The sequence below is a fragment of the Vigna radiata genome, unplaced genomic scaffold (assembly GCF_000741045.1).
Source record: "Vigna radiata var. radiata cultivar VC1973A unplaced genomic scaffold, Vradiata_ver6 scaffold_169, whole genome shotgun sequence".
Lineage (NCBI taxonomy): Eukaryota > Viridiplantae > Streptophyta > Magnoliopsida > Fabales > Fabaceae > Vigna > Vigna radiata.
The window spans coordinates 347,629-419,717 of NW_014542363.1; the positions used below are offsets into that span (position 1 = coordinate 347,629).

General features: G+C 34.4%; 4 protein-coding genes and 1 pseudogene across 11 annotated transcripts in view; 2 read left to right on the plus strand and 3 right to left on the minus strand.

The window, feature by feature from the left end:
- Positions 1-640, plus strand: part of LOC106779835 (protease 2) — a 17,670-nt gene extending 17,030 nt beyond the window's left edge. For both annotated transcript variants that reach the window (XM_022776720.1, XM_022776719.1), the window contains one exon: positions 75-640. In XM_022776720.1, the coding sequence (XP_022632441.1) occupies positions 75-270 (196 nt within the window). In that variant the 3' untranslated portion in view covers positions 271-640. The remainder of the gene's footprint in view (positions 1-74) is intronic.
- Positions 641-13,343: 12,703 nt separating this feature from the next.
- Positions 13,344-18,816, minus strand: LOC106779838. 4 transcript variants are annotated; one of them, XM_022776743.1, is made up of 9 exons: positions 18,640-18,816; positions 17,929-18,434; positions 17,045-17,186; positions 16,543-16,729; positions 16,224-16,465; positions 15,575-15,720; positions 15,344-15,491; positions 14,772-14,840; positions 14,442-14,697 (listed from the first exon to the last, which is right to left on the minus strand). In XM_022776743.1, exons 2-9 carry the CDS (start codon positions 18,417-18,419, stop codon positions 14,599-14,601), a joined length of 1,524 nt encoding a protein of 507 aa, XP_022632464.1. In that variant the 5' UTR covers positions 18,420-18,434; positions 18,640-18,816; the 3' UTR covers positions 14,442-14,598. The 4 variants fall into 4 exon arrangements, with proteins under 4 accessions (XP_022632463.1, XP_022632464.1, XP_014523537.1 ...); XM_014668051.2 differs by having other exon boundaries at positions 18,610-18,816; XM_022776742.1 differs by lacking the exon at positions 14,442-14,697 and adding an exon at positions 13,344-13,457 and having other exon boundaries at positions 17,929-18,816.
- Positions 18,817-25,564: 6,748 nt separating this feature from the next.
- Positions 25,565-28,862, plus strand: LOC111240847 (isoamylase 1, chloroplastic-like). Of its 2 annotated transcripts, XM_022776733.1 has the most exons (7): positions 25,565-26,746; positions 26,972-27,052; positions 27,132-27,214; positions 27,294-27,411; positions 27,495-27,560; positions 27,637-27,724; positions 28,656-28,742. In XM_022776733.1, exons 1-6 carry the CDS (start codon positions 26,621-26,623, stop codon positions 27,682-27,684), a joined length of 522 nt encoding a protein of 173 aa, XP_022632454.1. In that variant the 5' UTR covers positions 25,565-26,620; the 3' UTR covers positions 27,685-27,724; positions 28,656-28,742. The 2 variants fall into 2 exon arrangements, with proteins under 2 accessions (XP_022632454.1, XP_022632455.1); XM_022776734.1 differs by lacking the exons at positions 27,495-27,560; positions 27,637-27,724 and having other exon boundaries at positions 25,565-26,007; positions 28,656-28,862.
- Positions 28,863-31,687: 2,825 nt separating this feature from the next.
- LOC106779839 lies at positions 31,688-39,466 on the minus strand (annotated as a pseudogene).
- Positions 39,467-53,599: 14,133 nt separating this feature from the next.
- On the minus strand, positions 53,600-59,055 carry LOC106779863 (transcription factor BIM2). Of its 3 annotated transcripts, none has more exons than XM_014668075.2 (7): positions 58,633-59,055; positions 58,213-58,297; positions 57,579-57,648; positions 57,388-57,483; positions 55,860-56,275; positions 54,885-55,014; positions 53,600-53,992 (listed from the first exon to the last, which is right to left on the minus strand). In XM_014668075.2, exons 1-7 carry the CDS (start codon positions 58,733-58,735, stop codon positions 53,885-53,887), a joined length of 1,008 nt encoding a protein of 335 aa, XP_014523561.1. In that variant the 5' UTR covers positions 58,736-59,055; the 3' UTR covers positions 53,600-53,884. The 3 variants fall into 3 exon arrangements, with proteins under 3 accessions (XP_014523561.1, XP_014523559.1, XP_022632445.1); XM_014668073.2 differs by having other exon boundaries at positions 58,213-58,300; XM_022776724.1 differs by lacking the exons at positions 58,213-58,297; positions 58,633-59,055 and adding an exon at positions 57,923-58,065.
- Positions 59,056-72,089: the final 13,034 nt, after the last annotated feature.

The window sequence follows — 72,089 nt, forward strand, 5'->3', positions numbered from 1 at the left end:
CATCGTAATTATGCATTGAGCAACTTCTAATCGCTTCAATAATGTTGATGTTAGTATTTGACATTCATTCTCAGGGTTGGAGTTTGGGAAGGTGCTAAATGGGTTGCTAAAGTACGTGATAGTACATGCCCTCGTTGTTCCCTTACTGTCATCATGAAAACAAGTATGGTTGGAGGGCATTTTGGCGAAGGTGGTCACTATGCTCAATGTGACGAAACAGCATATGAGTATGCTTTCCTTATGAAAGCTCTTGGAATTTCAATAGAATGAGTAATACTATTTATTAAGTAATCGGTTTGGAGAAGTGAATGGCTTCCTTTGTGTCAACGAAAATTTTCTGTCCGTCTATTGCATTGTTTTATACCTAGGCTTCATAGACGCAGATATGTTTGAGCATATATTATTATCTATGTAGAGGCATATCATTAAACTGTCTAGTATCTTTCTTTCAGAGTAGGTATCTATCTCCACATCACAATGTTTTACATTGCATCATTGTTTCTTGATTCATGTTATGTTTTCCGTGGCTTATCAACACAGAAGAAAGGCAACTCAATGCATGCTTACTTTCCTGGCGTCTAATATGAACTGCGACATGTATTATTACATGGGAAATTTAACAACTGAGAAACTAAAATATGATGATTCGGGATTTTATATTTGTTGTATATAGAAGCCTCCTATCGTTATGCTATCAGCAGAATCTTCATCCCTGTGCTTGCTGGGGTTTATCTGGAGATTGACACTCTGTAGTTCACAAAATTCTATATTGAAAACGCAAGTAATGCCAGTCAGAGTTACCCGGTAATTAGCACTCTGTTGGAGTCGTGGATTCATGGTGCAGAAGCCAAAAACGTAGCTTCTGTTATGAACTACAGAGGACTTAATTGGGTTTATGGATCTAAGTATTTTAAAATGCATGGGGTGACAAGAAATTAACGGGCTGTAAGAAGTTAAGCTCGCCAAACACATTAAACTTTTTTTTTTTCTCAGCAGTTAGCATTTTGCATATGCCTTTTAGTGATTTTAAACACAATCCAATTTTTCATATTCCAGCTTAGACTTTTATAAGGTTTATGGGTTTAATTATACACCACATTTAAGATTATCTTTACTTTATATAACAAAGAATATATATAACTTAAATATGTTCTAAACTTATTAACATAAACCACCATTAGTTTAGTTTTTAAACTTAAGAAATCGTTTATACTCTCTCTCTCTCTCTCTCTCTCTCTCTCTCTCTCTCTCTCTTTAATTTTTGAATAATCTCTTCCACTTTTCTCATTTGTGTTTTCTTTTCTTTATTTACGAAGAACTATTTTTTGATGATTAATTCACATAATTAAAATCAAGTAACCGGAGTTTAGCTTTGCACTGCTCATTTGAACACTTCGAGTTTATTGTTTTTTCTCTCTAATTTGTGATTTGTATTTTATAATTTTTTTTTTGCATTTTAAATTTTAGAAACCAAATTAGGATTCAATTTAATTTAATACATATATATGAGTTACTTAGAAGATTTTGATTTGATTTGTATTAGTTAATTAATTGAATTGATTAATTGTTTAAATTTTGATATGAATATTCTTAAAACTATGATAAGAGAGAGACATTTTGTTTTTAAATACGTAGATTGTACCCATTTTAATATCATAATACTACTAAAGTAAAATATTTTATAAATATGCGAAAAAACAAATAATGCAATGTATATCCCATATTAGTATTTGTATTCGTATTAGTTAATTAATTGAATTGGTTATTGTTCAAAGTTTGATATGAATATTCTTAAAACTATGATAGGAGAGAGACATTTGGTTTTAAATAAGTAGATTGTACTCATTTTAATATCATCATATTACTAAAGTAAGATATTTTATAAATATGCAAAAAAAATAAAATAATCCAATGTATATCAATATTAGTAGTCATCTAAAAGATAAAGTTATATTAATATCCTACGTATACATTTTCAAGCTATCATACTATGATAATTTCTAAAATTATACTTAAAATGATCTAATATCGTCTACGACTTAGAAATTTGATTTCTCATCCACAAAAAGTGTTTCTACACATGCATATTTGTTTGCTAACATTAATATGATGATTACGACAAAAAAAAAAACATAGAAACCATAAAATACATAATAGAATTGTCAATATACGACAAGTTCGTTAAGAGACAAGCTTGTCCAGTAGAAAATCGGGAAGAATTGTCAAGGTATTACAAGACAAGCTTGTCTAGTAGAAACCTTGGTCTTGGTTTTGAAGTTTAACTAAATAAAATAAATAAAAAAGTCTTTGTGTATGGAAAGATAATTCTAACTATAAAAACACTCAAACCAACCTTAGGATAGAAAACACTAGGCTAGAAAATCCCTAACTTAAGATAGGAAACCAATCTTAGCTCAACATAGAGATAAAATAGCTAGAAACACCTCAACCTAAGTTAGGAAGCCAACCTTTAGAAAAAAAACTCAACTTGAGTTAGGAAACCAACCTTTTGTTTGACATTAGGACAAAAAAACCCTAAGATAGAAGAAAAATACTATGAAGAAATACGAGAACCTAGAAGAACACCAAGCGAAGAGCCAATGAGATCACAACCTCACGAAGATAGAATAGAAAACAAAAGGTTTGATACAATAAGATAAAACTCTATTGAAAAATAACATGACTAAAAGCTATAGGTGATCGTCTAAGGGAAAAATATTAAAACAACAAAGAAACTAGGTTAAGAAACTTAGGACAAAAACACAAGAATAAAACTTCAATGTTAACCCTTGTGTTGTGGCTTTGAGAACTTGGCGTGTTGGCATAGAACGAGAACTTTCACAGGAAGTGTGATTGAGTGTTGTTGCTATTGGGATAGAGCGAGAACTTTCACAAGAAGTGTGATTGAGTACTGTTGTTGTTGTTGAGTTGAAAGTCTGTCATCCTTTGTGAGGATTCAGAGGAGGTGTTCATCCCTTGTGGGTTACAAGGAAAGTGAGTTTCATCTCTTGTGGTAACAATAGAGGTGTTCTAACCTTCAACTTGTTTATTTTCTTTGTGATTGTAATAGTTTGTTGGTTTGTGCTAGTGAAGCGTTAATTCTCAATTGAGATTAACAATTGGAAGTAGCGTGTGATCCAAATCAGGATAAAAATTACCTGTGCAATTTTCTCTCTTCCTTACTCTTTTAATTTGTTTAAATTGTTTTAAGGAATTTATATTTACGTGAGAAAATTATTAAAAGAACGATTTACGATAAGAAACCAATTCACGCCCTCTTGGTTTGTTGAACGCGTTAACCATTTTGTTGTGCTGCTTTGACAATTGGTATCAGAGCTTGCTTTGATAGTAATTCAAAATGACGGGGCAACATCAAACCTTTGCCGAGGATGCCTCTAACAATAGACCTTCATTGTTTACTGGGGAAACGTTTTGGAAAGTGAGAATACAAATTTTCATGGAATCCATTGATGGTGAGATTTGGGAAACTATCATAAATGGTCCTTTTGTTCCTACTGTGTTTATTAACAATTTGCAGGAATAAATTTCATACCTGACATATTACACAAAGATTAATTTTTTGCTAGTTAGAAATTACCCACTCCAAGTTATTAGGTTGTAAACAAGTTTTTGTCTTCACTACTCTTGCAATAATTTAATGTGACAAACCCATCCTTACATTGCTAATCCATTCAAAATACTCAACAAGCTCATATTGTCCAATTCCACAAAGTTAGTGTTGAGATTGTTGACAACACAAACTCTATATCAAACTGGTTTTTGATGATGACAACACATTGCTTAATAACAGTACATATGTTCCAATGCTACATGTTCAGTTGATATGCTATACTGTTTTGAACATTGTCTCTATTGAACATGTTTTGTTATTTTACATGGATGTTCCTATGATTAACTATGTGTTATATATTTGGAACATGCCTATGTTGAAATGTGTGTTAAAATGATTTTTGATTACTGTTACACATTTCTAAAGAAAAGCTCACAAGTACTTTTATGAACTTATATTTGTCGTAACAAAGGTTCAGTTCAGTCGACTACACTGGTAATGGAGTCGATTAAGCTAAAATCTTTGTACAAATTTTGTACACGTGTACTTGATGAGATTTTGAGATGAAAAGAATTTCAAAGTGTTTTTTCATGAGTTAGTCGACAGTGTGGATCACTTATTCGACTGTATTATTGTTGTATTTGGAATTCTGTTTTGCCTACTTGCTCCAATGGCTATATTTTCAAAAGTTAGTTAGGATTAACTAACTGGGTCAACTGTCATAAATGTGTGTAATTCTGTTGACTGAGGAGCTTGTGTGTTGACTGTTTGTTATAACTGATTTAATACAGTCGACTCTATTAGTAGGTCATTCAACTGAAGCTAACAGGAAAACTATAAATAGAAACAGAACACGATTTGTTCTAAGACTTTTGTGATCTAACATTTTCATTGTCCTGTTTCAGAGAAAGCTCTCAGTTTCGCTCCAATAATTCTCCAAGAAAACGGTGGTGATCTTTGTTGAGAGAGATTCAGATTGAGGAGTCAATTGCGCTTACTGTTTGATCAACATCTGCACAAAAGAAGGTGCTTCTGGTTTGATCTTGAAGGCTTGACACCCTGTGAAGACTGTTGCATTTAAGTGAAGGCTTGGCAACCTGTGAAGTGTGCTGTGATAGGCTTGGTAACCTGTGAAGCGTGCTGTGATAGGCTTGACATCCTGTGAAGAATGCTGTTGACACGTTGAGGATTGTTGAACGTGGGTGCAAATTGCAGGAGAAGGGATTCTTGCTGCAATTCTGGTTTTTGTGTGCAGCTATATTTGGTTTTGCGTTAGAGAGGAGATTTATATTTTTACGTGGTGCTTCTATAAATTCCTTGTTGTAAAAACCGCAACCATTATAGTGCATTTGCTTCCAAGGTTGGAAGGACACTGGATGTAGGCATTGATGGCCGAACCAGTATAAAAATCAGTGTTTGATTTTTCTATCCCTACACTCTTTTAATTCAGCCGACTATATTTGTCTAGCAGTCAACTACGTTTTTCCGCTGCATTACATTTTTCAATAACTTGCATTTCAAGGAAAGACCAAAAGCTTTGAACTTTCGTACCAAGATTGTGAAAAGATTTTAAATTTGAACTAACACCAATTCAGCCCCCCTCTTGGTGTAAAACGAAGCCAACCTGTTTCCTAACAGTTAACAAATTAAAGCTTCTCATAATCAAATTCGTCGGAAAATATATCAGATTATGCATAATATACTTACCTCAAATGACATGTTCAAAATTTTCAAATCATGATCACCCAATGAAGTAACATCTTGCATAAAAAAAGACGTGTAAAAAAAGATAAATTTTTGTCTATATGAAATGCAATAAAAGTAAAGAAAATGATATATATATATATATATATATATATATATATATATATATATATATATATATATATATATATATATATATTACGTTTTCAAGAAAGACCACAAGAAAAAGATTCCTCCGATGTCCAAAAAATGGAGGTTGGTGCATATATGCGCTCGCAAATGATGCATTTTGTAAGGGTATTGAAATGGTGCTTGGAGGATGAAAGTTGATCGAGTGACCTGTGTCCTCTTGCATAGATTAAGTTTGAAAATAAAAGGCATGGTACTCCAGATGGTTTGACAAGAGAAGGGAAACTGGTTGATAGTGTTGATCACCTAAATAGTTTCTTGGAATAAATTCGTTAAAGTCACGTGTCATCAAAGACCCCTAGAAACTATAGTATGTAACAAGGGAATGCCAATTTCAGTGTGCTTTGAATTAGGGAAAGCTATTAAAGAACTAGCAACCGAAGCATTGAAATGTGATTTTATAGATGAAACTAGAGCATTTATGTTAAAATTTGGTTGGTGTCTATCACATTATATCATTATCCAAAAAACAAAAGAGTTAGAAAAAATAATGCAAAACTTTGTAGCCAAGATCATCCACTACAGGAGTATAGAGACTTACCTCGCCATCAAGTCACGATATTTTTAGGTATGTGAACTAGATTTTCCTTTTGAAAAAAAAAGGTTTAATCATTTTTCAGGTCTCTGTTTACGGAAAATCGTCTCGAATAGGTCCTTATATTATTCGTGTTCTTAATTAGGCCCCTATTCGTGTAAAATTGAATCAATTGGACCGTTGCCATCAATTTCAGTAAGCAGCGTTAAGATTATAGTCACGTGGCATGTTGTCTTTGCAAATCTTAAGGATGTGGCACATTTAGGGTATTAGTGATGTGGGTTTTCTAATTTTGAAATGAAAGAAATTTGGGATTTGGTTAAATCCCTAATTTGCAAAAAATCCTTTTAAAAAGAACGCGTGAGGTCTGGGAAGTTGTTATTTTTCGACGCGAGTGCTTGGGTGGTGAATATACTTCTTCTTCTTTAAACAGGATGTTAAAGGACCATTCACGTTGTTCTTCCATATGTAATGGGTGGCACAAGGAAAACCCTAGTGTTTGTTTTTGTGGTGGAGGAGGATTGAGGAGTTTAGATGATTCACCGATTTGCCATTGTGGACATAAATATGAGTTGAGAACTTTGAAGACTATGAAGAATCGAGGCAAACAATTTTGGGATTGCTCTAAGTATAAGGTAAGATAATTTGAACCTATGTATTTCGTGTAAGTGTTTTTGAGAAGAGGTAATTGTCGTTGATTGTTTTGTTTACAAAATGGAACTTAAGGCGTTGGTTGCAACTACTTCAGATGGTGGACTGATGTTGGGTTTGAGAAAATTGGTACCTACTTTAAGTGCGAAGGAAATAATGATATTGTGTTGAATGGTGAAGAAAGGGAGGCTGATAGGAAAGTGATACTTAATGTGGACAAATCTGTGTTGATTGTTCAAAAGTGGATGAAGGTGTTGATATGGGTGGTGTCAGTTTTATGTGTAATAAACAAAATTTGATGATGTGTTCTACCTTTGTTGTACCTTTGTCTGTTTTAATGAATTGAATACTTGTTTTTGACTTGTGGATGTTGTTACGTAATTTAAGTTTAATCTATGAACAAATGGTGCTGAGATCTATTTATTTTGTTTCTCTTCTATATAGTAGTGAAGAGTGGTTTAAACAGTTTAAAACAATTACCTTACCTTAGTACAAAGTAAAATGATAGTGAAACATGATAACTGGCATCTGTAAGTGAAGCCAAATTGACATTCCATATTGTTTACTTTTCTTACTAAAGAAATGGCACAGAGGAATTTGTTAACAATACGCTTTAAACATGCCTTCTGTTTTGAACTATACACATTAGTGGTATTGGTCTTGGTTTTTATCGACGCAATGTGATCATATATGACAATAGGACAAAAAGGCTGTAATATGAACACAATAGCTTTGTTATTATTTGTTTAGCTCCTAGTGTGTATGCATTGAAAATGAAAGCAAACATAGAGGCATTCACTCATCTCAAAAAGAGTGAACTCATAACAAACATCAGAATAAAAAACTCAATGACAGTAGCTACAATAAAAAGACAATTATTCACTCAAAGCTGTAAAAAAGGCAATCATTTAGTAAGACAACAAAAGTCATCATTCCATAAACATACGAAAGTGGTCAGATTGTTTACAGAAGCATTACAATTGTTCAAATTTCAAACACAACCATTATAATTGTTGAAGCAAGTAATATGTTACAAACTTTTCACACAACCATTTGAAATTTTTCCTAGAAACCTCCCCTGCAAGGGTTGACCTTCGAATTCAGACTCATTTGTTGATGGCATTACTAGTTGAGATGACATTGCTGGTTCTTGGGTTGATTTAGGACAACAAGTTCTGTTGTGACCCACTTTCCTACATAGCCAACATCTTTTAAGTAAGCCACCCTTACTCATTCTTGCTTGGTCCTTTGTCAACTCCCATTGCTCCAACCTTCTCTTCTTCTTTGGTCTTCCTGACAATATTCTTTTGGTGGAGGCAAGGCATCATCATATGTGGTAATGTCCCACATGTTGTTACCATTGATAGGGTAGATTATTGATAAGTATATTTCTTCATATGTTAACTTCCTAAAGGAACAAGGTATGAAGTCATGTGCATCTATATTGAAAAATTTCAAAGCAGCAACGGAATGACAACATGGAATTGATGTGATACTCCATTTCCTGCATATATACAAATATTGGAAAACATTAAATATGACACTTTTAAACATTTTTTTAATATACTTTTTAATATCCTCATTTATAGAGTAAGGGTTATAAAACTTTCATAAATTATAGTAATAAATTAACCATTAAGATGAATATATGTTAAAAATTGGTTTGAGAGCAATAATTATTGTTACTACTTGCTTTAATCACTACAAAAATATTGAATTTTATTAGAGATTAATTTCTGACGATTTAAAAAACCTTTATAAATTCTGACGATTTTATTAAAACTTTCGTAAATTTTTAACAATTTTATCAAAATCTCAGTTAAGTATCATTTTGTTTTTATTTTTTAAAAATTCTTTTTGCGAGTTTCTAAAATATACGATCGATAAATGAAATTATTTTGTTCTCACAATCTCTAATTTTGTCATCTCGCACTCATCTTAGATATTTTCTTCTTCACCATCTCCACAAGTCCCCTTTGTCCTTGTGCAATAGCTTTGCTCCTTAAAAGGTGAGAAGTCGTAGAACAAATAGATGAATACTCAAACTTTTAGTTTTTCCTTTGATGTTTTGAAGACTTTGGTTTAGTTTTGTTCGGTTTCATAATTGGAGAAGAAAAGAGAAGTTCAAGTGACCATGACAGGATAACTAGAGGATGAACATTAGTGCATATAGGACTTTAGACGTCTGTTATTTTGGCCTTTTAATGCCAGATATGGATCCGATGTCTATGTGGGTGACGTTAATAAAATGTTGGACTAGAGAAGACCGACGTCTATATAAACATCGATTTTGTGGATATAACAAACGTCTATAGAGATGTCAGACTTGGGTATAACAGACGTTTATATAGACGTCAGACTTGGGTATAACAGACGTCTATATAGACGTTTACCCTTGAAGCATGTTTCTCAAGTCAGTTTTCATCTTCCTATGCAGCGAACAAAACCATACAGTTTTCATCTAACATGCCAATTATAATAACACAACTAAACTTTATCACATGCATATATTAAAAAGCCAATAACACATGCATACCTAAAAGCGAAAAACATGCATACGTAAAAGCCAAAAACATGCATACACAAAAGCCAATAACATGCATACAAAATAAGTTTTCAACAAAGAAGTTAACCTTTTTAGCAGATTAAAATAACAATAGAGGCAAATGAAGGAGTGCATGCCCAAAAACGCAGGCCAAAAAGGGTAAAAAACGCAGCCCAAGAACATGCCAGAAATTGCACCAAAACGCAACAAAAACGAATTTTAATAAGTTCAAATGGAAGATATTTCATCAAAGAGTAATTTAATCGCAATAAAAGTAAATTTAAACGGTCCAAAAGAGAGAAAACGCACCTGGAAAGCAATGCCGTAAAGGAGAGAAGCGCGAGGAAGAATATGATGAATAGAGGCTATAGACGTCGGGTCAAAGGGGGATCGACGTCTTTAATAGTATAAACGTTGGGGCCCTAACTAATATGACATCTTTATGATTTAAAAATTAATATTCACGGGGCATATAGGGGTCGGTTACTAGGGACACCGACGTCTAATTGAACTTTTCACCTACTTGTCAAGCATATAAACGTCGGTTATAGGGGGTCAACGTCTATAATCGTATATAGATGTCGGGGGAGGCGGGATCCGACGTCTATATGGCGGAAAAGAATGACTATTCACCTACCTGTTAGACATATAAACTTCGGTTATGTTAGGAAACAGGTTGGCTTCAATTTACACCAAGAGGGGGGTTGAATTGGTGTTAGTTCAAAAACAAAATCTTTTCGCAATCTTGGTATGAAAATTCAAAGCTTTTGATCTTTCCTTGAAATGCAAGTAATGAAAATTTCAATGCAGCGGAAAAACGTAGTTGACTGCTCTAAATATAAAGTCGACTGAAATAAAGAGTGCAGGGATAGAGAAAATCAAACACTGGTTTTTATACTGGTTCGGCCAACAATGCCTACATCTAGTGTCCTTCCAACCTTGGAAGCAAATGCACTATAATGGTTGCGGTTTTTACAATAGGGAATTTATAGAAGAACCACACAAAAATATAAATCTCCTCTCTAACCCAAAACCAAATATAGCTGCACACAAAAACCAGAATTGCAGCAAGAATCCCCTCTTCTACAATTTAAACCGACGCTGAACAATCCTCAACGTGTCACCAGCACTCTTCAGAGGATGCCAAGCCTATAATAGCACGCTTCACAAGTTGCCAAGCCTATCACAGCACACTTCCCAGGTTGCCAAGCTTTCAATCAAATGCAGTAGTCTTTACAGGATGTCAAACCTTCAAGATCAAACCAAAAACACCTTCTTTGTGCAGATGTTGATCAAACAGTATGCACAATTAACTCCTCAATCTGAATCTCTCTCAAGAAAGATCACCACCGTCTTCTTGGAGAATTCTTGGAGCTTCCAAAACTGAGAAATAACTCTGAAACAAGACAATGAAAGTGTTAGAACAATAAGTCTCTTTCAGAACACATCGTGCTCTATTCTATTTATAGGTTTCCTATCATTCTCAGTCGAATACCTTACTAATCCAGTCGACTGTATTAAAACAGTTATAATTGACAGTCAACATAGAGGCTCCTCAATCAACCAATTCAATGCACATTCATGATAGTTGACTTAGTCAGTCAATCTTAACTAACTTTTGAAAAGCTAGCCGTTGGAGCAAGTAGGTATAACATAATTCCAAAAATAACAGCAATACAGTCGAATAGGTGTTCCACCATGTCGACTGACACTTGAAAAACACTTTGAAATTCTTTTCAACTCAAAATCTCATCAAACACATGTTCACAAAATCTGTACTAAAATCTGTACTAAGATTTTAGCTTAGTCACAACAAATATAAGTTCATAAAAGTGCTTGTGAGTTTTTCTTCAGAAATGTGCAGAAGTAATCAAAATCGTTTTATCACACATTTCAATACAAGCATGTTCCAAACATATAACACATAATCAATCAAGTGAGCATACATGCAAAACAACAAAACATGTTCAACAAAGTCATTGTTCAAAACAGTATAGCATATCAGCTGAACACGTAATACTGGAACTTATGTATTGTTATTAAGCAATGTATTGTCATCATCAAAAACCAGTTTGGTATAGAGTTTTGTGTTGTCAACAATCTCAACAATCTCCTCCTTTTTTTTATGATGCAAAACCATGATTAATAACTAAGCCATGTTTGTACCGTTCCACAATTTAACAGAGTAAAACAGATAACACAATCAATACAAACAGTTCAATTACTCTTCATACACAGCAAAAATATCATGAAGCAGATAAAGTATGATGTAGCAATTCTCCTCATATAGACTTGCTTTCATACAATCATGAAAACTCTTCCCCTTTGTGCATTAACAAAAAAGGAATGCTTAGATATTTATGCAGTTTTGAAAACCAGAGAAGCATCAAACAAATATGCAAATTTCAAAATAGTAAGGATGCTCTCAAAATCACAAGTTCATCACAAAAACACGAGTAAACTCCCCCTGAATTGTAGGTGTGTGATGAAACATTGTGTAAAGAAATGATACTCCCCCTGTCATTATGCATGAGTTTCAAAAATAGTTTAAGCACAAATCAATTATGCACAATGCAGAATATCACAAATCAAATACCAGTTTAAGCACAAATTTGTATCATTGTTACACAATTCAAACACATATATATGCAATGACACAAATATCAACAATCTCACAATATTATCTCAACTTAGATATAAAAATAAGTAAAGAATAAAGATAATATCATAATGCTAATGATTAAAGTAGTTAGTAGGGATAGGAGATAATTCCAAAATTGGAATTTTTAAACCAGTTTGGACACAGTCGAATGCTTTAACTCATCAGTCGAATGCATTGCTTTCCAAAATGTTGAATTTCAAATGTATATGTCCAAAGCAATGTTCTTCCTACAAAACCTTTCAAAAACCAGATCAAGTATAGTGGTTATGCAAGAATAAAAACAAATCATAACAGAAGTCAATGTATAAAGATGCATGACAATTATTGCATAGTTGACTTCATCCATAACTCAGTCGAATCAACCAAACAGAGTATCATATTTTATTTGACAGTTTAAGTGAATGGTTAAGCATATGGGTTGATTCAAACTTATAATATTATTTCCTTGATAAAAATGATATTACATTTATAGAGCAAAACAAAGAAATACAAACAAAACAAGAAAAACCTCAAAAGAATGGCTTTATATGCCATTTTTCAAAATGAAAACTTAGTCTAGGACACAACACAATTTTGTCAAGACACAACACTATTCTGATTCAAACAAGTCTTCATCCTTTTTGTCAGCATTGTTTGCTCCATTATCTGTGTCACTAACAGAGGATTCATCAAAAAGTTTTATCCTAAGGACATAGTCTATTTTCTTGTGAAGATCAGATAAAGATATTTGCATCATGTTTAATTTGTTCTCCAATCTATCGAATCTTCGATCCACATGACCTTCAAAAATGCTTTAACCTCTCCATCTTTCTCTGCCATTTAATTACTATCTATTAAATATTTAATGCATTTAAGTCAATTATGCTCAATAAAGTAATCTAAACAATATTATCATCCTTAAGCATGCATTAGATCTTTCCGAAACAAAATTGATTTTGCAAAATACATTTAAAATAAGGAAAGCAATTTGATTTTTAATTTTATCAATAAACCACAGACAATTGATCCAACAAAGGAAATAGTAATTTATGAATCTATAACCCATGTTAAATGCAGTAATCCTTAAGTGATTTATCCTTAAACAAGGTTGGCTGTGATATACTTCTCGAGAGAGTTTGCATTAGGAATAGTTTTGATACACATCAATGGTTGCGTTATTGGTGAAGCATTTTTATGATATAAAACACTAAAATTTTTTTATTGATATATTTTTTAATCACTTGAAACGTTTTTTTAAATAAAAAAAGTTTTTTTTTTCAGAAAAATGTACAAGCATGTTGGCTGTAATATCTACAAATAAAGTTTCTGGGAAGAGATTAAACATTATAAGTCCAACCATCAAATGATCTACATCTAAAAGTAGTAGTAGATGGACTAAGTAAAAGAATTAATGAACTTCTCATCGAATATTCTGTACAATAGTGAAAAAATGGTAACTAAACTAGAGCATGTCATCCTTCCGTGTTCCAAAGATATTATCTTATACTAACTTTCTCTTCCATCAATCACTAACTATAAAAAGATTATTCTCATAGCCAATGTTGGTTACAATAGGACGTAAATGATCAATTTTCCATTCTCCATCTACAATGAACTTCATCTCCAACAAAAAAACATGTAATTGAAATATACCTATTACGTGTATGTCATTAGCAGACAATATACAACTTACCTCGTATCTTTCGAATACTGCTGCAAGCTCACATAAAATATACCACTACTTAACCTTTCCATCTTTCTCTGTAATTTAATTACTAAATATTTAATTTATTTAATCAATTGCGTTCAATAAATTAATCTAAAAAATATAGTCATCTTTAAGCATGAGATTGTTCCGAAACAAAATTGATTTTGCAAAATACATTGAAAATAAGGAAAGCAATTTGATTTTTAATTTTATCAATAAACCACAAACAATTGACCTAGCAAAGCAAATAATGATTTATGAATCAATAAGCCATGTTAAATGCGTCAATCGTGATTTATCCTTGAACAAGGTCGGCCGTAACGCACAAGACAAACATAAAATGAAATCTATTTTTAGAATGTAAGAATGGTGACATGTTTTTCGAGAGAGGTTGCATTATGAATAGTTTTAATATACACCAATAATTGAGTTGTTGGTGAAGCATTTTTATGATATAAAACACTATTTTTTTAAATAAAAAAAAGCTTTTTTTTCTCAGAAAAATGTACAAACATGCAGGCTATAATATCTACCAATAAAGTTCCTGGAAAGATATTAAACCTTATTGGATCAACCAGTAAATGATTTACATCTAAAAGTAGTAGTAGATGGACTAAGTAAAAGAATCATAAATAAAAAAATGGTTTACTAGGTTCCGAAGTCCCTATATTTGGAGGTTTTGTTTCAATTGGATCCTTCAATTTTTGAAGTGATCAATTAGGTCCCTAATTTTGTCAATTTGAATCAATAAAAGTTTTTCCGTTGAATGCAGTTAACGTCGTGAAGTTTTTGAACATGTGGCACGCTGACGCTTCAACGAAAAGACTTTTATTGATTCAAATTGACAAAATTAGGGATCTAATTGATCACTTTCAAAATTGGAGGACCCAATTAAAACAAACCCCCAAATATAGGACCTTCGATTATTAAACCTAAAAAAATCAATAAACTTCTCACCGAATATTTTGTTCAAAAATGAAAAAAAATGGTAACTAAACTGGATGTCATCCTCCCGCGTTCAAAAGATATTATCTTATACTAACTTTCTCTTCCATCAATCACTAACTATAAGAAGATTATTCTCATAGCCAACGTTGGTTACAATAGGACGTAAGGGATCAATTTTCCATTCTCCATCTACAATGAACTTCATCTGTAACAAAAAAAAAAAAGTAATTGAAATATGCTTGATACGTTTATGTCATTAGCAGACAATATACAACTTACCTCGTATCTTCCAGGATACAACTGCAAGCTCACAAAAAATATACCGCCACTTAACCTCTCCATCTTTCTCTGCAATTTAATTACTATCTATTAAATATTTAATGCATTTGAATCAATTGCACTCAATAAAATAATCTAAAAAATATAATCATCTTTAAGCATTAAGCATTTATTAATCATTCCGAAACAAAATTGATTTTGCAAAATACATTGACAATAAGAAAAACAATTTAATTTTTAATTTTATCAATAAACCACAAACCATTAACCTAGCAAAACAAATAGTAATTTAATAATTCATAACCCATATTAAATGGACTAAGTGATTTATCTTTAAACAAGGTCGGTGATGACCCACAAAACAAGCATAAAATAGAATGGAATCCATTTTGAGGATATGAGAATCGTGATTTACTTTTCGAGAGATTGCATTAGAAATAGTTTTAATACACGCAAATGATTGAGTTATTGGTGAAGGATTGTTATGATATAAAACACTAAATTTTTTTATTAATATATTTTTTAAACACTTAAAATATTTTTTAAATAAAAAAAAACTTATTTTTTCAGACCTTATTAGACCAACCATCAAATGATCCTGTTAAAAATATTTCTTTAGCATTATTTGGCCAAGCTACACAAGTAGTCTTCAGCATTTGCAAAGCCTTCTGAGCCTTACTAATCTTCGTCTGCTTTTCTTCGACTACCTTATGTGCATCCCTGGGAGAAAAGGATGCAATATTGTCAAGATATTATTTATCTATCCATACATGACGCATTAATTGAATGGTGTCAGGGGATACATTATTGTCAATGACATCTTTCCTTCTAACACTGCCAACTTAGCCTGTATAGAACGCAATTTGTCCTGAGCATTCAGGATCTCATTTTCCTGAAATTCCCACGCATCGGAAAGCTTTGCCAGATCATCAGAAGAGCTCTTCTGAACCTATTGAAGAAAATGCAGCATGCAGATCAGGACTAATTTAGGACCCCAAGGATAGGCCTTCATAATAATGCTTCACAGTAAATTGAGAGCAGTGTCAGAAAGTTTAAGACATTGGACAGTTATTACGAGATTTCATTGGCGTAGTATAGGCGTAGCTACTAGCTACCACATATTTCGTTTATCTTACTGCAAAGAAAGTAGAACTCCTTGCTATCAGGAGTCAAAGCACACAGCCACACAGCATATATCTAAGTCCGTACTAAGAGCAGACACAAATAGAAATGTCCAAAAAGAAATAAAAGGTTTCGGATAAGAGGAAACCGAAAATTAAATTTCAAATTCAGTAACATTCAAATTCTTTGTTGAGCAAATTTTCTTCTTGTCTATCGTCATAGAGAGATTAGCCAGACCCAACTTATTACAAAGGGAAAAACATGCTATGAGCTAAGCGAACTTACAGAGAACTGCACTAAAGATCCAGTATTGTTTATAGTTACACTTACCATCTGCTTGGTAATTTTATCTGAGCTAGACCTCAACGAGTGAAGTGTAAAAGATAGCTCGGATTCCAGATGCTGGATACGGGATTTAATGTCATTGTGACTTGCATTTCCATCAAGAGAATATAATCCTGTTTCATTGTTTGTAAGTTTAGATCGAAACTCCCTTCTCTTGAGGATATCATGTTGTCCAGAAGTATCACTCATGCCTCCTTTCTGAGTTTCACTGAGAATAATTTCAGCATCTGTTATGACACAATTACAAAGATATCAGTTGATCCCCACTACAATAATAAGACATGATCTGAAAACGTAACGATACCTTCAAAATCTGCAACTCCATTTCTCTGATCAATCCAACTCCACATCTCTGGCTTAAGTGAGCTTTCTGAATTTTCCATACCTAATTGCGACCCATGTTGATCAGGTTTGATCTGAGAACCACTGGGATGACTGCTTATGGGGCTAAATGAGGGTGCCCTGCTACTATTTTCAAGGCCAGTAGCTATCTATGCAACAGAAGAGATACAACATGAAATATTTTAAAATTTCAAACATAATGAAGGGCATAAAAACGGTAAAATTTCAAAAACCGATTCTCTCATCTTCAGGGTGCAAGAGCTCATTCACATGTTCAAAACTATACATTAATTAGCTTTATAGAAATATATAATGTGAGAAACATTGGAAATGTGAATGTTAAATAGAAATTTTCATTATCACATGTTCTGGAACTTTGAAATATGTAATATTTCCTTTCCTCAATACTAGCATATGATGAATAGTGCCAGAAAAACTAACAGCATGGGATAAAAATTACTTACTGCATCCATAGCCGTTCTATCTTTGTCTTCATTATTTTCAGAAGAAATACTATCTACACCAAGTCCAAAAGATCTACTTCGTTGTTTCTCCAATCGATTCAATATACCCGCAATGCCAGATTCACTGTCAGCTATAATTTCTCTGTATACCAGAAAGTAACACTCAGGACCCCGCTTGTCACTTGAAGTTATATAAGATTCAACTATTTGACAACAGGAAGAAGAAAAATAAAAGTGGATGATTATAAATTAGCTCATTCTTGCTAAATTAAGCAACAACAAGCATTTTCCTACTAGGTGTAGCCAGCCACACTGATTAAACCACGTCATAATGTTCTATCACAACTCATCGATAAATAACTAAATCTCTCATTCGTTTATCTATAGCTTTATTGGGTCCACTCTACCTCTAGCAATTGGGCTAAACTTTATTTGATTTACTCTCCTCAATTGGTAGTGGGAATTCAACATATTTTCTCCACAAAATGCTTAAACACGACAAAGTCCTTACCTTCTTTCCCATGGTGCCACTGCCACCACAACTTTCTCTCCAATGCATCTTAATCCTATCTTGTCTAGTACGTTCTCTAATCCAACGCAACATTATCGTTTTTACTGTATTTATTTCTTTCTCTTATTGGTTTTGTACGACCCAACATTTAATTCCAAAGTCTTCTAACTATGCGGTATTTTTACCCTGCTTCACTTATATTTTTCTGTCAAGAACAACATCCATGTCACTACTCCAAGAATCCAAGATCATATGCGGCCTTCAAACCTTCCCCATACACTTCAAGCCAGGTACATGCAGAAAAAAATTCCAAAACATACATTGGAAAAATGTGAAACAGGTTATCAAGAAAAGCAAGAGACAAAAATCTCACACTGAATCATCTGTTTGGGATGTTTGGGAAGAAGAGGAAGGTGAAGAAAGCCGAGTGGCATAACCGTCAATTCCATAGCTACAATTATCTTCAAGACCGCCTATTCCACTAGACCCGCCATTCAATTCCCACCCAAAGGCAAGCCACCCTCCCTCGTTGACAATAGCCTTAACAAAATCCACCCTTCGTGCAGCAACCAACTCCTCTTTTGTAGGAAAAGCTTCGGGCTTATCGGAATTCTGCATAAACTCAAGAATCTCGGGTTCGGAAAACTCTCCGCCCCAATCCTTACACCGCCGCAAGAAGTCAGTGCAGGACCAGCACAAACCCTTGTAGCAGGTTCCCCTCCAAGAAGAATGGAGAACCGAACCAGGTTCGGCCCCAAACCGGCGTGCCTGCCAGGTCCGGCCGGGGAAGTAGAGCGGGGCGACGAGGGACGGGATCAGGTGAGGCGAGAGCAGCGAAAGGGAGGGTGCGGTGAAGAAATGCATGCTTGGTGAAAGCAACTGTGCGTGACATTGAAAGAAGAATAGAAGAATAGAAGAATATCAGGAAAGGAGATGATGAATGCAGATGGAAAATCTTGCTATATATGCACTCAATAACAAACTTGCAGATTATTTGCAATAATAAAAAGAAATATTAAGAATTTTATCATTCATTCGGTTTTCTCTTTTTTACGATCACAAAATCTGAGGTAGTTAGGCTGACGTGAAATTCTTATGGCCTCCTCTGGTGCAACCGCTTGATTCTGACCTACAATGGGACTTGTATTTGAAGTAATCATTGGCCTGTAGGTCCATAAATTAATATGGAGTATTTCGTGGAACAGGCAATAGAGAAAATAAGAGTGGAGCGCGACAAGAAAAGAGAAGAGTGAGTCGGCGAAGGAAGCAACGAACAATGCCTCATATTGGAAGGTAAAAAGAAGATACTACTTTTTCGTTTGAACTGTCAGTTATTTGGATATTTTTTACTGGAAAGTAGTATATTTTAAAGGTACAACTGTATTGAAAGATTCAACAGGAAATTTGAACTCAAAATTATATCTATTTTGCTATTTTAAATTTGTTAATAATAATCGAAATTCAGCGTTATCAATTAAATAAGAAAAAATGTTTTTTTTTAAAACACAACTTACAATTTGAGATAACATTTTGAGTTTGCACATAGAAGAATAAACTTATCAATATGTAGAATGCAGGGAATATGTTAATTATTCTTAATTTTCTAAAAAAAACATATCCTTTAATTTCATACTTTGTTTTGATTCATTCCTATTATTATCTCCTTATTTCCTTCTATTTATAAGAAAGCTTAATATTATTTTTTTTTCCTATTTTTATAATTATATTTTATGTGAGACTCAATTTTTTAATGTTTAATGTAGTCCCTTATATTATAATTTATGTTCAATTTTGTCATTTTGGCTAACGACGTTTAAATCGTTAACGGTTAAATGTCCGGATGCCCAATCAGTGAATAACATGACAATTAATGGCTGACGTGGACACTTAAAGACATATTGATGTGGATTTATGTTATTTGGAATTGATTTTCTGATATTAAGGCTCTTTTTTTTTTTTTTTGTGTGAACCTATTGTTTTCGTCAATTGGATTTTAATGGGTTTTCTAAATAAAGGTTTTTGAGGTGTGAAGGTATGATCGTGGTTTGGTAGGGAAATCAAGAAGAAAGCGAACATCGGTGACTTTATCATTCAAATTGGAAGCATTGATCTTTGTCAAAATCAGGTTTGCCTTCGTAATCTACGCTCTATCACATTGGTTTTACATTTGTTGGGGTGATGTTTTGAAGAATTGTGTAAAATGTTTTCGATGTGAGTGTGTAAGGCATTGGTCTGTAACATTTTATAATTGCTTTTCTGTGGGTGATTGTCGATTTTGTGTTTTTGGGTGTGGTTTCCCATACCCTTTACCTATTACTTTTAGCGTTTACAGTGGTCTCATGCCCATAAAGGGTATTTTGCAGGCTTGCATTTGGGATGTCTGACGAGAGGTTTTAAGTTTTGGTCCACTATAGTAGGACCTTGGTAAAGGAGATTCCTTTTCAATATATTGGTGAGCAAGTGACTTATTGGAGTATGGACCCTGACAAATGGAATTATTTCGAAGTGTTAGGTGTCGTTAAGGATTTAGGGTATATTGAAGTGAGTGAGTTATTTTATTGTATTGAAATTATTCTGCATAAGTTGTATGATGACAGAGATGCAATGAATATGATAAACGTGACTAAGTATTTTGGGGAATTTGATATGTTTGTTGTCCACGATCTGGATGAGGCAGAGGTGGTTGAAAATGAAGAAGTTCTTTTGCTCTGTCATGGAAGTTTAGAGAATGGAGAAGGTAGCCATGTAGGTGAGGATGAGGATGAAGTGGAGGAGCAGGGTTTGGATGACGTGGAAGTGGAGGGTTTGGATGAAGTGGAGGTGCAGGATATGGATGACATGTAGTTGGAAGTGGAGGAGGAAGTAGAGGTGCAAGATATGGATGACCAGCAGGTGTAGGGGGAGGAAGAAGTACACATTGAAGATTTTACTTCGAGTGAGGATGATGACGAAGGGGAGGTGCAGGGTGAAGTTGGTGAACAAGTACTGGATGAAGGACAAGTGGATGTTGATGTACATATTGATGAAGATGTAAATAACAATATAGAAGAGTCTGTATCAGTAGAAGTTAATGTAAATGAAGAAGATAGTGATGAAGAAGACAATGATTTAGAAACAGTTCATAGTGCACATACCCACAGAAAATCAAATGACAAGGGGTTCTTTGTGATCTTCTAGTATCAACATCTTCATTAGCAGTTATTTGTTTGGTCTCCTCAGTCCTTTTCTCCTCTAGCCAAGTAGACACAACAACATCAGGTTGTTTGATTGGATTAGTGTCTGCATCAGCCATCTGAACGTAGCAGACTCGTATACTATCATGTCTCTGCTGATCACGATCTGCTTCTTTTTTGGATCATACAGCCTGTATGCACCTGTTGGATGATACCCCCATGAGGATGAGAGTTTCACTTCTGTCGTCCAACTTCTTCCTTGTTTCATCTGGGATGTGTTTGTAGCAGACCGAGCCGAAAATCCTCAAGTGACGCACATCTGGTTTTCTTTCCTGACCAAGCCTCTTCGGGTGTGCATGCTGGTAATGCTTTGGTAGGGCTTCTATTCAGCAAGTATGTAGCATTCGAGACTGCTTCTCCCCACAAGTAATGCAATAGCCTTCTTCCTTTGATCATACACTTGGTCATATCAAAGAGCATTTAATTTCTTCTCTCTGCTAATCCGTTGTGCTGGGTGTGTAAGGCGTTGTAACTTCATGAAGAATCCCTTTGTCGACACAAAACTTACTCATTTCTCCAGAATTAAATTCGTCTCCACCATCAGTCTTGAAAATCCTGATTTGCTGGCCAAATTGCCTCTCAACCATGGAACAGAATTTAACAAATTATGTGTAAGTTTCTCTCTTTTCTCTTAACAAATATACCCAAACTTTTCTAGATAATTCATCTACAAAGAGTAAAAAATATTTGTTACCTCCTAGAGATGGCACGTCAAAAGGACCACACACGTCTGCATGCACAACGTCCAACAATTGTCTTGCTCTCTTGGGTGCATGTCTTTTAAAGACCTTCCTGGTTTGTTTTCCAACAGGACAACTTTCACAGACCTTGATCGGTGCAACTATTGTAGGAACACCTCTCATAAGATCTTTAACTTTCAGTTGACTCAGGCTCTTGAAATTTAGATGCCCATAACGATAGTGCCACAACCACTCATCTTCTCCAGCACCAGTTGTAGCCAAACACTGTATCTCTATTGCGTTCAGGTTCATTTTAATGGTTTGATTCTGCGCAAGGGGAGCTTTGAGTATCATTTGTTGTCTCTTGTCGAATACCTCAATATGTCTTTGTTGCATCTTCATGGTATATCCCTTCTCCAAGAGTTTTCCGAGACTTAAAAGATTGATTTTCATCATAGGAACGTATAAAAGATTGTGCATGTACACAGATCTTCCTTCTTTGCGTGTGATCATCACTTTGCTTGAACCTTCAACTCTAATGATGTTGTTATCTGCAAAACACACAGTGCCTTTGATGCTTGTGTCTAAGTCGAGCAACCAATTTCTATTGCCAGTCATGTGGTTGGAACAACCTGTATCCAAATACCACGATGTTTCTTCATCTGCATGGGTTGTTTTTCCAGCAAGCAACACATGTTTTGTTTGGTCGGTCTTTCTTGCACACTTGTCTGTTACCCCACTCATATTTTGAATGTGTCTTTCCTGTGCAATTCTCCAACTATCATCATTTCTGTCATGCGCTGTGACACTCATCAGTAAAACGTGATTAGAGTCTGATTCCAGCTCTTCTTTCGCAAGATTTGCCTCATCACTCTTCACTTTCTTTGCGTTTTCATTGTGCCAACACTCAGATGAGTAATGGCCATACTTTCCTCTTCCTTTATAATTTCCTTCTCTTTGCTCGTTGCTACTATCATCTTTGGTTTGTTCAAAGGTATTAGCGAATCTGCCTCCATTTCGACCGCCACGACCACCACGCGATCTTCCTCTACCTCTGCCAGTTCCACGATTCTTGTAGGTTTGACTGCTTCTAGCTTGCAGTGCTTGGTTTGTTTTTTCCGTTGCATTCTTTTCCGTTGTTCTTCAAGAGAGTTTTGTAACTCTTCCACTTTCATCTTCTCCAAATCCTTGCTTTCTTCGATCGCCACAACAATATGATCGAACTGAGGTGTTAGTGTTCTTAGGATCTTTTCAACGATCTTCTTATCTTTTACCACTTTATCATACGCCCGCATTACATTAACAACCACCTGAATTCTGTCAATATATTCTTCAACGGTTTCTTGCTCTCCCATACTCAAGAACTCATATTGTCTCTATAGTGATTGTAGTCTCACCTTCTTCACCTTTCTTGAATTTCCATATCCATCTTGTAATATATCCCAAGCTTCCTTGGTTGTCGTTGCCTTTGACACTTTCTGAAATATCGTCGCAGAAACGCACTGGTGCAAGAGCATACGTGCCTTGCAGTCCAGCTTCTTGTTCTCTTTGTAGACTTTTTTTGCTTCTTCTGTGTCTCCCTTTGAGGGTTCTTTAAATCCTTTCTTAATGATTTCGTCAACTTCTTGAAAGCCTAAGATAGAATCCATTTTCACACACTAGTCATCGTAATTCTTTCCGTCGAACATCGACAAGCCGCTCTGGATCATTCCCGCCATCGCCTTTCAATGTGAACCCTTCTTCGCTAATTGAGTCCTTCGCATGTTCGATGCTTTACCAGGTTCTCAACCTGTTGCTCTGAATATCACTATTAGCGCTGGTACTATAGTGTGTATTAGAAAGTGTGACAGAGAATAAAGAGAGAGAAGAGAGCAAATACAAAAAATGGAGAAAATGATAGTAATCTCATTAACTGGAAAGCTGATATATAGTATATCAGGTACAAAAGTAGAAGACTGTCCTTTGACAGTTAAAACCGTTATGTAGTTTAGGTTTACATTTTAATAGACCCTACGCTTAAAAGGCAAAGTCCCGATAGTAGGACACCTAAGTGAGGTGTGCTAGCTCTAACACATTGGTTGAGTGCTTGTTGACGAGGATTGCATGATGGAGGATGCAACTTTGGTAACCATGCTGTTAAACTCACCATCACCATTCCCTGTCATAACAACTTTTATTACAAAATTTCATATATTTCTATCAAATAACGACGATGCTATTTTCATATAAAAAAATTTACATCCACTTGACACTTTTACTGTTTTCAATATTTTTTTTCAAATACAAAGTAAAAATTTAAGTTTAACTTTTTTATACCAGTTCTATAACCGATGTAAAAGATCGAAAACTTTTTATACCTCCACTTTTATTTCTATTCAAAAAATAGATATAAAAAGTCTTTTTTAACATATATAAAAGATTTTTTTGCACTAGTGCCTATTTGTTTTATTAAGTTTTCCAAGAAATAAAGATTGAGTCCCACATTTAGAAACAACTTTTCTCACCATGAAGAAATAAGGTTTTACATTGCTATTAAAGTTTTGATGTTTTTTTTTCTGCATTTTATTCACAATTTTGTCTATGAAGAAAAGTACTATAATCATTTAAAACATATAATATTATTTTGTGATGTGTTAGGATCATTTTCTACTTTTTAAATATAATTTTATTGTAAAAATAAATTTATTTTTTCTAAAGAAAAACAAATTAGATATTGATTAATGGACTGTTTGACATGAATTAACGTTCCTCAGTACACTGTTCAACGTTAAATTCCTTCCAGTGATTCTTCCTAGATAAGAACGCACTCAACTACGTTAAACATCGGTTACATACAGATTTGATGTCAATTTCAAGATTGTGTAATTCGATATCAATTGACGTCCAGTGGGACGACGTTTAATTATCGTCTTTCAATATAATGTTAGAACTTGGTCAGACGTTAAATGTCTAAACTTTTTTAATACGGCAAGATATTTAAATGTTACACTCGTACCTGAACTAGATAATACCTATCATTGGAGAGTAGAACCAATTTAGTAAATTACAATTTTCTCGACAATTTTTTAATCACACGAAATCTTGTCAGAAATTTTGTACAGAGATTCACACGGTGATTTTTTCTGAGTTGACCAGATAAAAAAATACTTCACGCCAATTTTAACATAAAATATTCAAGGTTCAATAATTATAGGTTTTTTTTTTACTCAATATTTATTTTTATTCCCGCGAGACTTTCAACTTATTCTTTCTTGATTTAATAATTCGGAGGTCTCTGGAGATTTTTTCAATTGGGTCCTTCAATTTTGAAAGTGAATTATTAGGTCTCTAGTTTTGTCAATTTGATTCAATAAGACCCTTTTCGTTAACTGCAGATAACGTGGTGAAGTTTTTTAACATGTGACACTCTGACGCTTCCAGGTGGGACAGTTTCAAGTGCATAGGTGGATTAAAAATTTTTTAAATTATTGGATAATAAATTAATAAATGAAAACAAATCAATAAATGAAATTAGTAAGCATATTAAAACTATCCTAATTTGGGGTCACAATTGGTCGTGTCTGCGAAATTGGGAAATCTGCCACTTAGGGTTCGTTGCCTGGTTCGTCATTGTGCTGACATTTGGTGAGCATCGATTTTGCGTGGGAAGTTAGGGTTATGATCTGCTTCCTTTTCGACATGAAAATACGTTACCTCTCATGCAAGATTTGTGTTTCGGTCATTGATGCCCTATGAGATCAAAAAGTAAAAAAGGGTGAGACAATAAAAAGGAGGAAACACGAGCAACAACGGAGGGCAAAGCGGGGGAAGAAGCGGTGTTCGCCGCCAACGATGCTGAAGTCTATCACACGACGGTTATCATCGAAGAGGTCGAGTCGCTCAGCACGACGGATGCAGAATCGACGCGGTTGATGATGCACTAGTGGAAATTATACTTTTTATAGCAATTTTTTGTACCAGTTAAAATTTATCGGTTATAAAAAGTGATGCAATGGCAATTTCGTAAATAAAGAAAACTTTTCTACACAGGTGATAATAAAATCAGGTATGAAAAGTAATAGAGTGGCATAACCATAAATAACTCAAATAACTTTATACCGGTGTATCGTGAACAGTTATAAAAAATCCTTTGTTTTATACCTGTTATCCTTAAAACCGGTTTAAATTATATTAAATATTCTTTATTTTTTCGCAGCTTGCAGCTCTACTTTTTATTCTATGCAACTTTTTTTTCGTTCCTTCTCTTGTTGTCTGTCTCTTTGTTCTCCCTCCTTTCTTCCCCCTTCCTCCGGTTTCTCTCTTGCAGCTCCAAGTTATTTCATTCTCCTACCATTGTTTCTTCTTCTTTCTCCTGCCATTGTTCTCGTTCGTTGCTGTTATCGAAGTTGTCAAAGTTGTTGGATGAAGCTATTGGTCGGCATTTGAAGTTGTTCATCGTGGTTGAAGTTCTCGGCTATGGTAGATGAAACCCTTGCGGTGGTGTGCCGTCGGCAAGTGATATGTCGTGATGAGTACATCTGATAATTCTTCTCTGACCGTGTAATTTTCTGTTTCGCTTGTATCATTGTGTGCAAAATATTTATGCTGTTGCGGACATCTGTTTCGTTGTTTTAGATGTTGTTTGGCTGAGGAAGAGTGCAAATGCATATTTTAGATCTAAGCTAGGGTCTTCGTGACTGTTCCAAATTATTGGAGTTTCTTCCAGTTGGATGAAAAGTTGCGATCGAGGTCGTAGCCGTTAGCGGCCGCCGGGAAGGGGAAGTATGAGATGTCACAGGTGGTGGTGGTGGCGATAGTGGGTGACAGTGTTATATATGGGAGAAATAAAATAGGAAGAAAATGGAAAGAGAGGAAGGGGCCGGGGCAAGAAATGAGAGACGCTGCCATTAAAGAACCCTTGTAACACGATGGCGTAGGGTCCAAGATTTCCACCATCAACTCAATAACCTGTATAATTGCAACTTGCAAAAACAGGCATTTCTAGCTTAAGTTAGAGTTTCAAAAGATTAAAGCAGATGATAATAATACATATACGAGAGGAAATAAACATATGCAACATAAATTCCTTCCTCAGAATTTGGTTTTAGTGCTTACGAGAGAGGTAGAAACAACAACCAACTCAGTTATTGTGTCCTCGTGATCATAGGCTTTGATGATCATCCCATTCGTTTTTATTACTGCGAAAGGGTTGGAGGAGGGGGAGTTTGTGAGTCCCTTAGTGAAGAAATTGAGGAAAAGACAAATGCAGAATTTTTTTCTCTCTCTCATGGTTTCCCAGGTAAGGCCCAATTAAAAGATTAGTTCCTTTTCAAATTTGTTTGGACTGAAATGACTTCTGTGTTGCGTGTCAATTGATAATAACTTTTGCTTTGTGCATCTCTGTATGATGTGGAAGCACATATAAAGACTCATTTAAGGGGTACAATAAAGTATGATATGGAAGCACATATATAGATGTTAGCAGTACGAATTCTGCTCACTGACTTTTAGTCTATCTTATCAGGGAGTTCCAATTATATATATGGGCGATGAATATGGACACACAAAAGGGGGAAACAACAATACCTATTGTCATGATAATTATGTGATCCTCTTGTCCACTTAAAATTTTCAATGCATACCCCACCATATTTTCAATTCTATTAATTTCAACCTTTTTGCAGCTTAATTACTTCCAATGGGACAAAAAGGAAGAATCCTCGTTAGACTTCTTTAGATTTTGTTGCCTTGTGACTAAGTTCCACCAGTAAGTACTTCTTCAGTTTAATTGTTTTGTCGTTGGACTTTTGCTTTTTGTATCATATTCCAACGTTATAATCCTGCAGGGAATGTGAATCTATGGGCTTAGATGACTTCCCAACATCAAAGAGGCTACAGTGGCATGGTCATTTCCCTGGGATGCCAGACTGGTCAGAAACTAGCCGTTTTGTGGCTTTTACCATGGTAAGCTAATTTTGTTGGCCATATTGCCGTGTATAAGAATTGTTGCCAGTGAAAGACAACAAGAATCAAATCTTGTGATATAGGTTGGAAAGGGTCTGTCTAAGGATGTGAAGGCTCGTAAACTTGCTTTACAGCACTGGCTAGAGACAGTAAGTCTCATAGCTTTAAAGTGACAGTGTTCAAATTAAACTGATAATTTCTCTAACTGGTTGCCAACTTGAACAGATTGACCCTCGACATCGCTATGGTCACAATCTTCAATTTATTATGTGAAATGGCTTTGCTGTGATAGTTCCGAACCTTTCTTCCATTGGTAAGATTGTAACAAGAATGAAAATCCAATTTCTGGTTAACATGTAACTTTCAATCAAAGTAACGGATAAATCAACCTACAAGTGTAGGCTTGATGTTGGGGAAGGCAAGGAACTATTTTCTGAGATGTTCCTGATTAAAACTTCAGCAGCAGTGCATCAAATATCTTGGTCCAATGAGTTTGTTGGTTCAACACCAGTACATTTTTGCTTTGAGAGTAGATGTATATATAAAATTATGGCACTGGGTTTTATGGACTGAGTTTGAGTCTATAATTGGATATTTCAGCAGTAAAAAATAAAATGTGGTAGTAATAAAGTAAATGATGATTCTGTTTTTAATTTTTGTATTATGGTAATTTTTGAAGTATGGTGCAGATTGAAGAAATAGGAAATGGTTTTATTTGGTTGGAGAGGTACGTACATAACATAATAGTGCCATTAGGTTTTGGTGTCGTATTTATTCATATAGCTTATATTATATAATATTCTCGTATTATATAGAAAGGTATTTTAAATATTATATAAGTTATATCATGTAATGTTAGTATAAAGTAGTCGTGTTTTAAATATTATATAAGCTATATTATGTAAAATTAGTATAAGGAATTGTGTTTGAAAATTAACCAAACAAAAGTGTGGATTAAGCATGATGTAGGATTTTAATTAGTATATGTTGACTATTTTATGTTGTCTTGGTTAACTTACTATTATGTTGTCTATTTAATTATTGCTTTAAAAATGTTTGACATATATCGGGTTCCCTTTGATTTCCCTTTTCATCTTTTTTTCAAGCAGAGGAATCTATGTCATGTTAAAATATGTCATGAACAAGCCATGATATTTTACTTTAGAGAAATATTCAAACCTGCTTATGTACCTTAACTGTCAAGCAACATGTAAAAGTAATTTTAAAAGTTGTTTCTTTTACAGGTGGAGAGGATGGATTATGAAGTAGCTATTGAGAATGGAAGGCTCATGTATAAGAAAAGTGGGAAACCTGTTGACACAACAGGAAAAGCAGAATGGATTTTTGTACTTAGTACATCCAAGACTCTTTATGTACGATCAAGGCACATTTCATTTTATTTTATATGAATTACATTTTTATATGATTTTTTAATCATTTGTAAATGATATTAAAAGTTTCAATATTACATTTTAAGTTTAGGAACTATTTTATATGCAATGATGTTAAGTAACTATGTTATGTAAATATATTTAGGAATTTTGTTAGATAAATATTACATTTTGATGTGTTAATAGAAACAATATTTATTATTTTGCTTGTTATTGATTATTTAGACTGTATTATGGAATTGAATTTTAAGCAGGTCTGGATATGGATAGTAGCACAAACAAATCGAACATTTAAGAAAAAAACGTCACTTTTTACACCGGTTCAAGTCATATCAGGTATAAAAGTTTTGTTTTTTCACACCGGTTAAAATAGCATCAGTTATAAAAGCGAGCTTCTTTTATACCTGTTCCGATCCCAGAATACCAGGTGTAAATATGAAACCTTTATACCAGTTGCAGACAGAACCGGTGTAAAAGTTGAATCTTTTTATACCAGTTCTAGAACCAGTGTAAAAAAACGAAAACTTTCTATGCCCCCTACTTCTATACCAACACGAAAACCGGTATAAAAAGCCTTTTTTAACCGGTATAAAAAACCTTTTTTGCACTAGTGACGTAGAAGCGAAACCGAGCGGCGTAGTGGATGACGTGGAGGTCTCAAGAGGGGTCAGCCTCTTCGTTGGTCCAGAAAGAGGGATGGTGAGGGTTGCATCGCCCTTTGGGATTTGAATGGAAATCAATGACCTTGTTGTTGTTTCCACCATTGTTGGACTTAGTTCATTGACCTTCGCCTGCAACATGGTCAGATGTGTAAGTTAAAAAATAATTTTGAGGTGGCGACAACTCGTAAAGAAGCAGAGGGGGTATCCAGCTGGGAGGAATCCATCGCCTTCACGCGTTCCTCTGCTTGAAACTGGGTAAACATCACATAAGCTTTGTTGGTGCGGTCACCTACGTTGTTATCAATTATTTTAATATCTGGCTACTTCTAACCGAAGGGAACAAGCCATTTCGATGCCCTCTAATTGTCGAACCTAGCCAAGAACCCTAATTTCGCAGATTTGTCCTCTTTTTGCTGCACCACCTATCTGATCCCAAATTAGGATAGTTTTAATATGTTTACTAATTTCATTTATTGATTTATTTTCATTTATTAATTTATTATCCAATAATTTTAAAATTTTTTAATCCACCTATGCACTTGAAACTGTCCCACCTAGAAACGTCAGAGTGCCACATGTTAAAAAACTTCACGGCATTATATGCAGTTAACGGAAAGGGTCTTATTGAATCAAATTGACAAAATTAGGGACCTAATTGATCACTTTCAAAATTGGAGGACCTAATTGAAACAAACCCCCAAATATAGGGACCTCCGAACCTATTAAACCTTCTTTCTTTTTAAGGTTTCCAACAATTCTAGTATTTAAAAATTAATAAAAAATCCTAAGTTGGAAATAGGGATGACAGAAAGATCCGTACCCGTGGGTACCCGCGGATAAAATCCGCTACGGGTATTTAGTACCCATGGATATTTAGTACTTGCGGGTAGCGGGTATTTTAATACCCAGTTGTTAATGGGTCGGGTTCGGGTATCACCCTATCCGTACCCGCAGGTACCCGCTACCCGTTTGAGAGGTGAAATTACACTTTTATCCTGTTAAGTTTTCTTACTTTTGAATACTCTATGCCTCTGTCGTCATTCTTCAAACCCTAACTTCCTCTAAAATCCTGAATGCTGAGCCTACCTTTCTCTTCTCACCAAATCCACATACCTTAACTTTCTTTCTATGCTACTAGTTTTTTTGTGCAAAGAGGAATTAGATCCAATTGTTGGTTTTCTTTCTCACCAAATACATCAGGGTTTTGGGAGAAGACGATAACCCGTCTTCCCCAATTGGTCGTGGCTGGAAATCAACCTTCTTAACCACAGACAAAGCCATCGCACAACAAAGGTTGCTTTTTTGGTTTTCTTTCTCACCAAATACATCGGGGTTTTGGGAGAAGACGATAACCCTTCTTCCCCAATTAGTCGTGGCTTGAAATCAACCTTCTTAACCACAAACAAAGCCATCGCACAACAAAGGTGATGGAAGCTCTCTTGGAATTCAATCACAAACAGCCTCCAAGTCTAGAGATGGCAGCGGAATGTAGGTGCAACATGAAGCACGGAAGGTGTTTGATGAAGGCTTCAATGAAGGTGTGTGGAAGAAGCAAAGATTTTCAAGCTCCGAAAGCCTTCCAAGAGGGAAGGAAGCTAGAGGAGAGGGTGCAGAAGAGGCACAAGTGTTTGAACTCTGAAAAATGATTCTGGAGAAATCTCAACAACATTTCATTAAGTTTCAAAGTTGAATTTTACAAAGAGAAGAGTCCTCCTTTTATAGATGAAGGAGTGACTCAAAAACGTGCTAAGCGAGCTACTCTAAGTGTAAAAGAAGCTTGTTGAGGAAGCTATGCAGTTGGAGAGACTTGGGACGCAAGGTACAACATGCCAGGTCAGCAATCCAAGTGAAGAAGCAGATTCTGCAGTGTCTGGTGTTGGGGTGCCCTAGAGAGGGGCGCTGGGACGCCCTGGAGAGGGGCGCTGGGGCGCCATCTGGCTTCCTTTTGTGATTCCTTGGTTGTCCTTCTTGGCAGCCTTACTTAGTTGTATGTACATGGTGTCTCCTCTTTATTAAAGGCCTACAAAACAATGTAAAGTTTATTTAGTAAAGAGAAAGAGGTGTTTAGTAAGTAATACTCCATAAAAGTAAAGTAGTGAGTACTCCCTCTTCTTCTGGGATTCTCTTGGACATGGCTCTTGTTAAAGGACCTATGTTGATCTTGGATGGTCCTCCATCAGTCCCTCCCTCTTGAAAAAGATCTGTCCTCAAATCTTGGGAATCCTATTGGGCATCTCCTGTGAAAGGAATTAAGTCACAGATGTTAAAAGTAGGACTGACACCATAACTTTCAGGAAGGTCTAATTGATATGCATTATCATTTATCTTCTTGACCACTCTGAAAGGANCATCACCTCTTGGGCTTAATTTGGATTTTCGTTGAGAAGGAAATCTATCCTTTCTCAAGTGAAGCCAAACTAAATCTCCCTCATTAAGAATTATTTGTTTTCTCCCTTTGTTGTTGTATTCAGAATATTTTTGAGTTTGTTTCTCAATATGAATTTTAACCTTTTCATGCAACTTTTTGACAAATTCCGCTTTAGAAAGACCTTCTTTATGAAGAAAAAAAGATGATTCTGGAAGATGAATTAAATCAAGAGGTGTGAGAGGGTTAAAACCATAAACAACCTTAAAAGGAGAAAGATTAGTAGTCTTGTGAACTACTCTATTATAAGCAAACTCTATATGAGGTAGATGATCATCCCAATTTTTAATATTGCCCTTCAACATTACCCTTAATAGAGTGGATAAAGACCTATTTACTACTTCTGTTTGCCCATCAGTTTGTGGGTGACATGTAGTAAAAAATAGTAGGTTAGTTCCTAGCTTGGCCTAAAGTGTTTTCCAAAAGTAGCTAAGGAACCTAACATCTCTATCAGAAACTATAGTTTTGGGTAAGCCATGTAATTTGACTACTTCTTTAAAGAAGAGTTTTGCTATATAGCTAGCATCATCAACTTTGTGGCAAGGTATGAAATGAGCCATTTTACTAAATCTATCAACCACCACAAAGATGGAATCAAACCCCTTTTGAGTTCTGGGGAGACCTAAGACAAAATCCATACTAACGTCTTCCCATGGGGTACTAGCTATTGGAAGAGGAAGGTAGAGTCCATGAGGAATTACTTTAGACTTAGCTTGTAAACAAGTTATACAACTAGAACAATGCTTTTGGACATCTATTCTCGTGTGTGGCCAATACAATTTGCTTTTTAAAGTATGAAGAGTTTTATCAACTCCATGATGGCCCATGAGTCCTCCTCCATGACTTTCCTTGATAAGAAGCTTTCGAATGGATACTTGGGGTATACATAGTTTTCCTTTATTAAAAATATACCCCTCAGAAATATAGAATCCGTCGAATGGCTTTTTAAGACAAGATGCATAAGTGGATGCAAAGGTAGGGTCAGTGTCATAAAGTTCTTTAATGTCATCAAAACCTAGTATTTGTGAACCTAGAGTAACTAGTAATGCATGTCGTCTAGATAAAGCATCCGTAACAACATTAGTACTCCCCTTTTTATGTTTGATGACATATTGAAACTGCTCAAGGTACTCAATCCACTTTGCATGTCACTTGTTCAGCTTTCCTTGCCCTTTAATATACTTGAGAGATTCATGGTCAGTGTTTATAATAAACTCTCTAGACACCAAATAATGTTCCCAAGTTTTTAATGCTCGAATAAGGGCATAAAGTTCTTTGTCATAGGTAGGATAGTTCAAAGTAGGTCCCTTAAGTTTTTCACTGAAATAAGCTATAGGGTGACCTTCTTGTATAAGTACAACTCCTATTCCTACCCTAGAAGCATCACATTCTACTGAAAAGCTTTGGAAAAATCAGGTAAATGTAGAATGGGTGCATGTGTTAGCTTATGTTTTAAGGTCTCAAAGGATAGACTTTGTTTTTCATCCCATTTGAATGGCACATCCTTCTTTAAAAGTTCATTGAGGGGAGAAACAATAGTAGAGAAATTTTCTACAAGGCATCTATAGAAACCTGCTAGACCTAGAAAACTTCTTACTTCTCCCACTGTTTTCAGGACAGGCCACTCTCGGATAGCTTTGATTTTGCTAAGATCAACATGTACACCTTCTTTCCCAACTTTGAAGCCCAGGAAAATAACACTTTCTTGACAAAAGGTACATTTGTCAAAGTTGGCAAATAAATGGTGTTGACGAAGCAAAATCAAGACTTTTCTCACATGATGAAGATGCTCTTTAAGACCTTTGCTATAGATTAGAATATCATCAAAGTAGACTACAACAAAGCTGCCTATGTATTCCTGAAGGACATGATTCATTAAGTGCATGAAGGTACTAGGAGCATTGGTTAAGCCAAAAGGCATGACTAACCATTCATAAAGGCCAAATTTGGTCTTAAAAGCTGTTTTCTATTCATCTCCTTCTTTAATTCTGATTTGATGATATCCACTTTTAAGATCAATCTTGGTGAACATGTTTGCTCCGTGTAATTCATCTAACATATCGTCCAATCTAGGAATAGGGTGCGTATACTTGACTGTAATGTTGTTAATAGCCCTGCAATCTGTACACATTCGCCAAGAACCATCTTTCTTAGGGACTAACAACACTGGCACCGCACAAGGGCTAAGGCTCTTTTGTATCCACCCTTTTCCCAATAAATCATTAACTTGCTTCTCTATCTTTTTGGTTTCTGTGGGGTTAGTCCTATAAGCTGGCCTATTGGGAAGGCTGGCGCCAGGAATCAAATTAATTTGAAGTTCAATTCCTCTAAGAGGTGGTAATCCACTTGGAACCTCTTTAGGAAATAAATCATCAAACTCTTTCAAAAGCTTTTGTAACCCCTTTGGATGAGAATCAAGTGGATGATTTATGGAAAGAAGTGCCTCTTTACAATAGAGAAGAAAGTGAGGTTGTCCAAGGAAAAGGTTTTTAGAAGAGTGTGGTGGGACAACTTCATTGGTTGAAGTACGTTTGACCAAACTCAATTTCTTCTCTTTGGAAACTTTGTTAGAGTGGAGCTTTTTCTCACCATCCAACTTCTTCTGAAGTATAATTTTGGTCCTCTCGCACTTGTGATGGTGTAAGAGGGCTCAAGATAATCTTTTTTCCTTTATGTTGAATGGTTATCTTGTTGGTGACTCCATCATGAAAAACTTGTTTGTCAAATTGCCAAGGGCGTCCAAGTAAGATGTGACCCGCTTCCATTGGAACAATATCACAAATGATTTGTTCTTCATACTTGCCTATGCAAATGGGAATACCTACTTGTTCCTTAACAACTATTCCTTCATCCTCTTTTATCCATTGAAGTTTGTATGGGTTAGGATGAGGAGTAGGAGTTAAGCCTAGCTTTTCAACCATTCTAGAGCTACAACAATTACAACAAGAACCACTATCCACAATCATAGAACAAGTTTTATCAAGAACTTTGCAGCGAGTATGGAATAGGTTTTCTCGTTGAGTCTGTTCTAACTCAATATGCTTTGCCTCAAGGAGTCTTCTAACCATGAGAAGATCTCCATCACAAGGTGGAGCTTCATGTTCCTCTTCAAATGAGGACAACTCAGATGCGCTAGAAGATGACTCCTCACTTGGACTCTCATGTTGAAGGATATAGGTTGACTTTTTGAAGTGACACTCATTTGAATAGTGTCCTCTTGCTCCACATTTGAAACATCTAGTCTCCTTACCCTTGGTATCTCTAGGTGGCTCTCTTGAAGTCCTTTGTTCTTTTCCCTTGTAGCTTTCTTTGTCTCTTTTTAGCTCTCTATCTTTGCCTTTGAGCTTGTCTTGTGGTCTTTCTCGCTCTCTCTCCTTTGTTTCGTCATATCTTGGAAAGCTACCCTCCCTCTTAAGATCTTTCCTATAGGATGAAGTGGTAGGGTAGGTTCTTTTTGCGGAAGCTTTTCTTCTATTTTGATCTTCCACTCTCACACATAGCTGTACAAAATCATTTAGATCTAAGTAAGGTAAGAGTTCTACCTTATCTCTAATCTCATAGTTCAATCCACTCTGAAATCTAGCTATGGTGAATCTCTCCTCCTCTTTGATCCCAGCTCTCAACATGAGTAACTCTAATTTTTGTCCGTATTTCTCAATACTCATGTTTCTTTGTTGAAGTTGATGAAGCTTATCCATCACTTCTCTTGCATAGTAGGCCGGGACATGTCGCTTGTCTAAGGCTGCTTTCAGCTCATTCCAATATTGGATTGTGTAGCCACCATGCATCCTTTGGTCTCTCATGATGGATGTCCACCAATAAAGGGTTGCACCTTGAAAGGTCAAGGTGGCTAGGGTCACTCTCCTCCTATCATCTATGTTGTAGCATTCAAAAATTTTTTCAACCTTCATCTCCTACTCAAAGTATTCTTCAACATTATCTCTACCATAGAAAGGAGGAAGGTCAAGCTTAGGTTCTACATGATGTTCTCTAGGGTTGTGATGACGCCTAGGAGGGTGTTGATAGTGATCATAAGGTTGGTAGGTATGGTGTTCACTATGGTGGGAATGATCATCTTGATCATGATTTTGCCTATGAGGTAGGTATGGTGTTCCTTGGGTGTGCCCGCTTTGATTGAGAGTAAGAGTGGCGACCATTTGCCTTAGCTCATTCAATTCAGTCTTGGTTCTATTGAGTTCTTCTCTTAACTCTATGTTCTCTTGATCTTGAGTGACATTACCTTGAACACTAGAGTGACTTATGCTTGTGAAGTAGAGAAATTGTTTTCACAAAGATTTGAAAGCCTTGCACAAGTATGAATCAAAACTTTGGAAAAGAGAGTTTTAAGTGTTTTTGGTGAATGACTTCTATAGAGATTCTAAAGGTGAGGAAAACCGAATAGCTCCCAGGAAGGAGAGGTGAGTCACAATGGACAAGCTTAGAAACCTTGTCCTTCCTTAGCCAGAGTGTCTCCTGACGTTTCTCACCCAAGTTTCTAGATAGAAGTCTTTCAAAACCTTTTTGAATGAAAGGATGTTATGTTCCTAGAAACCAAACGAAGGTTTAACTAAATGAAACGCGCTCCTAAGTATCACGGAGACTTAAAACATAATAGTCAATCAAGCAAAGTAAAGTAAAGGAATGGAAATGGAAGACAATGATAAACGACCCTATGTGAAAGTGCAAGTGACACTTGGAGCCCCTTGACACACTTTCACTCTAAGAAGTGGGAACTAACTATTACAATGTTGCTTAGTAGACTTGGAATTGCTTGAAAAGCATTTTCCCAAGTTACTTTAAGTTTGAAAAATGTAAAGCAAATTAAACTTCAAAAGTTTTGTGATACAAGACTGTAAAAGTAATAGGATGAGCTATAGTATGTAGACAATGGTAGACTACAAAAGCTGAACATATCCTATCTCCAAAGTGTTTGAATTTTGTGGTAGAAAAGGTGGAGAAATGTTGCTGGTTTCTCAAGTCAGCTAAAGCTTGGAGAACAACCTTTGTGACCAATTCTACAAACTCTCCACTCCCTAGTATGCTACCCTCTTGGGGGAAGCTTGCTGGAACTTGGATCACCTCAAAATGAAGTCACACACCACTACCAAATACAAAAACCGTGAGCTAATTGGACAGCTGCTGCACCAGAATTCAATTAGTCAAAAATTAGATTGCTAGCATAGTATGGAAGCCAAAAATGATGAATTCAAGTGAGATAAAGCTGGAACAAAAGGTAGCACACAAAAGGAGCCTAGGAAAGGAACTAGAACAGATTATAAAAGCAAGAAAAACTCAAAATCAATGAGGAAAACTCTGTGCAGTGAAACTGTTTGATAATTTGCAATCTGTTTGATGAAAGTCCCCAATTAGTTTCAACTTTGTTTGGTTTTTATTGCTGTGACAACCGAAATTGGATTGCAGGGGTATATATGCTTTTTATTTTGGATTTATACTTGTTTAAGCCTTGGAAGGTAACTGGAAACAAATTCCCCCAGCTTTTGCCAATCCAAATACAAAATGAACTATGTCCAAAGTCAAACAGCCAAAATAATGCACACTGCAACAGTAAAAGGTGGCTAGAAAGTGGCGGTTTCAGTGGGAAAAATGTGTGGCAGTAGTTTAAATGATTAAGTGATAGTTGAAGCAAGTTTAGATTATCATAATAGATGTGTGCAAGCACTCAAACAGCAAAGAAAAATGCCACAGCAAAATATGATAGGTCCACTTCCTATTTTGAAGCAATGTTACGGGTTTAAGATATGAATTGGTGAAATGGTGCAAAACTGACCAAATGAACAGTAAAGACCAACTTTGATGCACAAAATATATGTGTGGAAACAATCAAATTGTGCCAAAATCCACTGAATCACAATTTGACTAGTTGAGTTCCAAATTTCAACCAAAAGTGGCAAGTCAAACTATGATTTGGCAGAATTAATGAAGATAGACCAAAACAACAGCTGAAACAAGTTTCAAATGGTGAAATACACTTGCACCAACAGTTACAATGCACAGAATTTCAGTAAAACTCAAAGTGATATGTGGAGTTGCCAATTATGCAGTAAAATCAATAAATCTGCAGCAGAATTGAAAAAAATATACGGAAGCAATGATAGCTAGCTCAAGCAAACAGATTAGGACGGTCCTATACACTAGATCTAGTTGTAGAAAATCAACTAGGAGAATTAAATGGACCTAAAATACTGCAAGGAAAACATCAGCACGGTGCAAAAACTGTAAACACTGTAACCGTTTCTGGAAAAATGTGATAGCACTGTTGCTTCCAATTTTCACTACTACAAAAATCATATTTTATGACGTACAAAAACGAACTATGACGTACATAGCTTTGTAAGTTATAATAGATCTACACATTTTATGACGTAGCAAAAATTTACATCATGATAACCTGAACATATTATGATGCAGTTTCTAAAATCAGTCCATTCTTTTTTATATGAATATTGAAGAAAATTGTTTCGAATATTGAGTAAAATTATCTATGTTCACATTCATTAGAATTATTTCTTTTTTTATAGACCTATTAGGTGAACATAGATAATTTTACTCAATATCAATTCGAAACAATTTTCTCCAATATTCATATAAAAAAAATGGACTGATTTTAGAAACAGTGTCATAATATGTTTAGATAACGTAAATTTTTGCTACGTCATAAAATATGTAGACCTATTATAATGTACAAAACTATGTACGTCATAGTTCGTTTTTGTACGTCATAAAATATGATTTTTGTACTAATGAATATATAATTTTTCTTCTGACAACTTCAAAAGGTATGAATTCTAAAGAAATTTAGCCATTCAAGTTTTTTTTTCCTTTTTAATTAAAGTGAAGGATATTGGAATTAATCATTAATCCCATAATAATTTATTGTCACCTAGCAACATTAACTTTCTTGTCACCAGCATTTACGTTTAAAAAGTTTAAAGAAATTGCAAGGGCCAAAAAATTTATCTTTCACAATCAACTAGCATTTGATTAATTATACGTTCAAAATCATTAGTACCATATTAACTTCAAAATCATTAATACCATATTAATGAAACTCTACTCATGATCATACAAAGTGATTTCACTCCAATGCTATACTCGAGCACCGGCACAGAATTCTTTGGATAAACCATGTCTGATAAGCCACAAAAAATAAGCCAAAATAAAATATTTGTCTGCTGAAGGAAAACGAAAGATTATGGTAATTGCTTGCACCTTAGATTATGGTCTTTTAATAGCGTCCACTGTTCTCTTTCTCCAGGGTTCCTTTTTGTTTAAGTTGACTTCTCAGTTTTGGGGCTACAGGAACATATCTGATATTGATAAATCCATATCCTCTAGTAAAATTGTAGAATCCTCTATTGTAGATCCTCGGTTTTCCTAAATGATGACAAAATGGTCACTAACTATAGTACCATAGAAGAAGTTATTCAAGATTAGATAAAACCACAACAGGCTTATTAGATATCTAGCGATATGCAAACACCTACCATCTTGCGCAAGTCATACTTATGCCCTCCGACATTCATGTCATAAGACCCCTCAGATTCAGAGTATCTCATTACACTATGTCATAAGTTTAAATAAATGATAGGTTTAAACACACGACCAATATTTCTTCAATTTAACAAACTGCATCTTAAAGTTGGAAAGGAGAAAAAAAAAACACTACTACAAAAATCATATTTTATGACGTACAAAAACGAACTATGACGTACATAGTTTTGTAAGTTATAATAGATCTACACATTTTATGACGTAGCAAAAATTTACATCATGATAACCTGAACATATTATGATGCAGTTTCTAAAATCAGTCCATTCTTTTTTATATGAATATTGAAGAAAATTGTTTCGAATATTGAGTAAAATTATCTATGTTCACATTCATTAGAGTTATTTCTTTTTTTATAGACCTGTTAGGTGAACATAGATAATTTTACTCAATATCAATTCGAAACAATTTTCTCCAATATTCATATAAAAAAAATGGACTGATTTTAGAAATAGTGTCATAATATGTTTAGATAACGTAAATTTTTGCTACGTCATAAAATATGTAGACCTATTATAACGTACAAAACTATGTACATCATAGTTCGTTTTTATACGTCATAAAATATGATTTTTGTACTAGTGTTTGAATCAACTCAAATATGATTTTTAGAAATCAATGTATAATCTGAGTTGAAACAGTTTGACACATGTTTAAGAACTGCAAAGGAACTTGTACCAAGTGTCAGAAACAAAAACTCTGGACCAAACAGATTACACAAAATCTGGCCAGAATTGATCTTTGATGCAGATTTTGTTTTTGACAGCAGATTTTACTCAACTCAACTACTCGTGTTGAGATTTTGTGATGCTTACAAGTTGCTATCAATTGAAACACAATTGCAATCATCAAACAAACATGCTTGAAGCATACAATACCAAAATCGGTATGACAATTAGATTCAAATATGAAAACCCGAGAGATGCAATTTTTCTGCAGAAGTTGGAATTGAAACGCAGATAGTACAGCTATCAGTTCAAATCATCCAAGCCAGATACGATATCAATGCTTTTCATGATTAATAGAAAGATAGCAACCACTGGACATACTGAAAACAAAAAAAAATTGACAGTTGAACAGAATCAACACGTAAAACAGATTAAAACTGCAATAGAGAGTTGCACGTGACCGTGACAATACGGATCTGAAAGTAGAGGTTGAAATTGAATCAAAACAAATAAAAATCACCGATTAAAATGATGTAAACACTCTATGGAACAGTCAACAACGCAAAATTCACTCAAACAGAATGAATCAAACCAGAAAAGCAATGTAACAGAACAAGGAGAACAGAACAACACGGCAAAGGAAAAAAATTGGAAGAAAGAGCACTTAGCTCTTGAAGCGTGATTGGAACGGCTGGCTCTTGATGCCAAATGATGGAAGCTCTCTTGGAATTCAATCACGAACAGCCTCCAAGTCCAGAGATGGCAGCGGAATGTTGGTGCAACATGAAGCACGAAAGGTGTTTAATGAAGGCTTTAATGAAGGTGTGTGGAAGAAGCAAGGATTCTCAAGCTCTGAAAGCCTTCCAAGAGGGAAGGAAGCTAGAGGAGAGGGTGCAGAAGAGGCACAAGTGTTTGAACTCTAAAAAATGATTCTGGAGAAATCTCAACAGCATTTCATTAAGTTTCAAAGTTGAATTTTACAAAGAGAAGAGTCCTCCTTTTATAGATGAAGGAGTGACTAAAAAACGTGCTAAGCAGGCTACTCTAAGTGTAAAAGAAGCTTGTTGAGGAAGCTATGCAGTTGGAGAGACTTGGGACGCAAGGTACAGCATGCCAGGTCAGCAATCCAAGTGAAGAAGAAGATTTTGCAGTGTCTGGCGCTGGGGCGCCCTGGAGAGGGGCGTTGGGGCGCCATCTGGCTTCCTTTTGTGATTCCTTGGTTGTCCTTCTTGGCAGCCTTCCTTAGTTGTATGTACATGGTGTCTCCTCTTTATTAAAGGCCTACAAAACAATGTAAAGTTTATTTAGTAAAGAGAAAGAGGTGTTTAGTAAGTAATACTCCATAAAAGTAAAGTAGTGAGTACTCCCTCTTCCTCTTGGATTCTCTTGGACATGGCTCTTGTTAAAGGACCTATGTTGATCTTGGATGGTCCTCCATCAAAAGGTTTCTTTTTTTTTTCTTGAGTAAATTCAAGACGTATACTTTGTTGTTCAAGCACTTGGGGTTAGTGTAATATAAAAAATGGATTATGATAAAAGCACTTGGATCCTTTCTTAATATTTATGATTTTCGGGTTTAGCAGGAATATGCTTTATCATTATTTATTCGGGGCTTCCTAACCGTGCCTGGTAATGCCCAAGTTTCGATTTTTCCTTCTGAGTCCATGCTTATTTGTGTAAAGAACGTGTTGCTTGTCCTTGGGGATGTTGAGAAGGATTTTGGATCTGGGGTTAGTTACCCTTTTTTGTTGATGTGTTCTTTTCCCTATGAATGAAAATGGGTGTTTTTATTTTTACAGTGGTGTGGGGTTGAGGCCTGCTTTTGTTTGATTGTGCAAAACCTTTTTCTGCTTTCTCAAGGTGTAATACCTAAGTAGAAATCATTGATAATTTTGCATGAAGGTAGGAGTGGTTTTCAGCAATGGGAAAATTCTGTAGAAGTCTTTGGCTATCTTTTGATTCAATATTTTATTTGAAGATGTTATATTGTTATTGGTTATGTTTTGGACAAAATTGTTTCTTTTACTTCTGAAAACCTGAAGTAATGAGTGTTTTTTATTTTGTGGGCATTTTATATTTGTTGTTTAAGACTTTCTAATTTAAAAATGCTTGACAAATCCTTGGCTTTAGGGTTATACCTTTGGTTTCTATGAGTTGGAATTTGCTATGGTATATTTGATTAGGATTTTAACTTGTACGAAGGGAAAAAGTCAAAATTTTATGCACCTTTCATGCTTTTAGATAGTTTTTATTTGAAGTTTATTAATCCTTTTATACTCAAATCATGTCGTAATTGAATAGCTTCTAGAGGTGTCTTATTCCGATGCACCTTTTTTGCTTTTATTATGTGTTTATATACATAATTGTGTGTTTATATACATAGTCTCATTAATTATATATATATTTGCAATTTTTTTTGTAATTTAATTTGAATTTTTTCATTTAAAAACTTATAAAATATTTTTTTTTAAATATTCGCGGGTTGAAAACGGGTATCCAACAGGTACCCGCGGATTGAAAAAAATTCACGGGTTTTTCTAAGGCGGGTATCCAGCGGGTAGCGGGACAGGTAGCGGGTACAATTTTATCCAGCGGGTCAGGTAGCGGGTAGGCACTATTCGTGCCCGACCCGACCCGTTGCCATCCCTAGTTGGAAGTCTTATGTAAAATTAATAAAAGAAAATGGCATATTAAAGCAACTCAATAAATTAAATGTTTCAGCTATAAATTGTGTTAGCATTTTGCAACAAATCAAGTAAGTTATTGAAGAATAAAAGAAAGTGTTAGAAAAATTGATAAAAATAATTAGAAAATGTTGTATAGATTTTGTGAGAACCTCAAAAATGGGTTAAAAGAGGGAATTAGTGTATTAGGCTAATAGAACCAACTTTAAATAGTATAAACAGAACCTCTTTAGAACAACCTGGTTCATTAGCCTATTTATGCTTTCTCTCTCTAAAACTCAGCTCTCCAAGTTCTCTGTCTTCTCTCTACCACTTCTTCTCATTGAACCATCTTCTCAACAATCAAGAAGCACGTAGGGATTCCTGGCGTTGAGAGCTCAAAATCCCACCGATCAATGTAGCGTTTTTCCTCCGGTAAGTGTTTTTCCTATTTTCAGTTCATTTTAGGGATTTGATCATGCAACAAATTTGGTTGCATGTAGCCCATTGCACTCTCCTTCAATTTCTAGCTTCTATTAGATTTTAAAATCTATATTTTATCATCAAATGATGATTTATAGGAAATTCTAGAATTTTTGGAGGTGTAAATGTGTCGTTAGGGTCTTCGGGAACTTGACTGTTCAATTAAGATGTAAGGAGAGCTAGATTTTGGTGTTTGTAGCTTAATATATGTATATATTATGAACTTTGTGTTGTGCCACTGATTTTGCAAGAAATTAGCTTATGCATGTTGAGATTTAGTGCCTCTTGAATGATGAAGTGTGCGCTGATGATTTCCTGACTGTGAACTGGTATTGAGTAGGATGCTTTGCTAAAATTGGACTTGTTAATGGGGTGAAACGTGTTATATTAACTAGTAGGCAATGCTTTGAATGAAATTGGGGTTAATTAAAAGGAAGGGAAGTAGTGAATTTGAGAGGTAGAGGTCTAGGACTCTTTTGGACTCTTGAGGCAGCTTATGCAAGTTAATTATAACATGTTAGGATTATAAAATTGGTTAAAATGAGGTTCTAAATGGTAGAAGTGGAGTTGAGTTATTAGGTTGAGGAAAACTAGTGTTTTTGAGTGAGTTTAGAGGAAGTGAGAGGGTGTTTTTGAGTAACTGAGGTCTAGGGTGTAAATGGGCAGTGAGGACAACTTTATTGAGTCATTTGAGACTTGTTAGAAGTGCTAAATTTGCTAAAAACACCTTCTAAGTGATAAATTCAATTTTAGACCTCTAGGTTGATGAAATTGGGTTTTTAAAATGTCAAAACTGGTTTGATACACCTAGTCTTGGATCTAGTGATCAAATAGAGGTTTGTTTTAATGTATAAACATGTTTTTCCATCAATACAAATGTATAAAGAACCCCTAAGTTGTCAACTGTTATGGCGCCCTAGTGCCCTTGGTAGATCCCTGGCGCCCTGGATACAACAACGATTCAGGCTGCGCGCCCCCCAGCGCCATTGGGCGTACCAGCATGTTGTTGTTTTTATTTTTGATAGTTTTTGGGGTTCCAGATGCTCGTGTTAGACGTTCCTTAGGTTGTTTTGGGAGGTTTTGGACCCTTCCGGAGCTGTTGGTGATGGTTTCGGAACTGTGTTCCTTACCTAAATATGAGTATCCTTATGCCATGGATTGATTGATGTTGTTTGATTGAAAGAGTGTCTTGTATGTTTATATATATATGGCTTGATTTTACAACATGATTGAGGGCATGTTATATTGTGTGTGAATTATAGTTTCAAAGTATGTATATATAAAGGTTATGAGTGGTATTGAATGTAACAAGTATGGTATGTTGATGATTCAAAGAGGATTGTGATTTGATTAAGGTGATTTGAATGGTATTGAAGTAAGATCTCTAGGTGAGATTATTGTAGTGTTTTAGAATGAATATATGAGGCTTCCATATGGTGGGTTATCCTTAACACTCTAACGGTCTTTCATTCTAACTTAGAGAGGATTGACGCATGTGGTGAGAGTAGTAGGAGGTCCTAGGGTAGGCGCTATCACTGAAGGCCTTTCGCGCGGTAACGAACTTACACTTGTGTGTAGTAAGGTGAAACCCATTGGCAATGGCTTTGCAAAGCAGTAGAGGCCACCACAAGTGCACAACCCGCCCTAGATCGATATTCATTCTAAGTCCAGACGAGTCTAGTTGTGTCATAACATGATAGGTTGTTCTATTTAGTCACATGTAGGTATATGATTTGTTATTTAACTGTTGTTTGATGATTAGTATGCTTTTGAAACCTAGCTTACCCTTACTCTTGTGTGTGTTGTATGTGCTGTGTTTTTCTCTTTGCGATGATCATCCACTTGGATGTGAGCAGAGGGAGAGGAGGCTTCTCTGGAGCAGACATTGGAGGAGGCAGACGCTGCTGATTAGCCTTAGATAGTTTAGATGTTTAGTTTGTTATGTATTTTCGAAGACTTTTGTACTTATAACTTAAGTTTTTAAATTCTGCCCATATTTTGGGATGATTGTACCCTTATACACTGTCTTATGCTATTCTGACTGCTTTCTATACTATAATAGTTGAATCCTATTATATTGTATGTCTATATAATATTTGGGATGTCACATTTATGGTATGAGAGCAGTTTTTATCCTTAGAGAACCTGTAGGTTGTGTGCATACGTTGCTTGTGCTTGTGTGCTTTTAAATGTACGGAAGCACTCATTCTAATTTCTTTGAATAAGACTAATAGTTTTATTCTCTTACCATGAACAAACCATGGTTCCTAGGATAACCTACGGGTTGTGGGTTTGTCGCGAATTTCCTGTGGAAAGTTAAGTCTGAATGGTATGTTGTACCATTTCCTCCAAGACTAGATCGTGAAATTGTGTATCTAACTAGAAGCTTTGAGAATATAAAATGTCTCTCTAGAAGGAATGAAGGTGCACACTCATGACTTTTACCAGAGATGATTTTCCTTTCTTAATTCTGAAGGTTTGGGGTAAGAAAGAGTTGGAGTCCCATTGTTGTTTCCTGTAGAAATCTCTGTCTTGTTCTTGCCTTTGTGGTGGTGTACTGTGCTCTATAGTAGTAGAGGAATGTAGATTCAAGGAGAACTTGACCTGTATACTTTCATTGGTATTGGTTTAGGCCTTTGAGACAAATTTTTGCCTTGAAGATAAGGAGTTAGAAGACCAGAGGTTAGGTTTTAAGGGATGGGTGGAGATATTGGAATTTAGAAGAAATGTTTTTGGATGAAGAAGTTTTCAAGAACAAAGTTCAAAGATCATATATCGTATGATTCATAAGAAGCGTTGAGTTCAAAGGTCAGAATAAGAGGAGCTTTGGATGAGCGTTGGTGTGGCAATGTCTAGTTCTGTGTATCAGTAACGTCAAAGGTCAGAAAAATGAAGGTGTTGGTGAGCATTGGAGTATCCAACGTTGAGAAGGAAACATGGTGTATTATATCAATGATGTTTGAGATTTGAGGGAAATAAGTGGTGAAAGGTTTAAAGCTTATGTTAAGGAAGAAAGAGAAGTTTATAGTGGACTAGAGGGACTTAATGTTTAGAAAGAAAGGAATTAGAAGAAGAAGAGTTTGAGAAGTAGTTGTGTAAGACATAAAGCATATTTAAGGACTGTGTATTAGAAGTCAGAATTTTCCCAGTTGAGAGAACGTGAAGTCTTTGAAGATAATTGAAGTATCGTAAGGGTTTTGAGTTAAGCGATAATTAGAAGGAGATGGATAGGTCTTATCAACAAGTGGATTTGGAATATCCAATTTTAGAAGGATGTTTCAAGATTAGTGGTTCGTTTAGAAGAAATGTTTGATCATTGGCTGAGACGAGAGATTTCAAGCATTGAAGGAAGGAGTATATCAGGATGTTAGTTTGATAAGAAAGGGTGAGGATAAAGAATTAAGAGCATGGTGAATGAGGAACAAAGAAGAAAGGTTTTAAGAACAGATGGCAAAGGGTGGTTACAGTATAAGTTGCTAAAGAGGGTATCGAGAATAATTGGAGAGTTTGGGTTGATTGAGACGTTCAGAGTATGAAGTTGCATGTTGTGGTAAAGCCAGTTTCATCGGATGTGGTTTTATAGTGATGCTTAGTGTCCGACTGAGTTTGATCAAGATAGAAGTGAATGTTGAATGATGGATTGCAGAAGGCAATGAGTTAGTAAGTTCAGGTAAGGTCAGAGGATTGGTGTTGCTGGTTAAGGGTATCTTGAACTTTAGAGGATTAAAGATATGGTTTGTAATTCTGACAATTTCGAGTTGAAGAAGGTAATTCTTAAAGAACAAGGTTTTAAGTTAGTCTGGCCGAGATGAGTGTAATAAGAATTCTAAGTGATGTAGANATTATGGAGTTAATCTAAGGGCTCATTTTTGAAGTTCATATGAAGAAGTTACTTGATAAGGAAGGATAGCGAAGTTGGTGCATCAAGTGTAGTTAAGAAAACGTGGGAGCAAGTGTTATAGGAATTCAAGACATCTAATAAACGCAAGTGAAGAATAGTCGATGTTGTTCTTTCATAAATTTGAGGTGTGATCATCAAGGGAGGTTTGTTTGTTTTCAATCGTTTATGGGGGTTATGGCCTTCAAAAGAAGTGTTGTGCTTTAAGAAGAAGAAATGGTGTCACTAATATCTTTATGGATGGTTCCTGTTGAAGTTGTGTAGTACAAGAAGAAGGTCGGAGTTGGGCTAGAGCAGCAGTGTTTGGACTCAATGTAATCATAGGGAAAAGTACAAGGTTGAAGAATCTCAGAAGAGAAACAGAGGACAGGTTGGAACAGTCCGGTATAAGTCTTAACAATAAGGCGTGATTCCGAGCATGGTCGTTTTGTGAAGTAGAAAACAGTGTTGAGGAAATGGAATGACAAGATTATCATGGAAGAAAAGAGTTATCAGAGTTGTTGCAGCGTCATAGAAGTTTTGAAGAAGATTCTTCAAGGGTGATCATTTTCGGGTTACGGTTGTCATGAGGAAGTGATCTTTGAGTCAACTAGTGGACAAGGAAGTTTGAGGATCAGAGTAGCATAGCGGATGACGGTGAGCATATTGTTGTCAGTAATAGGTATCAAGTAGAGGAGATAAGGGAGCCTACAGTTTCAAGTTACAGGATCAACTTTAAAGTGAGGAGGTATTAATGGATTTGGAACATGAAGAGTGGGTCAGTGGACGAAGGGGATGATTTGAGCTATGGTTTTGAGTTATGGTTTTGAGTTATAGCGGTAATCTAGAGGTAAGGAAATGTTAACAGATAGTTTAAACAAAGAGAATATTTAGGTTGTTGGTTTGTTACGGGCAGAGAATAAGAGTTAGTTGAATAAGTGTGGAGATTAGTGTCTAAAGGGAATGTAATGAAGAGAACTCATTAGTATAGTTGAAAAACTATAACTAGTAAGTTTCTCAAGGTGGTTCAACTAGGGCGATTGGATAAATCCTAGTTTGAGAGGTATCTTAAGTTGGATAAGTACTGATCAAGCTAGTGATTTCAAGTTGAGTAGGATATAGATCCAAGTATGGTTCTGTTTGGCAGGTTAAAGGAGCGAAGATGGAGCGTTCAATTTGTTTTGGAAGTTGCAATAGAGAAGAATTTTTCTTTGGTAATGAGATAGTATAGTTGGAAATTATGCTACTCAAGCGTAGAGATCAATAAACCAAGGTGAAGTACTCAGAATGTATGTGGTTGAAGGTGATCAAGATAATAATAGTTAGTAGTTAAATCGGAAGATATGATGATCAAGTCAGTGGTATGATGATTCTTAGAAGAAGCAAGAAAAGTCAAGAGTTGATCTAATTCAAAAATAGCAGAGAATAGAAGCGGGGTTAGTAGTGTGGCAGACACTAATCTTTTCCAATTTTAATTTCTCTTCCATTTCTTTGTATGTCATTTAGTATATTCTCTCTAGGTATGCACTTCCCCATCACACAACAAGATTGATTATGTGAAATAAAGGTTCTTGAGACCTAAGGTTAAGAAATTCAGATTTTGTTTGAGAGTAATGGCTAGACCAATCTACACTATTTGAGCACTAGAGCATTTTAACACAAAGGCAAGGTTTTCATGCTAGTGAGGTTATGGGTAATAATATCTTTGTCAAGATAGGTGGTTGTACTAGAGAATGTGTTGAGGATAGGTTATTCCTTATATCTGATGAGTGAATTTTCGAGGACGAAAATTTTTGAAGTGTGGGAGAATGTGAGAACCTGAAAAATGGGTTAAAAGAGGGAACTAGTGTATTAGGCTAATAGAACCAAATTTTAATAGTATAAACAGAACCTCTTTAGAACAACCTGGTTCATTAGCCTATTTATGCTTTCTCTCTCTAAAACTCAGATCTCCAAGTTCTCTGTCTTCTCTCTACCACTTCTTCTCATTGAACCATCTTCTCAACAATCAGGAAGCACGTAGGGATTCCTGGCGTTGAGAGCTCAAAATCCCACCGATCAATGTAGCGTTTTTCCTTCGGTAAGTGTTTTTCCTATTTTCAGTTCATTTTAGGGATTTGATCATGCAACAAATTTGGTTGCATGTTGCCCATTGCACTTTCCTTCAATTTCTAGCTTCTATTAGATTCTAAAATTTGTATTCTATCATCAAATGATGATCTATAAGAAATTCTAGCATTTTTGGAGGTGTAAGAGTGTGGTTAAGGTCTTCGGGAACTTGGTTGTTCTATTAAGAGGTAATGGGAGCTAGATTTTGGTTGTTTGTAGCTCAATATATGTATATATTATGAACTCTATGTTGTGCCACTGATTTTGCTAGAAATTAGTTGATGCATGTTGAGATTTAGTGCCTCTTGAATGATGAAGTGTGTGCTGATGATTTCCTGACTGTGAATTGTTATTGAGTATGATGCTTATCTAGAATTGGACTTGTTAATGGGGTGATACGTGTTATATTAATTAGTAGGCAATGCTTTGAATGAAATTGGGGTTAATTAAAAGGAAGGGAAGTAGTGAATTTGAGAGGTAGAGATCTAGGACTCTTTTGGACTATTGAGGCAGCTTAGGCAAGTTAATTATAACTTGTTAGGACTATAAAATTGTTTAAAATGAGGTTCTAAATGGTAGAAGTGGAGTTGAGTTCTTAGGTTGAGTAAAAATAGTGTTTTTGAGTGAGTTTAGAGGAAGTGAGAGGGTGTTTTCGAGTAACTGAGGCCAATGGTGTAAGTGGGCAGTGGGGACAACTTGATTTAGTCATTTGAGACTTGTTAGAAGTGCTAAATTTGTTAAAAACACCTTCTAAGTGGTAAATTCAATTTTAGACCTCTAAGTTTATGAAATTAAAAGTGGTTTGATACACCTAGTCTTGGATCTAGTGATCAAATAGAGGTTTGTTTTAACGTATAAACATGTTTTTCCATCAATACAAATGTGTAAAGAACTCCTTTAGTCATTAGAACAGGTTCTAAGTACCTCAAAAGCCTATTTTCATGGTTGTTGTCAACTAGTATGGCGCCCCAGCGCCCCTGGTAGAGCCCTAGCGCCCTGGATACAACAACGATTCAAGATGAGCGCCCTCAAGCGCCCCCCAGCGCCCCTGGGCGTAGCAGCATGCTGTTGTTTTTGTTTTTGATAGTTTTTGGGGTTCCGGATGTCCGTTTTGGACGTTCCTTAGGTCGTTTTGGGGGTTTTGGACCCTTCCGAAGCTGTTGGTGATTATTTTTGAGCTGTTTTCGTTACCTAAATATGAGTATCCTTATGCCATGGATTGATTGATGTTGTTTAATTGAAAGAGTGTCTTGTATGTTTATATATATATGGCTTGATTTTGCAACATGATTGAGGGCATGTTGTATTGTGTGTGAATTATAGTTTGAAGGTATATACATATAAAGGTTATGATTGGTGTTGAATGTAACAAGTATGGTATGTTGATGATTCAAAGAGGATTGTGATTTGATTAAGGTGATTTGAATGGTATTGAAGTAAGATCTCTAGATGAGATCATTGTAATGTTTTAGAATGAATATATGAGGCTTCCATATGGGGTGTTATCCTTAACACTCTAACGGTCTTTCATTCTCACTTAGAGAGGATTGACGCGTATGGTGGGAGTAGTAGGAGGTCCTAGGGTAGGCGCTATCATTGAAGGCCTATCGTGCGGTAACAGACTTACACTTGTGTGTGGTAGGGTGAAACCCATTGGCAATGGTTTTGCAAAGCAGTAGAGGCCACCACAAGTGCACAACCTGCCCCAGATCGATATTCCTTCTAAGTCCGGACGAGTCTAGTTGTGTCATAACATGATAGGTTGTTCTATTTAGTCACATGTATGTATATGATTTGTTATTTAACTGTTGTATGATGATTAGTATGCTTTTGAAACCTAGATTACCCTTACTCTTGTGTGTGTTGTATGTGGTGTGCTTTTCTCTTTGTGATGATCATCCACTTGGATGTGAGCATAGGGAGAGGAGGCTTCTCTAGAGCAGACATTGGAGGAGGCAAACGTTGTTGATCAACCTTAGATTGTTTAGATGTTTATCTTGTTATGTATTTTTGAAGACTCTTGTACTTATAACTTAATTTTTTAGATTCTACCTATATTTTGGGATGATTGTACCCTTATACACTGTCTTATGTTATTCTGATTACTTTTTATACTATAATAGCCGAATCGTATTATATTGTATGTCTATATAATATTTGGGATGTCAAAGATTTCCTTTACAAAAATAGAAATTCAAATTTAATTAAAGAACAATATCAAGTATATTTATGATACTAACATAAGTTTCCTTTAAGCATGATACATTAGTAAGGACAAAAAAGGAGATTGAAAACTATTTACTTTCTACGGTAGCCATTTTAAGATATATTTGATGTGGATTATTTCATCAATTCTTTGAGAGACGATGTTCTGATACTGAAAGAGCTTCCACTCGAACAAAAGCACAAGATGAACAAAATCTTTCATAACTTCAATCAACAGTTTCTGGCAATTCAAACAAAAGCAACATTGGTTATTATCTATTAATCACCTCAACAGGTTAAGAAGGAGACATTATTGGAACCATCAGAACTTGATCCTTTCTGAAATCATTCGAACATTGTTAATTAAAACTCATTGATTAACTTTGTTATGCTTTCAGGTACTTGGGATTCAAGAAGACAATTCGTTGAGACAAAAAAAATTTCACTGCTCGATAAACCTGAGCTCAGCATCTAAACTTGCAACTACTTGGTAAATCCAAACCCAGTGTCCGAATATGTGATTACTTACAAAATCCAAACATGAGCGTCAAAATATATGTGACTACTTAATAAATCCGAGCATGAGTGTCCAACCATGGACCTACTTAGAAAATATTCCATGTGTGGTGTATTACGCAAGTCTCCAGGATGAACTTCTCAGAATTTCTGATAATCTCAGAACTAACAAGAATTTTTAAAGAGAGAATAAAATAAATCCAAAATATTTTTAGGAAAAGAAAAAAAGAGAAAAAATAAAAATAACATAGGAGAAAATAAGAGAAAAATGATTCTGATAATGTTTTTGGAATAAATGGAATGTTTTATTTATAAAATTCATGAATGAGACCCATTACCTAAAATATCTACAAGAAAAAAAAATTAATAATTCAAAATGTTGTAAACTAAAACTAAACGTTGGCAGCGCGCAATTTGAAAATATCTTCAAAAGCAACCCTTGAAAGCAAACTTGCGATCCATCGAGAAAAAACTTCCACATTTGATGGCACAACTTTTGTAATATTATATTAAAATAACAACAATAATAGCGTTTAAATAATTAACACAGGTGAACGTGTATGTTACATGACATTTCGTAAATTATTTTGTTTTTTTAATTCTTTCTTAATTTTAAAAAAGTGATTCACGTGTTAAGTTTGCATGAGGTTAGTGTCACATGCTTATTTCTTATATTAAATTTAATCTTAATTTTTATTAATTTTGTTCAATTTAACTCCATTTTTTTTAAATAAAACAATTTTATTTTTTTCTAAATTAAAATTAAATTTAACTTTAATATAAATATTGTATTAAAATTTATATTAAATTTCACATTTTTTATGAAATTATTTTTAAAACAACTCTAACTATTTATTAGAATACAATTATTAAATTTATTTTTAATTTTTGTTACATATGCAAAGTTAAAGTTAGTTTAAAAACAATGGAGAATTTAAAATAAGACTCTTTTGAAACTTTAAATTTTAAATTAATTTAATCGATCATCTTCATCTTTAAGAATTTAATCATTTTAACTGAATTTTGTTAAATTTATTCAAAGTTTGAAACGCTTTTCTACTAATATTAAAAGAAAAATGTAAACAAGTCAAATACTACGATAAGATGTATTTGAAAGATCAAATAAACTTAACAAATTTTGATTAAAAAAAATTAAATTCACACATTTCTAAAGTTAAAGACTAAATTAAAAAAAATTTCAAAACTAAATTAATTTCAATTTTCATTTAAAATTAAGAAATAAAAAACATACTTAACTCTTTTTATAAAAGTTAAATTTAGTCTAAATTTATAAAGACACAATTACTTTATTTTGAAAAATAAAATAAAATACTAAATTAAATAAAATTAATAAAAATTGAAACCAAACTAAATATAGACATCCATGATTCACTTCTATTAACTATTTAAACACCATACTAAATTGAATAAAATTAACAAATGAAACTTGAAAATAAAAATTAGGACCATACTGAAAAAACTGAAAAACTGAACGAATGCAGGAAAAAGTATTTAAGCCAAAATAAAACTACAGCCTAAGGGAAAAATGGTCTCTCTTTGCACGAACTGGGCATAAAAAACATATGATAAAAGAACCTCTTTTTCAAGCGCTCTCCAAATGCATTCAAAATAAACGTGTGTATATATATCATAAAATTTCCAAACAAACGCTCAATAATACTGAATTGCTATGATATAATATGTATCATACAGCTATAATATATGGCATGGCCTACTACAGTAGAAGCTTCAATATCTCCACAAATGGTCGTTTTTCAAGTTTTATATGGTTCTAAAATAACCATTAAAAAGTCAAACATATGGGGAAGGATGTACAGTAGCCACAAGGAATGTGCTATGCAAGGAACAAACAAGAAATCTGGATGTCTCGTGAAAATGCTACATCACTTGTATGTTTTCATTCGTTTTTGTGTTTGATCCGAGTCTTCTCCACTTCCTGCATCTCTAAAATGTGCAATTGTTTGATTATTTGAAAGAGGGTTGTCATGATTCTGCATAACACAAATAAGAAAGGATCAGCCATACACACCACCAAGTCCTTGAAATTTATCATATTTTGGACTTTGGAGGATACCACTTAATCAAACTTTCACCAAATAGATAATTGAGAAGCATATTATCAAAGAACCCACCTAGTTTTAGTTTCAAATATCAGTACTCATAACATTGAGTAGTTATTGAAATAAAATGTTTATCATAAACCGGCAGGCCATATTGATAAAAGAATGTCTCTTCATGGCTAAGTTAAAATTTGAGTTATATCTTCAATTCATATGATTACAATGGCCTCTAAAGATTATGGGTCCATTTGTTACAGATTAAAAAAGTAATGCTTACGTCAAATGAAAATAATCTAGTGTTTATGTTTGAGAGATTTTTATAAAAACAAAAGGTTTGTTTGTATGTTTACAGTTATAAACGGGAGAGAGCACTATATGTGACAATAATGATAGTCAAATATTAAAGTTCAGAAACAAGTTTCATCACTACCTTAAGCCACAAGTAAGATTCACCTAATTTCTCCCTAAATCAATAGTAGAAACAGCCTCAACACATCAGACATAAGTATTTTCCAATATGAGATCTTCAAACTTATAAAAGTCTCAAAACTAATTTTAATTATGAATTAAAGATACTAAGATCATAATGGTTGTAATTCTAGAATACAAAATTCAGACTTCATTAAAATATCTGTCAAATGAATCCCATAATTTCATAAAAACAATAAGTATGCATGACATAATGTTTTCCCTATTCCTTTTAAAGTGTCTGGGACAACCTACGATATTCCTTCCTACAACATTGATAGTGTAACAAAATCTTCTTAGACATCCTGAAACGAGAAGATACATCGATAAATAAAGACAACATGCCATTATATACCTTGGGAGAAGAGGTCCCACAGCTCAATCCTCTGTTTGCTCGTTTCCCAAGATTAATCTGAACTGAGATACTAGCTTGTGACAGATCTAAACCGGCACTTTGTAATGCCTGAGTTAGATTGTTCAATAACCTGCTTTTCAAATGGTTTAAAACTTGGGTGTTATTAAAAGATGACAAAAGACTTTAATTCCAAACGCTTGAAGAAGCATCTAGAGGGTCCAAAATAGTACTACTGAAAATTAACAGGAGTAATGATAATAGAAATTTAGAATGAATGACTTCAGCTGGTACTCATACTCAAAAGACCATTATAAATTTTTACAAAACTGCAAGAAACATTAACTTTTACAGATGCCAATTTATTGGAGTTCTTAACCTGAATAACTGTTGTTTTCAGAATGTCACACACGTTCATAATTTAAATACAAGCTAGGGGAAAAGGGAGTAATGTGAGCAATAGCTGTCCAACCTTTTGACGATCCCTATAATGAACATATACATAATACAGTGACCAACCAACTAAATTCAGCACTCGTCAAAATGGGGGAAAAAACGAAAATTGACAAAAGTTCCCTTTTCCCTTTCTTTCATAAAAGTAAAGACCCATCTATTTGGCTAGTCCCCTCAATCATGATAAAGAAAGCCACAGCTCAGATTTTCTCCTCCATGATCATGCATAAGTAAAATAGAGAATAAAATCTAACAAGTTGAGCACGTGAAATCAACATACATGTAGCCTTGCAATTGTCAAATATGATAACACTATCTAGGTTTTTGCAAAAATGTAATATGGACAAGAAATAGACCATAACTCAAACAATGAAGGACTTTTAAAACCTTAACAATAAGAAAGTTCTTCTAAAAATCTGGGTATCAAACATCTTTATCAACAAAACCATACAATTTTACAGAAATAATAGTAATAATTATAATAAATACAATAACAACAGATATAAATTTTAAGCAATTACCCACCCTTGGGAGTATACACTTGAGATGCTAATTGTCCCTCCTTCAACCGTGAGTTCATCCTGCTGATTCTGTGGTTCACTAGTTGTTGGGCATTCAGTTGATTGTGCATCAGAGACAGTTCCCTGAAGAGGATGTGCAAGTACACCATCACTTCTGACAGGAATGGATATGTTTGAATGCATAGGCAAGGGAAGAGGTATTCCCTTGCTCACTAAATCAGGTTGCCTCTCTGCTGTCTTGTTGACAATATCCCTGCTCTGATCAGGATCTATCGTGTTCTGTGTGCCACTAAGCATAGTTGGAGAGATACTGACACTGCTTTCATCAAACTTTCCAGGAAAAGGTGATACAGTACCCAAACCATTCTTTAAAGCCGAAGGTTGACCAGCAAAGCTTTGGACACGCCAATGACTATTTCTCTGTATTATTACACTATGTAAGCAAGCTTAAAACATACATAGGGCTTATTTGTGTAAATATCTCCATAAACACTTTTAAGGAAATGTGAACAAAAAAAGATAAGCTTTTGCTGACTTATTTATAAGTTAAAAATCCAAATTTGAAGAGGCTAATACAAAAGAGCTTCCACCAATCAGTTTATAGAAACATTAGTTCCTTCTTATACTTTTCTCCTAGAAGTACGTATAGAGAAGTTCACCTAAACAAGCCAACATTATTCTATATTATCAGTTATGAACCGAAGTTAATAAGTCATCCAAACAAACTTGATGATAATGGAGGAAGCTCCTAGGATAAAGAAAAATATTAGTAGCACATTTTCTAACTATTATCTTGAACACATTACTATTGAATGGAATTTATTGGAAATTACAAATTTTCATAGGTATCACTTCTTATTTAATGAGTCTTCCACCTATTTTTGTAGTTTTAAACAAATTTTGACCAATAATAGGGTTGGTTCGAAGGAATGTGTTAGAAATTGGTTTGCTAGAACTCCTCTATGATAAAGCACTACTCAAAGAATTTGGGTTTGAACCTAACCAAACCCAAAAACTTAGCTCACAATTTGAGGGTTGGCCCCTTCACCAATACACACTATTTTGGCTATTTTGGCTATATTAGTAGACTATACAAGATCTCAACCACACAGCTCTCACTTGAGCACATCTTGTGACTGAGGTTTTGCAGGTGTGTTAGCAAGTGGCTAATTTGATAACAGATGGCTTGAAAGGTTCAACAAAATCATCACATACCATGTTAAAAGTTTTGCTTTGGACTTAACTCATCTCCAAAAGCTAGCTCATAACCTGAGAACTGTCCCTCACTTATTTACTCTACTTTGACTATATAACAAACCAAGTAATTGTTATCAATTTGTAAATAATGCACTAAAAGTAGAAATTTAAACCAAAGTTGAGAAGAATATAATGAAAAAGTATGTAAAAATGAAGAAAACGTTGATTTTCCATTTCACTATATTTCCCTATTCCTTACGTTTCATTGATAATTTTCTTTTCACCTGGTACTCAATAGCAAAAGATCCTAAAGCATTATAGTTTTTCTATTTTACCCATGGCATCAACTTCGAGGGCTCTTGACCCCAACCTGGATATGAACCTTCATACTTTTGTACCTTCTCCTGCAGGTACTGAACATACTCGATCACCTACAAAGGTACACGACAGATTGACAGGTTTTAGATATATTCTTAACCAATTTAAATAATAAAAACATAATCATTTCTCACTTTACAAAATTTACCTCTAACAAAAATGATGCCGTGTCCCTCTTCTGATCACTATGAGGTATGAGATCCCTCAATATCTGGAATCTGGAGGAAAAGGTTAACAATCATTAACATGAATGCTCTAAAATATAGATTTCAAGATGTTATTGCTCTTTACAACACAATTACGAAGCCATTCACAATCATTAACATGGATTTCATTCCAAATATGAAGAAGCGCCTAAATCATAACATAATCCCAAAATGCTCACAACCACTTCTGCAGCAGGATAAAAAACTGAAAATAAACAAAAGCATCGAAATGACAAGATCTACAGCAATGTAAAACTTCTAATGAACATATCAACCTTTAGCTCACCGTCCATCAAATAAAATATTTCTCATATATCTCGGAAACTTTGGTCTTTAACCGAGTCAAGTGGCATCATGTGATTCATCTAACCGATCTCACCTAGTGGAATAAGGCTTTGTTATTTTCTTTTTGTTGTTGTTGTGCATCAGAGACAATCAACAATTATTCAATTTTAAACCATAAATTACCAATAATAAGCTATATTTTTGTTGTTGTTTGTTTTCTAGCAACTTACACTAGAACACCCAATGCACTAGAGCACTGACTAATCAATAAGAGTTGCACACAAGACATACCTCTCGTTTATCTTGCTCCTTCTCCGCTGCTCGGTCACAGAATGTTTCGATCTTATCGCACTGGCCTTATCAATGGCCTTTCCATCTGCTATAACAACCACAACTCTAATTTCATTCAAACATGAACTTGAGATCGCAAATGAATCTAATTCTACATTTCAGACGCTAAACAAAAGCTTCCCCCAACTAATTAAATTTACCAAATACTTGAAAACCTTACAAAAAAACTGTTTTTTAGAAGCACGCACACATCAGTAGATTTAACACAATCCATAACATGAAAAAAAAAAGTAGGGAAAACCAAGAACACCCACAACCTCGAATGAAACAAAGAACCACCCGACAATTGGATCTAACAAGAGCGTAGGAATGACATGTAATACTACAATCACGTTTGTCCATGAAAATTAAAAGGAGCACCTTTGTTGGTGTTGGGGGCAGAGGAAGTGCCTTGTTTCTTGGAAGAACCAAAGTCTTCTTCGTCGTACTCATCCTCTTCCTGATTCCCTTTCCCTGCTCTCATTGTTCTAAGAAAAGGGTATCACTGAGCAGTTCTTCTGAATCAAGAGAAACAAGAGAACTTTGGAGGAAACAGGGATACCCAGATGGGGAATTGAGAAAGGCAACGTCGTCGGGTGAGATTCTGCGAAGGGCGTTCGCCGGCGGCGTTGAGGTGGCAGCTGGTTTTCCCGGCGACGGACATGTGTGAGTCAGCAGCTGAGAGAGAAGGACGGATAGGATGTGGGTGAGCCCATGCGTGTCTCGTGAGCCTTCTTCATTTGACAATAAACCAAACCACCCTCTCCTATTCTGTCTTCTCTTCGCATCAAAATTTTCGGAGTACTTACCTGAATCATCATAATTACAAAAAAATAAAAAAAATAAATAAAACTACAATTTGGTTTGTCCTTAGAAGGAATGACATCTACATTATTATAATAATAATCATTATTATTTTATTGTAATCTATAACTATACGTATAATATATTTCTTTATTTTAAGTACACATTTTAATTCCTAATAATTTCTTAATTTAGGTAAAATTGCTTTATTTTATCACTTTTTAAATAACATTTAAAAGAATTATTTCTCCTTTTCTAGATCTTCTTTTTATATATCTTCCAAAAACAATATTCTTTAACATTCTAGTCCGTTTGTTATATCACTTTAAATTCCTTTAGTTTTAAATTTAAATTTTTTTAAATAGCATTTTGATTTAAAAAAATATCATCAAAATAAATAAAAATATATTAAAAAGTATAAATTCTAAAATTAATATTAAAATAATTAAAACTATCATAACAATTAAATTTTAATTCAATAAAATAAAATAACATAATAAAAACACAAACGTATTAGTACCTGCATTTTCACAAATTAATCGTAAATTTAATTAGATTGTGCTAATGTTATTGAAATCATATTTCCATTTGATTACAAATTCGATAATAAATTTTTTTGTATTTTGCATATAAATATTACACTTATTATCAATTAGAAAAGAAAACAATAATACAACATAAATAATAATTTAAATTTTAAAAGTTAAAATCCTATCATGATAAGTTATTTAAGAACCTAGAAAATATGTAGATGAGTATACTAAAATAATGGAACGAGCAACTTTCTTTAAAAATTATAATATATATATATATATATATATATATATATATATAAAACATTTTAAAAGCTGAGTTCATTATTTTAAACACTTCATTTCTCTAAAACTTCCATTCTCTGCTATTTTTGTGTCTTTTCTCTAGCTTTTCTCTTTACTGAACTATCTGTTCGACGATTAGGAGGTACCTAGGCGATCCGAGCGTTCGGGGCTTCGATCTTAACCGATCAGTTTCGTGTTCTTCATCTAGTAAGTGGTTTCCCCTTTTCTCCGTGCATGTTTGGACGTTCTCTACTATTTCTCTGCCTTCTCTCTAGCTTTTCTCCTTACTGAACTATTTGTTCGACGATCAGGAGGTGCCTAGGCGATCCTGGCGTCCGGGGCTTCGATCTTAACCGATCAGTTTCGTGTTCTTCATCTGGTAAGTGGTTTCCCCTTTTCTTCGTGCATGTTTAGACTGTGATCATGCAAGATTTTTTCTTGCATGTGGTTAGTAGTTCCTTCCCTCGATTTCTAGCTCAAATTAGTGTTACCAATAAGGAGTATTGGTAAATCTTGAAGACAATTGTTTTGATGATGCTGCAAGAAGACTTAGTTGAAAAAGAGTCTAAAATTATTTAAAAGAAATTTGTAGAAATTAAATGTAGTAGGAAAGTCTTTTAAACCTTGTAAAACTTAGATTTTTAACTGCAATAATCGATTATCAAGAAGCAATAATCGATTATCACAAGTCATTCAGGAATAATCGATTATCAAGAAGCAATAATCGATTATCACAAGTCATTCATGAATAATCGATTATCACTTCATATAATCGGTTATCATTTTTTGAAAAACTTGTAACGGACTTGAATAATCGATTATCACTTACAATAATCGATTATTTGTGGCAGTTGGGAAATGACCTTTCAGTTTCTAACCCTGGGCTTATAAATAGATGCTTTGAGAACTTCAAAAAATAACATTTGAACTTAGGTCTTTAGCAGAATACAGTTTGTCTGAGGAAGTTCTCTAAGGCTAGTTCTATTCCCTTACCTGGTCTCGTGAATAGGAGAAGCTCGCGTTTCGTGTGTCGATAGTTGGAGTGGTTCTCTTCGAGTTGGTAAGGTGCTTTGCCTGGTCTCGTGAATAGGAGAAGCTTGCGTATCGTTGGTCGATAGTCGGAGCGGTTCTCTTCGAGTAGGTAAGGTGTACTTTGTCTGGTCTCGTGAATAGGAGAAGCTCGCGTTTCGTTGGTCGAAAGTCGGAGCGGTTCTCTTCGAGTTGACAAAGTAGTTCTCTTCCGGTTCGTTCGTCGAAGGAAGGTTCTTTTATCTTTTATTTTCATTCACTTATTGTAAATCTGTGAAACTGATTTTTAGTGAAACTGTTAATCACTTTTTATAGTGATTAACGACTGGACGTAGATTCTTTTGAATCGAACCAATATAAAAATACTTGTGTATTTTTTGTTCCCTACATTATTTACTGTTTACGCATATCAACTGTTTGATAAATTTTATGAAAGAAAATTGATTTTCGAAAAAGGACCAACTTGTTTTAACAAAGGTGACCGAACACGCTTTCCGCTTACTCTAAGTTTAATTTCGTTGCGCTATACCCTTTAAACCATACCCTTCTGGTACCAACAATTAGGTCCTTAAAATTGTTTCCTATCACTGGTTGGTGATCTGTAGGTGTTTCTAGCATTGCTTTGCGGTGCAAGCGAGTTGTCGGGGTTTCTGTCGGGCTATGCAGTTAATCAGAGGTAAGGGAAGCTAGATTAGGATTTACTGTTTGCTAAATTGTTACAACTTGTGAGATAATCTGCTAGTTAGATACATATGTTGAGTTGAACTGTTGAAGAGGATGTTAGATAAAATGCTTATAAATGTGACCGTTGCAAGTATGTATGAATGAGAGTGAATGTGGATTGATTTGAGTGATAATTCTTTTGTTTTGTACTTGGTGGAGAGATCGAAATCTATTATGAGGTTAGTTTGAGAGTAAATTGGGTGATTTCTACTAGTTTTAGGTCAATTGTGAGGAAGAGGGATAATGAATTTGAGAAGTGGGGGTCAAAGGTTGTTCTGGTCAGTTGGGATAGTTTAGGCAAGTCATATAGGACCTATTTGGGTCCCTAAATGGTTCTAAAAACTGTGAAAAGTGGTAGAATTGGATTTAGGTCCCTAGGTTGAGAGATTTGCAGTTTTAAAATAGAAATCTATGCATAAACACTTTAGATCGATATTAGGGAGGTTTAGAATGACTTAAACAAGTCTAATTAGGTATATAAAATGATCTAGGAGTGTTAAAAGTTAGGGAAAATGGTTAGAATGAGTTTTGGGTGGTTGAGTTGCATAATTCTGCAGATTATGCAGACTCGCTGAATGAAAAGATTCGCACAGCTAGTCGCCCTGGTGAGATGCTCTCTACCAGGGCATTCACATAACGGCAAGGTGCGCTATGCGAATTGCTATAGAGGGTGCTATCTGTCTGGGCATGTTATGACTCCGGCAAGTGTACTGAATCGTATCAAGTAATATAATTGGTAAGACCAAATATCGTTTTCCCTAAAGACTCACAGCCTAGACATTCATGTGGTTTCTTGATTAATTAAGACTTGGAAACAAAATCATGGTGTTTATAATGCAGAAAATAAATATGAATGCAAGTGTTTGATCAATTAACTAAAAGAATGCACAGGTGATTGGTGTATAAAATATAGAATGATTATGTTGTTGGGGGTTATCCTATCCACTCTCATGTATTTATGAATTCGTCTTCTTCATTAATGTTAATGTCACTCTCTAAAGTACTTAAAACCCGATGTCTTAGTGAAGAAAACCTATCCTTAATTACGAGTTCATACAATTCCTAACATCCCTAATAATTAATTATGAAGCACATGAGTGTAAATGCAACGAACCCTCATATCCATATGTCTAGGTAATACTACCTTTGGGAGGATTTCCCCAGTTCTAGATTTCTTCGTATGTGTCCATATCGACAAAATCAATAATCATGCAATTGAATGAGTTAAACAAAGCACGCATAGAGTGTAGAAGAAAAACCCTATCAAATAATGAAGTAAAACATTTAGAATATAAATCAATTCAATACATAAGGCTTTCAAAGGATTACATCGTTTCCCCAACAATAATGAAAGTTTATTTCACAATAGAGATGGTGAAACTAGATGAAATATGGAAAAGAATGAAAGATAAAATCGTAAAATTTGAAGATCGGAGCTTCGGCATCCAAAATCTGCCTCCAAAGGGTGAAAATAGTGTTTCTGTGCCTTTTTTTGTCAAAAGATATAGTATCTAGGTCGTCCAAATCATTAAATAGCTCAGAAAAACACAGAAAGTTGGTCCAAGGCCACGCCGCCGGCGCTCAGCGCCCCACTTAGGGTGCCCAAGCGCGAAACAGGAGAAACTGGCGCTCTACGCCCTAAAAGGACACCCAGGCGATGGTTGCGACACTTAACTAACGCTCAACGGTGGCGCTCAGGTGTGAAACAGAAGAAACTGACTCTCAGCGCCCCAAAAGGGCGCTCAGGCACCATCTGCGACTCTCCTTTGTACTACCTTTCTTGCTTTTCCTGCGTCCAACTCCTTGCTACTTCAACTTCTTCATCCAATTCATCTTAATTCCTGTTAAAACAAGGAAAACCAAGCATAAAACCAATAATACCACCTTCAAATCTCTTATTCTCACATCTTAAGCAAAAACAAGATTTCAAGTTAATCTTTTAATTAAACACTTTCCACCTAAGAGACTCTACATATGCCACATCTTTAAATTAGTCCACCTCACACTAACACGTCACCTGAAAGTTAACCCCGTTTACCCAATTTAACGGTAGGGAGCCAATTGCTTTAATTTTTCACTTTTAGGGAACCAATTGGAAAAAAAAAATAAGAAAGGGACTTATTTGATGAAACCCAACATAAATAGGGACTACGAGAATGATTAAACCTTTGATATAGTACTATGTTCTTAGAAACTTATGACATTATGTAGAATAATTTAATACTGAGTGAAGGAAAGTGACTCGTACCTATTTCTCCGTAGCTTAGCTTTTTACGACTCGTTCAAATTATAGAGGTAGCTTCCATCTTAACTCCTCCACAACAAGCTTTATGCTTGACTTATGCTCCTAGATTTTTCTTAATTTCTTCTATGGATCACCTAGGTTGTTGCTTCTTATGCTTCTTAGATAAGTGTTGGAGATTTGCATATGAGTCATGAGTTCTTTCTTCAAATTTTTTTGTGTACTTACCGAAGTCCCTTCCTGTACTTATGAGCATTGACTCATGTAATTGTTTTCCAAGTAGGTGAGGATTGGTGATTTATCCAAACAACTGCTTTACAGCTGATTGAAGATACATTCCTCTATATCTCCAAACCTCTTGTTTTCATTACTTCTGAAAACTGAGATTTCTTTGATGAGCATTTCCTTTTAAAGATAAACGAGAGAAGGTTTTCTTGTTAGAGATGTTTAGCATGTTTCTTGATGACCATAGACTACCCTCTAGAGTTTCTTTTGGCCTTATGTTCTTCTTGTCCTGACCTAAGTCTTCAAGTTTCTTCAGATTTATTTTCTTTTACTCTAGAGTTCTTTTGTCCTAATTTCTAACTAGAGGGTTGGTTTTCTCTTATGGGTTGAGGTGTTTCTGACTGCTTTATCCTGATGCTGAACTAAGCTTATTGATGTGTGTTTCTACTGTTCTATTCTATCTTAAGGTTTTTCTAGCTTGGTTTTCTATTCTAAGGTTGGCTCTATAGTTTTATGGTTTCCTATCAGAGTGTTCTAAGGATTGATTTCCTGTCCTAAGTGTTTTTCTAGTTAGAGTTAGCTTTTCATACATAGAGACTTCTTCGTTTATGTTATTTAGTTAAACTTCAAAATCAAGATCAAGGATTCTTCTAGACGAGCTTGTCTTCTAATACCTTGACAGTCTTTCCCGGTTTTCTACTTGGATGAGCTTGTCTTGTAACGAACTTGTTGTTCTTTGACAACATTTTGTTTAGAAACCCTACATCAAAAAAGAGAAAAAGATAAAGACAAAAGGTGGATGTTTTATGGGAGAGAGACAATGGAGTTGTAGAAAACATTAGTCCAAAGGAAGGTTTGTGGTGTTTTTGGTTGCAGATAAAGCCAAGGTATGGGGAAGCTTACCTTTGTTTGTTTGTTGTTTGTTATATGTTCTTGATTATCTTGATTGATAATCCTTATATTGATGCACATGTACATGATTGTGGTTATGATTATCCGTGGTTATGATTGGATAAGGGTTTGTGTATGCATGATGATAAGGATTATGTCATGTTTGTGTTGTGTTTTTCCTATGAAAGCATGTATGGTTTTGTTGGGTTATCCCATGATAATAGGGTTTGATACTAAGGGAGGACAAAGGTATGTTGTTTGGGGGTTTTACCATACAAATATATGTTGAAACACCCTAAATTCCAAGGTGTCACGGGTTATTTAAAAACTAGTAAATTTCAAACTTTAACAAAGCGTGAAAACGTATTTTTCAAAAACCTTAACCTTTCTACATGCATAATTTATTCAAAACATAATAGTTCAAAAACATTTATCCAATGGAAATAACGAAGGAAATAAAATAACACCAAATACATTATCTTTAAATTTCAAACGTTGTGACTTTAAATAGAAATCCCAACACCATCTGTAACATCATCTGCTCACGTATAACAAAATATATCACCATCTCCGATACTATCAATTATAACACAAACACAAACACGTATGGGGTAAGCTGCCAATAAAAAAATCATAATAATAAGATATAAACATATTGATTATATCAACAATAATCAAAAATCTCATACATAGTAGTAATATCAGTAAGATTCCTAAACCTCTAACATAACAATTCAATCACAACGAATTAGTCGAACCTCGATCCTTGATCTCTAACCTTCGATGTCATCACTAACATCTCATACATAGACCCTTGCTCTATCTACTCCTTAGCACCTATTCTAACTACTTACTATAACTACTATAGTAACACCGTTATCACATAGCATCACCTAAAGCATCTAAAATACCATGATTACCATCATAGATACACAATCATCATGACTATACCAATCATGAACAACACCATGAGCATCACCATACCGTAAAAACCATAGTGGAACGATTTTGTCTCACTTTTGTACCTCACCTCACCAACCGTAGCCGCTCCTACAGCCCATCTGTAGATTTTACATACAGGACATCTATAGCCTCCTCTACATATCTGCTTGAGTAGTCTCGCAATCCAGCTAAGGAACGTGTAATCCTGCCACACAAGGACAAAGACCACACCTTCACCCCCACACAAGGAAGGCTCAATACACCATCAACCCTTCCAATGCACACAAGGAAAAAGGAAGCACCTATCCTCAGATAAAACCAATATTTATTAGGTACAACAAGTATACTTATCATACACTTTTATGCTCATCAAGCACATACTCAGGTACATCCCCACACTTATTCATGTTCCAATCTCAATCACAATTCAAAACTGACCCTAAACATAACCATTACTCCAATTCTCTGATTATCATCACGTTCCATAGCTTCTCAGGCTTGTTCCACGTCCATTCTTCAACAAATTCGCCATATTTCACAAAAACACACTGTGGTAATCAATTGTCCACACTGTTTATGAAATTCTCCAAAGTAGAGCTACTAATGCGAGGTTGTTTCCTCCCAACCCATACTTCCAATTCATGATCCAAACGGTCAAAATGAAGAACCATGCGTCTAGAACACACTGTCCAAAAATCAGCCCAATCTAACGGTGAACAACTTCACAACAATGAAAACACCAGTGCAAATTTAATGAAATTCTCCATAATAGAGCTGCTGATGCGAGGTTGTTTTCTCCCAAACTAGACACTCGATTAATGATCCGAATGAATAACCTTATGCTTGGAACCCACTATCCAAAATTCAGCATTATCCAACGGTAAACGACTTCACAACAACGAAAACATTAGTGCATGTTTTATGTTATGCGAGAATGACTTCTTCTCTTCCTTTCTCTCACACTTGGCTTTTCCCTATCTTCAAATGACTCTAATTTGTCCTACTAATCTGAACCATCTCCACTAAAATAAAGTGAGACATAATGGTTCACATTATTTGGCCTATTCTTCACATAGAAAGGGATTATAATAACCCCACTTACAACATATATTTGCATGGAAACCCCCAAACATCATAACTTTGTTATCCCTTANGACTAAACCCTTTGTTGGGATAACCCAACAAAACATACATAATACATTCATATGAAAAACTCATCACAAATATTACAGAAACCCTATACCCATTCATACACAAACTTTTATCCAACAATAACCAAAGATAATCATAATCATATATACATGTATCAAAACAAGGATTACCAATCAAGATAATTAAGAACACATATAACTTACAACTATAAACAAACAAAGGTAAGTTTTCCCATACCTTGATCAATCCTAGGATTTTATCTACAACCCCAAAATACCATCAATCTTCCTATGCACTAAGGGTTTTCATTGTTCTCTCTCTCCTTCTCCCAAAATCGCCAATCTCCTTTCTTCCTTTGTTTTCTCTCTTTGATTTTAGGGTTTCTAAACCACAAATGTCACCACTCTCTCTATATCTTAATATTTATAAAACAACCCAAATTTATCTCTAATATCTCTTCACTTTTAATATTATATTTTAAAAACCAAATTTATCTAAATCTATATTCTCCTTCTATCTCATGTTAGATATCTTCTATTTCATTTTATTTAATTCACACACAAAACCTTATTAGACATAAAAACTCTTGAAAGAAACATAATCAAGTCTTAGAAAAACTTTATTCTTTTAATCCCTATTTTTTTCCAGGTCTTACATTCACTCCTCCTCAAAATAATTTTCGTTCCCAAAAAGTGCACTCATAAGGAAGCATACCTCATACAAAACTTCAAATACTCTCCCAAAAATTACATAATTTTTCATAATACAATAACAAGAATAATTTCTGAACAGATAAGAAGAACATCACAACAAACTGGGATAATCGATTTTCCACACCATTTATGAAATTCTCCAAAACAAAGTTGCTGATGTGAGGCTGTTTTCTCCTAACCTAGACCTCCGATTGACGATCCGAATGGTTAGGATGGAGAACCATGCGTCTGGAACCCACTATAAAAAAATTAGCACAATCCAACGGTGCCAACGGTGAACGACTTCACAACGATGAAAACACCGGTGCAGATTTTATGAAATTCTCCAAAACAGAACTGCTGATGCGAGGCTGTTTTTTTTCAAATTTGACTTCTGATTTACGATCTAAACCGTCAGAATGAAGAACCATACGTCTGGAACCCAATGCCCAAAACTCAACACAATCCAACGGTAACAACTTCACAACAATGAAAACACTAGTGCATGTTTTATGTTATGCGGGATTGACTTCTTCTCTACCTTTCTCTCACTTGACTTTTCCCTCTCTTCAAATGACTCTAATGTGCCCTACTAATCTGACCCATCTGCAGTAAAACAAAGTGTTACATAATCAAGTCTTAGCAGAAGTTTATTCCTTAAACCATTGTTTTTCCCAAGTCTTACATATGTTGTGAAGAGTGGTATGATGATCATCTGAAATATGTTGGGTTTGTTTTGAAATTGTTGGAAAAACACTAGAAGGGGACGAGGGGTTGAATATTGTTTTCATAACTCTTTTCGGGTTATAGAGTTGATCCTAATGTACATAACTCTTATGAGTTAATTATGCTTCATTTATAAACTTTATTCCATGTAGATCGTTTACAAAACTAACAAAATGTTTTTCAAGCGGTATCTAGGCAGTAACCCGTAGAAGATATAGTAGATTGATGGCGACTGGCTGTTAACTTAAGTATGTATAAGGATAACTTCCATTGAGAAGCAATCGTTTACTATAAAGACTACAACACACAAACAATCTTTATATTGGTTCACTCGTTAGAGCTACATCATGTTGTTGCAAGTGTTTTGATTCTCTCCAAAATTACAATTAATGATTGTTTACAAGTCATTTAGACCATTATAAAATCATAAAATATTTTGATTAGTTTGTGAAACATCTTAATAAAATCAATAGAATTCAATAATAAACAATAAAAATTCACGCATTTTAATTTCTTGAAAGGATATAAATCCTTATTTCTTAGATAAACAAAAATTAAATATATTTTTATTCCAAAATTATTTTAAAAAATTGTATTTACTTACATATTATGTTCATACACTTTGTGATAATTATACAAAACATTCTTCCTATATAAAAAAAAATATGATAGTTTACATCATAAATTATAGAAAGCATAGAAAAGAAATAGGTACATAATTTAATTTATATACTAACTATAATTTTTGAAAATTGTTGAAACATAGAAAACAAAAAAACATATTTAATCCCATAAAAATAATAACAATAATACTAATATAAAGACTAAATATTCTTTTGATTCGTATTTCATTCAATTGGTTCAATGTGAGACTTATTTTTTTTATATTTAATGTAGTTTTTATTTTGAGAAATTATATTTTATTTGATACTTTTTAATAATGTTATATAAATTGTTAATAGAAGATGAACATTATATGTCATATGTCATTTCGTGATTTATTTATTTTTTTACAAAAGTTTAATAATTTTTTAAAAAAATATTCTTAATTTAAAAAAGTTTTCCATGTTTTAAGTTAACATTGTACTATGTGACAATGTTAGTGTCACGTGTCAATTTAGTGTCAATGCCATATATAATGTAAGTATCAATGTCACGTGTGTATATTATGCCATGTGTCAATATCCTATATTCAATTTTGTCACAATTTTGTTAATTTTGTTTAATTTAGTCTCAACTTTTTTTATTTTATTCAATTTAGTCCTAATATTTCTCTCTCTAAAGTTAGTTAAAAATTGTTAAAAAGAATTTCTTCTAATTTTAAAAGTAAGAAAGAACTTTTCTTCTAATTTTAAAAATAAATTAGAATTTTCCTTCTACTTTTAGAAATAAATTAGAATTTTCCTTTTAATTTTAAAAATAAGGAGTAATTTTCCTAAGAATTTTAAAAATAATGAAGAATTTTCCTTTTAATTTTAAAAATAATGAAGAATTTTCCTTCAAATTTAAAAAATATTGAAAAATTTTCCTTCTAATTTTAAAAGTAATTAAAAAATTTCCTTTTAATTTTAAAAAAATGAAAATTTAATTTATTTTTAAACGTAAAGAAGAATTTTCCTTCAAAAATTTAAAATTAGGACTAAATTGAACAAAATTAACAAAATTTAAGATTAAATTAAATAAAATTAACAAAAATTGTGACAGAATTGAATAGAAGATATTAACACATGACATTAATATTGACTTGACATTTGAAACTGCATTATCACGTGACACAATGTTCACTTGACATGTAGATAATTTATTTTTAAATTAAGAAAAAAGTTAAAAACTATTAAAAATTTTAAAAACAATTTTAAAAAAATTTAAAAACACCACTAGCACACAACACATTATGTTGATTTGATTAAATATTTAGACAACATTATGGAAAGGAACTAAATTGATCCTAATTTATCAAAATAAAAACCATACTAAACATTTAGGGAAAAAAATCTTGAACAAAATTAATGAAAATAGAGACTAAAAAATTATTTTAGCCTAATATATAAAAATCTAATATATGAAAACAAACAAAGGTTAATATGAAAGCGAGGAGGAGTTGTTAGACCCAGGGATAGAAGCAAACTGCACACATAAGGAAACAGAGAGTAGCTATAAACCCAAGTCATACAGGTAAAGTGAGTTGAGGATCGGATATCAAAATTCAAATAAATTGGGCATACGATGAACTCTAAAGGACGATGGTGTAGTGAAACGACAACACCTTAGATCGTGATTCATATGGACAATTATTGCAATAGGACCCCTGAAAATCTAGCCAACCAAGAGACACAAAAAGAAAATGCCGAGACCACCTATTGAAAAATTAATAAAATTGTGATTATATTTGTAGTTATTATATTGTAACAGTTGGAAAACCTATCAAGTCCCACGTGACCAGACATAACTGGGCCCAAAAAGGGCTATGAAAGGTTGTTCAAGCATTCAAATACACAACTACCAAGTATAAAAGAAGTTCATAATTATGGTGCTAGGTTTTCGAGACCACAGAGAAATGAGCTTACTTTGAGTTTGTGGTGAAGGATGACTAGCAACAAAAATGTTGTCGACTCTGTTGTACAAGTAATTTGCATGGCTCGCATGAAAGCCACGGAGTTTGGATTTTGGACAGAAACTCGTGATACCTAACTCAAACACCAAGAACCCAATATATGATCAGATGTTGTGTTATGGTCAAAGTGCATCATATAATAATGCACAAGAGTATCACTCTATAGACATCAAAATGCTAAATATGTATCGTAATCCATTAGAATCTAAACGTTAATAAAACCTCAGTCTAGTTTATATAAGAGTTTGGCATTATTTTTAATTTAAAATCTTAAGGTATTTTATTTTTATTTTTTATAAGTGTTCAATTTTTTAAAAAATATTTAATGTTGGACTTAGATCTACTATTGGATTATCTTCACATGTAAAAGTTTTCATTCAATTATATTTGTTTAAATCGATTATTAAAACGAATTATCCACTCTAATACCATTGATAGATTTTTCGTGAGAAATTTACCAAAGACATACGTTAATTAGATCTCAATAATTTACATAAGGGATTAATCTGACCTCTAACCCAAAACTTTAAGATAATGAGTTTATGAATCATTATTTTTATAAGATGTTTAACTTTTTGATCGCTACCTAATATGGAACTTAGACTCAAACTTAAATTTTTAACAAATATACATATATACAGTCCATGAACCCTTTCCTTCTATCTATTAGTAGGGATGAACTTTCTAAAGATAGAAGAGAGTAGACGTAGCTTAGTTGGAGTGAACCAGTATTAAAATATTTGTACTTTTGTTGTTTTATTCTCTCTCAACGCTTCTCTTACAAAATCTGCAGTTGCACTCTCATTTCTAATATTTAAGCTTCCTACTCTAAACGCATTTTATTAAATATACTACTACAAAATTAATCATAGATAACGCTAAATAGATAGCGCTTTAAATATACTACTATAGGAAGTCTTATTTAAAACTCAACAGTGAAAACCTCTTTACTTTTGAATAACACTTTAAAAGAACACATT

What these genes read in the sequence shown, in the direction of transcription:
- LOC106779838 (XM_022776742.1), bottom strand. Translation starts at nt 18,419, where the DNA reads ATGCATTTCTTCACCGCACCCTCCCTTTCGCTGCTCTCGCCTCACCTG. An exon ending in TGGAGTTGCAGATTTTGAAG is followed by an intron (nt 16,466 to 16,542) that starts GTATCGTTACGT and finishes GTGTCATAACAG; the next exon opens with ATGCTGAAATTATTCTCAGT. An exon ending in TGTATCCTGGAAGATACGAG is followed by an intron (nt 13,458 to 14,771) that starts GTAAGTTGTATA and finishes TTTTTGTTGGAG; the next exon opens with ATGAAGTTCATTGTAGATGG.
- LOC111240847 (XM_022776733.1), top strand. Translation starts at nt 26,621, where the DNA reads ATGATCATCCCATTCGTTTTTATTACTGCGAAAGGGTTGGAGGAGGGG. An exon ending in TCTCTCTCATGGTTTCCCAG is followed by an intron (nt 26,747 to 26,971) that starts GTAAGGCCCAAT and finishes CTATCTTATCAG; the next exon opens with GGAGTTCCAATTATATATAT. An exon ending in GTTTTGTGGCTTTTACCATG is followed by an intron (nt 27,412 to 27,494) that starts GTAAGCTAATTT and finishes CTTGTGATATAG; the next exon opens with GTTGGAAAGGGTCTGTCTAA.
- LOC106779863 (XM_014668073.2), bottom strand. Translation starts at nt 58,735, where the DNA reads ATGAGAGCAGGGAAAGGGAATCAGGAAGAGGATGAGTACGACGAAGAA. An exon ending in AGGAGCAAGATAAACGAGAG is followed by an intron (nt 57,649 to 58,212) that starts GTATGTCTTGTG and finishes CTTTTCCTCCAG; the next exon opens with ATTCCAGATATTGAGGGATC. An exon ending in TCAAGTGTATACTCCCAAGG is followed by an intron (nt 55,015 to 55,859) that starts GTGGGTAATTGC and finishes TTTGAAAAGCAG; the next exon opens with GTTATTGAACAATCTAACTC.